This window comes from Haplochromis burtoni, unplaced genomic scaffold, assembly GCF_018398535.1.
Source record: "Haplochromis burtoni strain Fernald_Lab_line unplaced genomic scaffold, NCSU_Asbu1 Contig_170, whole genome shotgun sequence".
Classification (NCBI taxonomy): Eukaryota; Metazoa; Chordata; class Actinopteri; order Cichliformes; family Cichlidae; genus Haplochromis; species Haplochromis burtoni.
In genome coordinates this window covers 256,303-328,391 of record NW_024582531.1, presented here as the reverse complement: position 1 = coordinate 328,391, position 72,089 = coordinate 256,303, and the positions used below count along the sequence as shown (strand labels likewise).

At 41.0% G+C, this 72,089-nt stretch overlaps 2 protein-coding genes across 5 annotated transcripts in view; one reads left to right on the top strand and one right to left on the bottom strand.

The window, feature by feature from the left end:
• Window positions 1-33,566: 33,566 nt before the first annotated feature.
• Window positions 33,567-40,213, bottom strand: cdc42ep3 (CDC42 effector protein (Rho GTPase binding) 3). Its single transcript, XM_005933609.3, has 2 exons — window positions 39,589-40,213; window positions 33,567-35,526 (listed from the first exon to the last, which is right to left on the bottom strand). The coding sequence occupies exon 2, from the start codon at window positions 35,300-35,302 to the stop codon at window positions 34,229-34,231; it is 1,074 nt and encodes a 357-aa protein (XP_005933671.1). The 5' UTR covers window positions 35,303-35,526; window positions 39,589-40,213; the 3' UTR covers window positions 33,567-34,228.
• Window positions 40,214-65,789: 25,576 nt separating this feature from the next.
• LOC102294779 (regulator of microtubule dynamics protein 2) overlaps window positions 65,790-72,089 on the top strand; it is a gene marked incomplete at its 3' end in the record, with an annotated part of 31,001 nt that continues 24,701 nt past the window's right edge. Inside the window, 2 exon segments of one of the 4 annotated variants that reach the window (XM_005933610.3) lie at window positions 65,790-65,915; window positions 69,080-69,534. In XM_005933610.3, the coding sequence (XP_005933672.2) occupies window positions 69,089-69,534 (446 nt within the window). 4 annotated transcript variants of the gene reach the window in all.

Here is a 72,089-nt window from a genome sequence, read left to right as displayed (position 1 = left end):
CAGTGCTGTGGGAGATCTGCTGCACTTGCCGATATGCCGTATAGGTGTCAGCAAATGCGCTTGCTTTTATGACAGGGTGGCCTTGACTAATGGCAGATGGCCTTCACAGTGCGTATCTAATTGCACTGCAAATGCTCAAAGTATTTTTCAACCGTCCTGTGCCTCAGGAGAATTGTGACTCTCTGCTGTGACCAAATCAGCCGCCCACAATGCAGGAGAGAGAGGGTATTTTAATGTTGACGCAGGTGAAATACTCATAGAGTTTGTCACACTGCAAAGTATCATTGAAAACAAACAGCTGCAATATGCAGTTTTGTGCCTGTGGAGTAAAATTAAGGCATTATTATTGATTATTAGGCTGAGTTGGAGACACTTGGTTAGAAATATTTCTTGTATCAAACTAAAAATGAACTGAATTTCACATGGTTAAACTGGGAAAAGAGCACATGTATAAATTTAATTCAATTTAATTCAGTTTCACAGAATAAGTATATGTGTTTTATACTGTAAATACCCAACAATCAGACAACCCTGATATGAGCAAGCACTTGGTGACAGTGGAAAGGAAAAACACTCTTTTAACAGGAAGAAACCTCAGGCTCAGGGAGAGGCAGCCATCTTTGTGACTGGTTGGGGGTGAGGGGAGGAAGACAAGACAAAAAGCACTTCATCCATTACAACAAGCTTTAATAAACAGAAATGTTAAATCTTAATCTTAGACCTAAAAGGTAGAGAGGGTGCAACCAGGTGTTATCAGTCCAGTCAATGGACTTTATCAGCAGTAATCAGCCCCATAGAGGTAGCCAGTAGGGGCCTCTATACAAGGTCAGAAGGTCTGTCATCATCACATAAAGAATCACTAACAAAAGTATGGGAAAGCTCCAGAATGAAGGTGTCTGTCTCCCAAATCCAAATTGTGAGCTGGTTTCACAGAAGAGAGGCCTTAAATCTGAAGGCTCTGCCTCCCACTTGATTTTTAAGTATCCTATGTCAGCCTGTGAGATATGCAGACTCAGTGATGCATGGAGTGACGACCTACTATGCAGATGCTTAGAGGTAGAAGACTTAACAAAAGACGAGTCGTTTAATGAGGCTGATAACTGGATGCAAAAAATGGTGAACATTGAACACTAAAAACTGAAAACTAAACTGGAACACACAGACACTAGGAAACTCCAAGGACAGCACAGACAATCCAACAAAGGCAGACTGACACTTACACAAGAGAGTGATTAGGAAAGGAAACACATGGGAACACGGCAGGAACAAATTAGACATAATGAAACCGGGAAAGCAAAACTAAACATACATGTCTGTTTTGATTCTGAGTCATCCAGGTCATATTGATCTAAGGAGCTTGAAGACTTGATTTCTTTAGGTGTCTTGAAAATTCCAATCGATTTTCTTTTCAAGCTCCACACAATGCACATGAGACAGGAAGTAGTACGAAGACTGAGACTCAGACCAAGACACAAGACGGGGACAGGCACAAAAACTAGAGAGACAGGGAATAAAACACAGAGAAGAAGGTGGAAACAAGTAAAGGAGACAACACACAGAGGCATGACTGAGACGAGGAAGAGAGATGCAGAGACACGGAGGAGGTGAGAACAACACAGCGAGAGAGGGAGAGACGTGGTGAGGTAAATAAGCATGGAGAAACGACACTGAGGATGAGACAGAAAGGGAAACGAGAAAGGAAAGTAAAGCTGAATCACCAGAGATAAACAACATAATCAGAAACTCATCAGCACAAGAAAACTGAACTAGGAAACATAAATCACTTTTCAGGAATACACAATGATAACTAAACACAATTCAGAAAGTCCACAAACACAAAACACTCGGCTAAAGATCTGGATCCATGACACCTTAAACTGAGCTACCATGAATGGTCTTGGGAGTACTGAAATCTGAAAGGCAATATAGTATAAATGTGATATTTAGATTTCACTGTTAAAGTTATTTCAGATTATATTGATCTTTTTCTAACATTTACAATGTTACAATGCTATTCAGAATGTCTTAGAGGTCTTAAAATTTCCTCTTAAGCTGCCAATTAGTCCCATAAAATGTGCAAACCTTTGACCTGTGCTGCTGAACCTTAAATTACGTGTCTTCATTTAACTCCTCTGCAGAGAGAAAATAGTCTCCCTCTAAATGATCGTATCTGCTCCTTGGCAGACCTTCTGTGACAGACCATTAAATGTAATATTTTATCCTTTGAAAGTTGACTGGAAAACTGTTTGAGCCACTTTTACCCTTTTTTCATCACCTATTTTTCTCCCCTTCATCACAATTAACAAGTCTCAGAGAAACCAAATAAGATGTGATGTGGTTCTAAGCTTACAGGGATTTAAAGCCGCATATGCCTGCAAAAGACACGTATCTTTGTGATGAAATGCTGCTAAGTTAAAAGAGAAAACACTGTGTTTTTATCTCTGAGCGCTTTAAAATTACAATCCTGTCTAACATTATTTTTTTTCCCTTTGATGTATGAAAAGCTTTGATTTGCAGAAAAACATTCTCGGCAAGAATAACAATGAATGATTACCCAGAATATTGACATAGCTGGAAAGTAAGCTATTTAACGTAACCTTGATATTCAAACTCTTTGTTTTCAGTGAGACATTTTCCTGCTAAACGCTGAATAAAAATTGCTTTAAAGTAATCCATCAAATGTGTTATTCGTGCCTCTTAAAGGTTCTTTTGTTTTAACCAAACGCCCTTTCTAATGGAAGCCTCGATGGATATTGTTTTTCTCTTGAGCACTCACGTCTGTTCACTGTGTATAACCTTACATGGCATGCACCTTTCTGAGGACCCACTTTGATAGCACATGTTGGACGTTTTATGTATTTCTCCATAAAAAAGAATAAAAAATGTACATACAAAGCTACCAGGCCTATTGAGAAGCAAGTGTTTCAGGTGATCCTTCAAACCCCACTGACTTACCTGCTGTTCAGTTGAGGGTTGCTCATAGATCATTGTCAGCCGCCTTAACAATTCCAAAATGAGCTGAGTTAAAAGGATAATTCAACATTTTGAAAATTACACTTACTTACTTACTTATCAGGAGTTAGATAAGATAATGAAGGCAACCTGTCTCCAACCAGCTAAAGTCTGACTTGGACTGACTGCAACCACTCTCAGACGGGCAAAGGTTTGGAGATAATTGTGTGATTTATAAACGAGGACAGAACTGCAAACATTTCAGCAACAATGAGTGCGACTCATCTGCAATGCGTCTCGTTACAATAGGAGAATTGATTCAGGCATTCCTATACAAAACCAAGGTTGCTGAATACCTATGTCGTTCTGCGGTTAAATTGTCATTTTACATACGTGGAGCACTTTGCTCTCAGACTGCACTTTTAAATGTGGCTCCCAGGATATTTAATGTAGAATGAGAGGCAGAGCCTTCAGCTTTCAGGTTCCTATCCACAGTTTCTTTGTACATGTACAACAAAGGTCTATTCTATTCTATTCTATTCTATTCTATTCTATTCTATTCTATTCTATTCTATTCTGTGGACCAGCTCTCAGTTTGGATTGAGGACACAGAATCCCTCTCTACTTTTAATATTGCGTGCAACTTTTTTTTTTATACAGCATATAGTTAGGGCTGGATCAGACCCTGATTAGTTGTGCTGCATTAGGCCTAGACTGCTGGTGGCCTCCCATGATGCACTGTGTTTCTTCTTCACTAAACAATTTCACTCTCTGTGTGCTTATACAGCTCTCTGCACAGAATCATTAGTTATTATTAATCTGTGGCTCACAGCGTGTTTTGTCTACTCACCCCCAACTGGTTGGGACAGACGGCTGCCCCTCCCTGAGCCTGGTTCTGCTGGAGGTTTCTTCCTGTTAAGAGTGAGTTTTTCTTCACCAAGTTTTTGCTCACAGGCGGCCGTCTGATTTTGAGTGTTCTCTGTATTACTGAGGGTCTTTGCATTACAATATAAAGTGCCTCGAGGCAACTGCTGTTATGATTTGGTGCTATATAAATGACATGGAACTGAACTGAACTGAATTGAATTGTGAGTGGTGACAGACCTGGTGCCTGTCTTCAAAGCCTGGCTTCATCTATTGGGCTATAGCTCATACAATCAACTAAAAGAAAAAGAAATGTGCAATATGCAAGACTATTTTGCAAGACAATAACAAAAAAGTGAAAAAAGGAGAAATCTCAGTCCTAGGATGTCACATCAGGAAAAAAATGGAAAAACAACCGATATTAACTGAAAAACAAAAAAGCAGACATCAGACTCACAGAAAGGACATGGGAGCCACCAACATAGGAGCAAAGCAAAAACTGAGGATAGAACTATTAACCAACACAAAGACTATGCGCCATTTGTATGCGTTACACAAAGACATCATAAGTAGTTCAGAATATTATATATAGAATAAACTTTACAATATTTATAGCAATTCTTCTGTAGAAGAAGAAGAAGCTCAAGAATCCATCTGCAGTATAACAGCATAGTAGAGTGTAGTATCTCTGTATCCTCAGCAGTGTTGTTTTGGTTTGGAAGGCAGAAACTGTACAGCCATAATCAAAGAGTTCCTGAACTTCTGTAAATAATTCCAACTGTAGGGAGGCCATGTTCCTTTGTAATACAAAACCTGATTTTAGTCTTCTTTTATGAAAAATTGTATTACTGCAGTTTCCTTCATTCTTTCTTTTTTTTGTAGCTAACTTAAAAACATTCCAAATTATTATGCAAATTGTGTTTAAGTGTCATAAAGATTAAATAAGTTGTTTTTCAATTAAACCCATGGATGGAATTGTGTCTCAGGACTCTTTGTATCACTGAAAACAATCTCGGACACCTATGATCATTAGTTTGCCAGGTGAGCCCAATTAAAGGATAAACTACTAAAGAAGGATGTTCCACATTATTAAGCAGACCACCATTTTCAAGCAATATAGGAAGGAAAAATGATCTCTCTGCTGCTGAAAAGCGTGAAATAGTTGAATGCCTTGGGCACGTAATGAAAACCTTAAGTTATAAAAATTTAAGTGTGATCACTTAATGTTAAGAGATTTGTGGCTGAGTCAGAGCACACATGGGTTTGTGCAGATAAAGGCACAATGATGAAGGTTTCTGCCAGACAAATACATCAGATTAAAAGAGCAGCTGCTAAAAGGCCATTACAAAGCAGCAAACAGATATTTGAAGCTGCTGGTGCCTCTGGAGCCCTGCGAACATCAAGGTGTAGGATCCTCTAGAGACTTGCAGTTGTGCACAAACCTTATATTTGGCCACCCATAACCAATGCTCACAAGCAGAAACGGCTGCAGTGGGCCCAGAATTAAATGAAGACTAATTTTCAAACAGTCTTGTTCGCGGATGAGTGCAGTGCAACCCTGGATGGTCCAGATGGATGCAGTGGTGGACGGCCACCATGTCCCAACAAGGCTGCGTCGTCAGCAAGGAGCAACCATCTTCATGCAAGATAATGCAAAAAGAGAGGAATTCATGGTGTGGCCCCCGTTCTTCCCTGACTTCAATCCTATTAAGAACCTTTGGAACATCCTCAAGCAAAAAAAATATGAGGGTGGGAGGCAGTTCACATCCAAACAGCAGCTCTGGGAGGCTATTCTGACATCCTGCAAACCAATCAAGTAGAAACTTTCCAAAACTTACAAGTTCCATGGACGCAAATATGTAACTTGGCCTGTTAAGATGTTTTTGATTAAAATAGCTTTTGATTTCAGTGAAATTAATCTACTAATGCTGCAAATTCAACAAATGACCATTTTCAATTCTCTACAACCTACAAAATCTTTTGAAACTCTGTGTGTGTAATAATTTGGAACAGTGCATTTTAAGTTTTTTATTTTTGAAAAACATACTTTTCCTTGGGAGTTTTGTTCAGTAACATTTGAATTATACTCTGTTAGTCGATGACTCGAAAGTTATGCCGACTGTCATTTGAATCGACTATTTAGGAAAAACAGAGAAAAATATCATTTGCATAATAATTTGGAACGCGGTGTATATAGCCATAGGCGGGAAGTAGCTAACTTCCATGCGAGAGTTTTGGACATGAAAAAAAATATATATAAAAAAAACAAACAAAAAAAGGAACTGATTCCCTTCTCTCAGCTTTTTAACTAAGCGGCGGTGTGATCAAAGGCAGAGACAGATAAAGCCACCTGACCCTGGATTCATTTGAGTTATAACAGGGGTTTTTCTTTCTCTCTGGCTTGAAAATTGGACATGAAAACTGCATGTTCTGCTGTTGCTGGTGTTGCATCTAAATGATGCTTGTGACATTTGCAGCTCTGTCAGGGCTGGGGGGAGGATTTGTAATGACAGTGTGAGCCAGTGCTCAACACTAACCTTTAATGAGGCCATGATAAAATGTCACTGTTGCTGGAGACATCGCTTCACAACTGCTACACAGAGGTGAAGAGCTGTGCAAAAGCTGGTTGTTTGTCACTTTTCACCTGTTATAAACTTTCTTGTTATGTCTTCATAATAAGTTTGCACTTTCTCCCTGTGTCTGCATGGGTACAGCAGATTCCTCCCATAGTCCAAAGACAATAATGTTTGGTGTTTGGTTAACTATTGCTTCAATATTTGCTGTACATGTGGTGTATGAACTGGTTAAGAATGAATGGATGAATGAATGAATTTGACAAAGTGACTGGAAGACATATTGTGAAGTGGCAAAACGCAGTTGTTGATTTGACGCAGATGTGCAAATCCCACTTTAAGGATGAAGTATAGTGACAGTGGGAGCTGCAGCTCATCAACATCTGCTGATCAGCAGCACGACTTTGTGTTGCTGTTGGTGCCTTCTGGAGCATTTTAATACAATCACCCTACTGTGTAGGATTGGCTAACCAAGAACTTAAAGCTTCATGTTTGGAAAATTATTCTAGTACGTTTTTAGTCTGTTACCAAAGCCAAGAAGCTTCTGTTCTTTAAATGATCTGATGACTCTAAATCAGACCTTAAGTGCCTGAGCTGTTCTTTTTGGCCCAAATGGTCGACTGCATCACGTTGACTTTGTGCAAACTGTCCCAGAGGGTTGCGTCTGTCATCGCCCATTTTCTTTCCTGCTACTACAAGAGCTCAGCAGAAGTACTAGAAGTGAACCTCAGGTGTATAGATGAGGAGCTGCTGCGTGCTTTGAAAAGCAGTTCAGATAATTGATTGTCCGTGTTTCTGTCAGTGCGACCCTCAGGTGCAGACTCCTTCTCAAATCCCTGACAGCTCTCCCCAGATATGAGAACACTTTGAAAATGCTTGTTCTTATTACATGCTGCTCTGCTTCCAAAAGAGCACACCAGGAGCAATACCACAATACAAGACGAGAGGTCGGGGGCAAGAGAAACACACAAATTACTCTTTTGTGCTGTCCTCTTGTAATGGAAGGGGCTGAGTGTTAGTCACTAATAACAGCCTTGAGTCGAAACGTAGAAGGAAAGCAGGTAAAACATACATACTAGACGGGGGCTGGTATTCACAGGGTTTGCTTAGCTTTGCATGAAATTACAGTTAGTCATATCTGACTCCTTTTCCAAACAGCTATTTCACAGGCAACTAAACATCTATTAAGATTCAGTGGTATTTTCTCAAAAGGAGGTTGGCTTGGATTAGAATTCAGCAGAAGTGCTTAACAGACGTCATGATGGTCACATGTTAAAGCTGCTGCATGTCTGTTTACATGTCTGGGGATTAAGGGGGTTAGAGACTGAATTAATCAACTACTTGTCTTGTTTTTCTTTATTTCACCTTATTCTTGTTAGGAATGTCATGTGAGTGTTTAATACCATAACGTGTCAGAATAGTGTTTCTTAACTAATTGTAAAAGAATAATTGAATATGGTAAAAAAAAAAAAGTGTTTGATACACTTGGGCAACTTTCCCCTCATTTGCCCCTCTCTGACTCATCTCTGCGGTAGAGAATCTCAGCTGCTGACCACAGAGGCAGCACCGCAGCACTGCGGGACTCCCTTTGGGGTAGGCAGCTGGTCGCCATGTGATTGCATGCATAGAGGTGCTGGTGCATATGAATATCAGCAATTCCACCCACATTCCCACTTCCACCTGTCAGTGATAGAAATCACAGCAAGTGGGGGAAGCTAGATGAGAAATATGTTTAGCCTGAAATGCTGTGTTTACTTTGCTGTGTGCAGAATGCATCATTTTGTTTTGTGCCATATTGGCAGGGAACCCAAATGCAAATATGCAAGCATCTGATTTTATAAGGAAAGTCTTTTCGGTTGAATCTAAAAACACTGAAACTAAACAGAAACACTGCAAATATTAAAAAGAAGAAAAATAGTTTTGCCTTTTAGCAAGATTATGATTCAGTCACACTGGAGTGAAAAAAACGACACAACCTCTTTGTGACTGGAAAAAGTTTCCGGTCGTCTGGTGTTTGCATTTAATTTTTCACATTTGGTGGTCGATTGCAATTAGTTGTGACCATCTGGATTCCCAGCAATATGCTAAACCTCTGGGTGACCACTTTTGATCAAGAGCTGGCTGCATAGGTTGCGTAGTGGGAGGCAACCTGTCTCCAAACAATCACAGTTTAACTTAGACTGTCTGCAATCAGTCTCAAACAGATAAATGTAGCTGCAATAATTCTGGTCAGTAAAATGAGACTGTCTGGCAGTTGCACGGCGCCCAGAACTCTTGGACTCAGGGAAAGCCACTGAATAAAATATGATGGGGATGTTTAATTTTCTGTTATATTATGAACATGGTTACTGTACAGTGGCTAATTAGGTGTCCAATTACTTCTATGGCATCGTATTCTGTTGGAAAAACGAACATACTGAAGTGGATAATGTTAAATCAAGTTGTAAAATGGTCTGACACACTGTCAGTATAGACACCACTGTGAGAATCAGAGCCTTGAAATAGAATGTCTTTTTTAATCGGCATAATCCTCGGTTATAAATTCATTGGTCAAGGACCTCAAGAAAAGTAATGATGCCATGGATCATTACTAATGACTGGTGATTTATGAAAGCTGAGTCACAGGGCAACAGAGAAGATGGTAGCTGGGGGTCATAGTCATACATCTTCTCAGACTCATTTGTGCTACAGATATGTTGATGGATGACCTTGCAGTGACGAGGTTTCGGCATGCTTCTTACCTTCTCCTATCAGCCTTGTAAAATAACATTTAATTAAATTTAGCCACATGATGGTGCATCCCATTATCTCCTTTTCCCATAAGAAAGTAGCTATAGGTCTACTGACCTTTTTAGAGTAATGCAGAATGAATTCACAATGACCTCCTTCAGATAAACCGTACACGTGTAAGGGTGTAGTCAGTGTAACAGTTCATTTTCACTGCATGCATCACAATTACTCATTACTCGCAGAACCCAGCTGGGGTTCCACAGCTGATTTCGGGTTTTTGATGTTCATTTCATAAATGTGCAATGCTCAAGTCAAGCAACAAAGCAACAGCCCATTGAGAATTTTTTATTTGTTTACTTATATGTTATTTCTTTTACTTTATTTTTACATTTATGTTTTTACGTTTCAGTTTGGCAAGTCTTTCAAATCAACTGTTCTTCTTTTGAACCAACACACGAGTCTTATCTGTGTATAAAAACCCTACAAAATTGAAACATAGATGAAATAAGAAAGATGCATACAAAGAGAGAATAAAAGCTACCTTCATGGTTTGTGATTATAAATGGATCCATCAGATGGATAAAAATCTTAAATGAATGTGTTGTTTCTCTTCATTGCAATCGGTATATGATGAACTAATCCTTGAGTATTGTCTTATCATTTCCACAGACTCAATCTGGCTTACATCCACCAAGATTTTCAAGGTCAACTCAGTGATTTATTGGTCGAAAATTGACAAAAAGCTATATTCTTACGTGTGTGTGTGTGTGTGTACTGTATAAAGATTTAAAATGTGACGTGGCATTCGACCTCTGGCCTATTCTTCAAGGTCAACTGATTGATCTGAAGGTCAAAGTAATAATAATGCTATACAGAGCTATTTATTAAAGCTATGGGATATGGAGAATGATAAATGAGGATTCTAAATGTCACATTAGTTTGCATCCAAATATCGTGTCACATTTGACCTCTGCTCTCACTTTTACATTTTATATCTGCTTTTTCTACGAGTTGACCCCAAAATGCGTTATATCTTTAAAGAATGCATTGTCCAGAAAAAGATAATGGGCTGCCAAGTTAGTTAGAAATACACCTTAGTAGAATAAAATATAATAAGTTATTATTATGTGCAGTTCAATATCCATGACCTACTCCTACTGCGTACTCTTTGTGTAATCAGAGTATCACACTAAACGTATTTGAGTTTTGCTGCACTATAAAATTCTTAAAGTTATTTTTGTTGTTTAAAAACAACAAAGAAAAAAAAAGAATATATACAAAATATAATACTATTCCTTTAAAAGTAAGTGAGCTGTTTTGTGGTGGTTTGTGCTGTCGGAGTGCCCCTTGTTTTATATGCAAAGCTGCACGTCTCTTACCTTTCCTGCCCATGCAACCTTTTCTGTGTCATTATTGATCAATGCCAATTAGAATGCAAGTCACCAGACGATAGTCTGACACAAAACACCTGATCCAATCTCAATCAGCAGAGTAAACCATGTCATAGGAAGAGACAAAGGACTGAGGCTTAGCGTACAGAGCAACCACCCCTTGATAAGTCCAGTACCTCTAGTTACACAAGTTTACTGAGCTCAGGTTTTACTGTGGAGTCAGATATGAATTATAGGTTGACTAAAACATTCTGACCCACTTACATTCATTCTGTGGCAGTGGGACGTTTAATAAAGAATGTGCAGGGAGAATGGAAGCTGTTGTCCATAATAAAAATTACATTAAGTACATAACTCTGGGCTCTTAATTGAAATGTCAGTCACAGTTAGTTGCTTTTTCATCATTTTTCCTGCTGAATGAAAGGTTTGTGTTTCTCACCCTGAAATAACAGATGTCATATTTACTGCCTGTGAGCTGCCCTGTAACATAGACTAGTTGCACCACGTTGATCTGGACACTAGATGGCATATGAGGTTAGCTAATAAGACGATCTCAAAGTGTAAAATGATTTTAAAAAAATTCTTATTATCACTAACTCCTTTTGATTTTCAGGCTCTTTTTTAGCCTCAGAAAAATCTGTAGGCACCTACAACTTCAAACACCAAGGCTGTCTGACACTTTGGGCTGCTTTGAGTTTTCCTTGATCTCATCATTGTGGAAGAGGCAGCTCAGCTTGTGGATTTACAAAGTGTCTGTATTTTTTTTCTTTTGAAGAAAAGCTATCTGATGGAAAGCAAGTTATGGGTTCATCACATTTATGGGTGGACATTTAAATTCTGTGTTACATAAGCAACCTCCTCTATGATCCATCACCTCAAGACACCGTTCAGCTCCGTAAATATACACGTGTTAATATTTATCTAGAGTTAGCACCTGCATAAACCTGGCATAGACCCACCAAAAGAAATGTGGCACCCTGAGTATTTTGAGCATTAAGAACAAGTCTCAGATGTGTTCTTTATGTGTTCGTGCCCCCCCCATCATCTTTTTTGCTACTTGTTGTGACAATAGTTTGCATCATAACCAGTGTTGGTCAAGTTACTTGAAAAAAGTAATCAGTAACTAATTACTGATTACTTCCCCCAAAAAGTAATCCCGTTACTTTACTGATTACTTATTTTCAAAAGTAATTAATTACTTAGTTACTTCGTTACGATTTACAACCTGAATAGGTGATAAAGCGATAGATCTTTCAGCCCAATTCTACTTTTTCTGCATAATCCATCATACAAAATGTAATCAAATGGAAAAGTCTCTTTTTTTAAATTGTTTTATCAGTTTTAATCTTTTAACTTTATGCATCAAGCAAAAATTTAATTATATGCAACATTCTCTGACTTGAAGAAATTAGTTTAACATTTAAACCTATTTTCTGCACATTCCAGCACATAAAATAAAATATTTTTTGTGTTTACACTCAGTCTTTCAAATAGATGCAAGTAAAACACAGCAGAAAATAAATAAAGTCAAAGACTAGCGGTCCTTTTGCTCTATTTTCACCTGTAAAGCAGGAGTGGGTAGGCGGAGGTTTACCCTGGTGCAGGTGTGCCGCGGTCAGTGGAAGAATCCGCGAGTTTCTCTGTGAATTTCCCATTACGTCGTTGCGCACTCGGTGCTTGTTTAGGGGTTTTTTTCGCTGTAAAAAGAAGTTTTCTTCCCACGCACAACGGACACTAATGTTTTTGTCACTTTTTATGGAATCAAACTCAAAGTAAGGTCAGTACTTCCACGCTTTAAACGCTGCACGCTCATACTCTCTCCCGTACTCGATATATTATCCATTGTTGATCTGCACACAGCTGTTGTCACGAACGTCGCACTTGCTTACGTCACTGTCATGAGACATTCTCGCAAAAAAATCACGGTTTTAGTAACGCAGTAACGCAGCGTTCCTACAGGAAAGTAACGGTAATCTAATTACCGTTTTTGCAATAGTAATCCCTTACTTTACTCGTTACTTTAAAAAAGTAATCGGATTACAGTAACGCGTTACTGCCCATCTCTGATCATAACACAGAGCGAAAAGCTCATTTGGTCCCACCTGATGTGATGTTAGGGCGATATTTAGTTTCGCCAGTAGGTGGCAGTGGCGGCTCAGCCAAATGGGTAACAGGCAAAATAATCCTTCACAAAAGTAACGCAGGCCAGTTATTACAATGGAAGTCGCCAGTAACACTGAATTGTTTTGCTGTGTTTCAGGTGAGAGCAATATACAAGCACTACATACATTTATGTAAAGTTGATGCTTATTTAACATGTTTGGAGTGTAATTCTTGTTTATATGGTGTTTAATGTGAGCGAAAAAGGGAGTTGTTTTACGTTATCTGTGGGTAATACTAGTAACGTGTTTGTGTGCTAGTAGGGGTGGGCGATATAAATGATATATGATAGAAATGATATAAATTTGGCCAACGATTTTGACTATACCGCTCTATCGCGATAGTGCATGTTGATGATGTCATCAAGCTGCGCCTGTTTTGGTTGAAAGCATCGCAGTGGCTACAACCATTATCATCTGCAAATTATGCCGGGCGACAGTCATAGCAAAGAGATTGTTTTGCTGTGTTTCAGCTCAATAAACCTTCATGTGCACCTGAAAGAACCCTGTCGTCCTTCAGTGTGTAACATAATTTGGCGAACCAGCCAGAAGTATATTTCCTGCTCCAGGCAACAACCTAGAACACGTTAAATCAACATCTGGTGAAGATGGAACAACTACAGGATGAGATCAGCACAGCATTGTGGAAACCGGAACTCACCAAGGTGAGCCAGCATCTTAAATGCAGCGAACCAGCAGGGGTGGGTTTTAAAGGACAGTCCCAGAGTGCTCTGATTCAGCTGGCAGAAAGTACTCTGGACAAAATTGAAAAAGCAGAGGAATCTGAAGTGTTTCAGCAGTTCATCCATGATCTCCAGTCATTCGTACAGTCATTACAAGAACATCCTGCGACTGAAGTGGAGATACAACATGCAGAGCTCAGTGAGATAGAGAGACTGAAACAAGAGTACAGTCAGCTCCAACAAGCTCAAGCAGAAGCACGACGTGTTCTGGAAGACAAAATTGAAGCGTTGGGGACAGAGTTTAGAGGTGCTGCTAGGATAAGTGAAAAACAAGTAAGTCAGCCTGCACCCTTTACTACACCAGAAGTGACTCTGAGAAAAGACCTTCAGATCTGGGGTCAGATTGGGGAAGCAGGACAAAAAGACAAATTATCTTTCACTTGTCATGGTCCTGGGCCATGTTGGCCCAGTATTCTTAGTTTCTTGTATTTCTGTATTTCATTTCTTATTTAGGCCATGTTTCCTGAGTTGTCCTGTTATGTTGTTCCCTAAGTGTTTTCCCTTCGTGACTCTTACCCCCTGTGTGCCCCTCTGTGTATTTTTGAGCCCTCGTCTCTCTTTGTGTTTATTCCATGTTTCCCCTGACCCAGCGTTTCTAGTTCCTTGTGATGTTTGTAATATGGTACTTGTGTGATTTATTCTATGGCTTCTAGTTTTGATCCCTTGCCCTTCATGTCTCTCTGTGTCCCCTCTGTTCTGTGTAATTGTGTGTCTTTGCATGTTTGAGTTTGTTTTCTGTCCCTCTGCATTGTGCATTATGTTCTCATGGTTGGTCTTTTGTTACTCCCTCTAGTCTAGTTTCTTGTGTTCCAAGCTGAGTATTTCCCTCCGCGTATTTTGGTTCTTAGAGTCCTCTGCCTTATGGTTTATGTCTCTGTGTTTCTTAGTTGCTTTCTCCACTGTGTCAAGTTTGCGTCTCTGTATGATACTTCCTGTTTTACTTTGATGGTCCATGTCTTATGTGAATGTGTCCTGCTTTGCTTGTCTCGTCCAGCCTGATTACTCCCAGCTGTGCTCTCCTTCTGTGTCTCATTCCCTCGTTATCCCTCTGTGTATTTATTGTAGGGGGCGATCGTGGCTCAAGAGTTGGGAGTTCGCCTTGTAATCGGAAGGTTGCCGGTTCGAGCCCCGGCTTGGACAGTCTCGGTCGTTGTGTCCTTGGGCAAGACACTTCACCCGTTGCCTACTGGTGGTGGTCAGAGGGCCCGGTGGCGCCAGTGTCCGGCAGCCTCGCCTCTGTCAGTGCGCCCCAGGGTGGCTGTGGCTACAATGTAGCTTGCCATCACCAGTGTGTGAATGTGTGGATGACTGGATATGTAAAGCGCTTTGGGGTCCTTAGGGACTAGTAAAGCGCTATATAAATACAGGCCATTTACCATTTTACCATTTATTTAAGCCCTGTGTTTCTGTGAGTTGGTGTCGCGTCGTCCCTCATGCTGTGTGTGATTCTCCCCGTGTCTTCTAGTATGTGTTACAATTAGCTCTTCCCAGTTTAGTTTTGCATTGCTTTGGTATCACTGTTATCGTTTGTCACCTGTCAGCAATAAAGCTGCATTTTGAGTTCAGTCCTGTTTTCCTGTGAGTTTGCGTTTGGGTCCTATTTTCCTGCCTGCCACACACATTACATCACTAGCTTGACCAACCAAATTGATTCCGGGCTTAAGAAAGGCTACTCAGAGACTGAAATCATTGAAGCTGTGATCAAGGCAGTAAGCCCTGGCCTTCACCTTCGAGACTTGCTGGAAGTGAAGCAGGACTTCCCACTTCCCACACTAAGAACTATACTAAGGGGACATTACAAAATAGACTCGTCAGCTGACCTGCTTCATCAACTCATGAGCAAATCCCAAGACCCCAAAGAATCTGCTCAGTGCTTTCTGTTCAGGGCAATAGAACTCAGAGAGAAATTGCTCTGGAAGTTTGGTGATGATGAAGGGGAGCAGTTCAGCCCAGACTTAATTCAGCGCAAGTTCCTGCGCTCATTAGAGACTGGCCTCCTCAGTGAAGCCGTGAAATTTCAGTTAAAGCCTTATCTTAGCAACTACCAAGTAACAGATGAGGTTCTGATTGAGAAGATAAATGAAGCAGCCAGTCTTGAATTAGAGCGACAAAATAAACTGAGGAGAAATACTACTGTAAAAACACCAAGGATAAATGAGGTACACACAGAGTCACAGCACAACCACACTCAGCCACCTTTGAACAGTGAACCAGACAGAAAGGATGAAACTCAGACAAAGGGGGGTGAAGGAGGTGCCACAAAGAAAAAGCAAGGACAGAATAAGGGCCTGGATTCAGAGACAGCTAAGCTGATTGAAGGTCTGAAAGCTGATGTGCTTGAAGTAAAGAAAATGTTTAATGAGACTTTAGAAGCAACAAAGGTAAGGTCAAGTATGGACAGTCGGAACTCTCCTACAACAAGACGTGCTAGAGGTTGTCAAATGTGCAGAGAGGCTCAGCTTGGTGACCTGTGTAGACACTGCTACCGCTGTGGTCAGGAAGGTCACCTTTCCCGAGGGTGCAGGCAGGCTAGGATCACCCAGGGAAACGGGAGGGGACTACTGAGCCGGGACCCACAGTAGCCCACTCATCACCCAGGTCCCAGGTAAATCCTGTCTATGTGCAAAACACCTCGCATCAACAAGCACCACAAAATGACTCCACACACACTGAAACTGGCCCCAAAGAGCCAAACAGCAACAAATTGGCAAGTGACACATCTAATGGTTATAGATGGCAAACCAAGCTCATCAGTCTCATTGGGAAAAGATGCACAGTTCAGTGCCACCTAGATAGGGTACCAGTAGAGCCCCTGTGGGACACCGGAGCTCAGGCAAGTCTTATTTACAATGGATGGCGAGAACAACACCTACCGCACAGCACTGTCAGGCCACTTGCTGAGCTGTTGGGAACAGAACCTCTAGTGGCTTTAGCAGCTAATGGTAGTGAAATCCCATATGATGGGTGGGTAGAGACAGAATTCTATTTGGACTGTAACCCTGAAAATTGTCTTCTAGTCCCAATGCTTGTATCCAGTGACCCCAATGTTGCACAGCTGCCATTATTGGATTTAATGTAATAGAGGAAGTTGTGAGTAAATGGAGCAAGCGACAACCAAGATCACGCAACGTTCGAAAAATCAGCACTGCTAAATCAGTACTAAAACTATTGCAGTCACCAGACCAAAACCAAAGTGTGGGCACAGTACTGGCAGGAAAGAGGGGACTATGTCTGGCTGCTGAACAGATTACCACGACATATGTCCGTGCACACATTGGAGCCCAGTTTTCAGGACAGAGTCTGTTGTTTGTCCCGAATGAACCATCACAGTTGCCTGAGGGTCTTGTCATTCAAGAGGGACTGGTCACAATAATGGAGGGCAGGTCAGTGTACATCCCAGTCGTGATAGCTAATACCAACAAGTGGGATGTCAACTTAATTCCTCACACTGTTCTGGGACATCTGGAAGAAATAAAAGCTGTGTACCCCATCACCCCTGAAAAGACACAAGACTCAGTGGAGCAGATTTCGTCACAGCCTCCTATACATGTGAATGAGGTTATTAACACACCCTCCTCCAGCCATAAGCCACCTCAGTGGGACCCTCCAGTTAAGTTGGACCATCTCAGTGAAAATGAACAACAAAGGGTGAGACAGCTGTTAAGAGAGGAATGTCATGCTTTTGCTTATGATGATAAAGATGTTGGGTGCATCCCCAGTTTAAACATGCACATCACATTGCATGACACAACACCTGTTCGAAAGACCTACATATCTGTGCCAAAGCCTCTGCACCAAGAGGTGAAAGACTATCTTCAAGACCTGCTGAGCCGTGGGTGGATTTCAGAGTCCAGGTCACCCTACTCCTCTCCAATCGTCTGCGTTCGGAAGAAGTCAGGTGAATTGAGATTGTGCTGTGATTACAGGGAACTCAACCGGAAGTCAGTACCAGACAGACACCCAATTCCCAGAATTCAGGACATGCTAGATTCCCTTCATGGCAGCTCCTGGTTCTCTGTTCTTGATCAGGGGAAAGCATACCATCAGGGGTTCCTGGACCCTGAAAGTCGTCCCCTGACAGCCTTCATCACACCTTGGGCTTGTACCAGTGGAACCGCATACTCTTTGGCCTCAGCTCAGCCCCAGCAGAGTTTCAGCAGAGCATGGAGGACTGTTTAAGGGGTCTCGAACTCCAGGGCTTGAGGGACGCTGTCCTGCAGGTTTTAGATGTGTCCTTGATCCAACACAGCAGATTTAAATGGCTAAGTTACCTTCTCAACATGTCTTGAAGTTCTCCAGAGGCCTGTTAATGACCTAATCGTTTGATTCAGGTGTGTTGACCCAGGGTGAGATCTAAAACCTGCAGGACACCGGCCCTCGAGGCCTGGAGTTCGAGACCCCTGGTTTAAGGGGACTGCGGGATGTAATCTGTCAGCCATATTTGGACGACAACTTAGTCCACTCTCCTTCATTTGATACTCAACTTGAACACATCAGAGCCGTCCTTCAGAGATACCAAAAACATGGTGTCAAACTCAATGTGACATCTTCAAGAGAAAGGTACGTTTCCTTGGTCGGCTGGTGTCCGAAGAGAGATATACCATGGACCCAGCGGAAATAGTCTCTGTACAAGCTCTCAGAGACAAACCACCATCCACAGTGGGGGAACTGTGTCGGATCCTAGGATTCCTGTCCTACTATAGATCCTATATCCCAAACTTTTCAAAAGTGGCAAAACCCCTGTACCAGTTGCTGACACTGCCTCCAGATAAAGCAGCTGGAATTCTTGGCCTTAAAATGGGCAGTCTGTGAACGCTTTCGGGACTACCTATATTACGCCCCACATTTTGTTGTCTACACAGACAATAACCCTTTGACATATGTTCTCACGACAGCAAAGCTGAATGCCACAGGCCACCGCTGGGTGAGTGAACTGGCTGACTTCAACTTTACTATCAAATACCGGCCAGGGAAGAAAAATGCTGATGCAGATGGCAGTATATGGCACAGTGCACATCAGAAATAAAACAGGGTGTCACTAGAGCTCCTGTTGAAAGTGCAGTATTGCAGAGGGAGAATCTGCTGCATGAAACTGTTGTTGTCAGCCTGAGTGCCGTCAGTTTAGTGCAAGACGTGTTCACACTGTCTGCTGGAAAGTCTCTGTCACCAGAGGAAATCCGAGTGAGGCAGGAGAAAGATCCCATCATCGGTTGCTTTTTACAACACAAAATCAACAACTACTTACCAAAAGGTCGTGCCCTAACAGCAGAACCCCTGATGTCAGAATTTTGCTGTGGAGCAGAGTGCACATAAATGATGATGGAGTCCTCTATAGGAGAGTGAAAGGCAGAGGTCAGCTCCTTCTCCCTAAAGAGCATCGTGATACTGTGTTCAGGGAACTGCACAAAGAGATGGGACATTTGGGTGCAGAAAGAACTCTGTGTTTAATAAGGGACAGGTTCTACTGGCCTCGAATGCAAAGCGATGTGGAGCATTTTGTAATCCATGCCTGCAAATGCCTCAAGAGGAAGCGGCCAAGTAAGATTACCAGGGCCCCACTGACCACCATTACAACGACATTCCCATTTGAGCTTGTGTCCATACTTTTGCACCTTGAGACTTTATTGTCCATGTTGAGAACACTAACTGACATGGAAAAAGCAGACTGGAAGGAATCACTGACAAAGGTGGTGCATGCCTACAACTGCACTCGGAATGAGGCTACTGGGTTTTCCCCGTACTATTTGTTGTTTGGTCGTACTCCAAGTGTCACGGTCTGGCTGGCAAACAGTGCACTTTATTTACAGTGAAGGTAACAGATGCACAATAAATCCCCTTTGCTCCCTAGACTCCCATGTGTGTGTTCCCCTCCGACGTCTGTGCTCGTGCTCCCGGCAGTTGTGTTTCTGCACACCCTGTGCGTGCTGCCCTTCTGGTCCCTCGTTCCACTTGCAGGACAATAACAGAAGCAACCGTTAAACACTGAACCCGCGCGCACACACGCACTTCCTACTACTACACACACACTGACTTGAAGTCTTAGCTTAATGATCCCACGCCGGTGGGAGCTCCAACACTCTCCTAAGTAGCTCCCCCGACGAGCCCTGATCACCAACAGGTGTGTGGCAGGAACTTCAGGTGTGACCAGTCCTCCTGCAGGGCCACACCCATCAGGCCTGCATGTGGCTGTTCTTCCTCCAGCCACACATGTACACACCCTGCCTCTACATATGAGTGGAACACCAACACAGCATAGTGCAGAAAAACACACATCCCCAAATAACAACAACAACAACAAAAACAATAATAATAATAATAATAATAATAATAATAATAATAATAATAATAATGGTCCATCCTGCTCACGGACCCCCGAGTCCTCCAGAGCCGGGTCCGTGACACCAAGACTTCCTATAGACATCTTGTTCAACCTGCCTTCACAGGAACAGCAATTAAGCTACGAGGAGTATGTGACAAAATGGTGTCCTTCAGTGTGTAACAGAAATCAGGCTACAAAACTGAACTCTGACCACTTAAGACCAAACAAAAACTTTCCACATGGCTTGCTAAGTCAGTGCAAATTCAACAAAGAGATTACAGCAGAGATTTCGAAAACAACATCATTTTTACTGCATTCACAAGTGAGATTTCAGTCATATGGCGAGCGTATTGTGACCGCTCCACTTTCTGAGTTGTTAAAGTCTTCTAATAAGGTTTATGTAATTTAGAAAAGCTGACTTGGATCGGATCATTTTAGGGTTTTAATGGATAAGTTAGCATGCAAGGATTAAGCTGCTGAAATATTCCCTCATAATGTTCAGTGTCAGCTGGAGGCTTTTCATAATACAAACACAGGGCAGCTCATTATGAGAAGGCGTTAAAATGGCACTATGTTGTTCACAACTCTGCTCACGCTCGGCTTTAGGTTCTATCCCTGTTTTCAGTCTCAGAGGAAAGACGGAGGCAGACATGATGGAGATGTTTCCTTTGGAGCAAACTATAAGAGAAATTACCTCATCATCATGTCTTGAAGTTCTCCAGAAGCCTATTAATGAACTAATCATTTGATTCAGGTGTGCTGACCCAGCGTGAGATCTAAAACCTCAAGTCCAGTTTATTGTCTATGTATGCTCAAAGGTATTTATAGTCCTCCACAATGTCCATGTTGAAGAAGAAACCTCTACTGCGACCAGTTGAGGGTGAAAGTAGGAAAACAGAAGAAAAGACACAGTGTGAAGAGAAAATAATATAACTATATATAACCAATTATACATATAATATATGATAATCATATATAATAATATATGATTAAATGCAGAGTGGTGTATAACACAGAGTGTTAAGAGGCAAGTGAAGAAGAAATACTTATTGCATCGTGGGAATTCCCCAGCAACCTAGGAATAATTGCAGTGTAACTAAGGGAGGATTCAGGGTCACGCCATCCAACATTAAATATAAGCTTTATCAAAGAGGAAACTTTAAAGGCTAGTAGAGAGGGTGTCTATCTCCTGGTGTCTGGTTCCAGAGTAGAGGGGCCTGAAAGCTGAAGACTCTACCTCCTATTCTAAAGTGCTCTGTTGGGGTGCTACAGTTCATATCTACACTTGGGAGCTGAACTATGATGAAGGGCCATAAGTGCTTCATTTTTTTACAGCATCTTTCACAAGATGCTATCTTGTTATTTGTATTGTTCACGTTCCCAAACAGATGGGTGAGTATTGCACTCCTGAAAATTATACTCCTGCAGCATATTCACAGCATTCTTCTGATTGAGAGTCGGAGCCTGTTCCAGAAACCAGGGTTAAAAACTCTGTCAACTTAACCTGTTCGCTGGTAGGTTTTTTTCAATAAACCCTGACGCCTCCTCTCCTGTTGCACCCAAAGCAGCTGACTGACCCTCTGACTGAGACATTACTCTGCAATAATTTACAAAACACTGAAATCCTAGTTAAACATAGTTATATGCTAGATTACCAGAGCGTAGGAGGAAAGCCAAGCACTCTTGAAGAACACACAGGATTGCTTTGCATAAATGATGGGAAGATGGATGATGCTGAATAAAATTGCTCTTTTCCAGTATTTTCCAGTATTCCTGTGAAAACTTAAACAATAGTTGGGATTATGTACTATTTGGAAGTCATAGCTCCCATGAATGGCAGAGAAATGATGGTCTTTCATGTAAGCATTCAAAGATAGCAGGCTGCCACCCAGTGGTTCCACAGATAGCGTTAAAGCCCAGTCAGTGCAACATCCATTTACTCTCATACTTGTCTTTCATCTGTTTGGTTAGCTACTTCAGATTGACACTGTGCACCAGTTTTGGCTCATCAATAGGAAGAAAATCCATAACAAACCTTTAATTACAAAAATAAGACACATAAGTACAGTTTGCTCATACAACATGTGTGGTTGCCTGCATGTGCCTCCCAGAATCCATTCTGTGGATTCCCCCACCCAAAAAAACAGTTTTACCAGCAGCTGCCACGTCTGCCCACTACACTCTACTGGAATATCTTGCTATAATTAATACACAGTTCAAAATGATTTTTTCAGACTCTAAGTTTTAGACAAACGCTTTCTTTCTCATCCGGTCCTTTTAACAGAACTCTCCTCTGATTGGGTGCCCCTCTCTCTGTGACATAATTCCAAACCAAGAACAGGAAAGAACTGTACTGACACTGACCTCATTAAAGTTTAATATAACTTTAATATAACCCATTGTAACAGTGACATCACATCAAGAAAAGGGCACTTTGTGTAAAAATGGCTGTTACCCAACAGCTCTTACTGAATAAAAGTATTATGTATTTATCATAATAATTAGTTCAGCAGCAACTAGATATAGTTGCTGCTGAACCATGACAAGCCTATTCTTTTTCTTTTTAATCTTCCTGTAAACATTCTTACATTGCGGCTCTCTTGCTGAGATTTCCAGTAACAGAATATTTGACATCGGCTTTGCATTGCGTCAGAGACGCAGAGCAGATTTGCACACGCCGTAGCGATCATCAGATCATGACTGCCCGCCGCCTTCTCTTCTTGTTCTGTGTGCAGAAATGTGCAAAATGTGTTCCAGTTGTCTGTATGTGCCGAGATTACAGCCACATGTACAGACCACACAAAATAAATATACAGCACCAGTGTACACTCATATGACTGCGTGCAACTCAGAGCATGCTTTGAATACCTTATTGATCTGTCAGCTCCACACCAGCTGATAGAGTCACAGCACAGATCACAGTATTCTGAGTTTAGATTGCTTGGGTTACCTTTCACTGCAGTGTAGGACTTCAGGCATTTACTGTGATCCCACTTTATGTTACCTGAAAGACTCTGAAACCATGTTGGTAATTTATGTTTCTTCACTTAGTTTTTTTCACTTTATAAACAGTGAGTAAAATAATTTTACACTTGTATCCACACTCTGATAAGGTCACACACAGTGGCACAATATTGGTATTTGGTATTATGAGGTTTAAAAAGCCTTCCTGTCATTTATGATCCTCACTTGATCGCTGATGGACAGGAAATATTCCTCACCCCATTTTTACAAGGGTCAGTGCATATCAATAAAAATGACTTTTAATCAGTTTAATGGGGAGTCCACCTGTTTCTTTGACTAGCATTACCACATATGAGTGGTCATTTTTTCCTAGAGCGCTAATTTGTTTAATATAGGAATAAATAAACTGAAGGAAACGGCCCAGAAACATTAGTTCTTGGTGTTTCTATTAGCCTCGTGTTTCGTCTTGTTATTTCAGATTAAAGATTCATTTAAAATATTTTCTTTGCCTGTGTGTGTGTGGTGGATGTGTGTGTGTGTGTGTGTGGGGGGGGGGGGGGGGGGGGGTCATGGCCACCACTCCTTCACACACAGCACCCCCCCCCCCCCCCCCCCCCCGCATATGGCTTGGGTGACTCGGTGGGTGGGGAGAAGGTGAAGCTGTTGTGCCCATGTGACATGTTTGGTGACCGATTTTGATGGGGCGCTAATGATCGTGTGGCACGCAAACGGGTCATTAGCCAGGCGGTCGAATTAGCAGGTTGCATGCAAAGGACTTGGGATCAGGCCAGACCACAAAGTAGTTGAGTCGTTTTCATTCTTCCTCTCCCTGCCCTCGGAGGGAAATGCAAATGCAGATAATCTCATTAGTAAAACATAACTTTTTCAAAAGGAGCTTTAGAGTAACCCTTGACTGGCAGCTCAGAGGTGTGCTACATATTTGACATATCACGCTTCGCATATATCAACTTATATCATCTTCCTGTTATGTTCTTTACGCTCTATTTGTTGCTTATCTTCCTGCTCTCAACGCCAATTTAGCATCCAGCAGGCTCACAGGTCAATTATGGAGGTATTATCTGTATCATCATCTATGTTTTTATTATGGAAATTACTGAAATCTCAGTATTTACGAGTTTTTGTCAAGCCCATGAGAGTTTTTTTGTTTGTTTGTTTTTGTTTTTTGCAGAGTGAATAGATGGACTCTGATTCTAATTTACTGGACCAAGGGACAAGAATGTGATGATAAAAAGCAGATAATGCTTTTATACACAATCTGTCAGCAGCGAGAGGTCCCTGGACCCAGGCTGATGCTCAAGTATCATTATGTAGATGCCAACCAAACAGCCAAAGCTTAATTTTCAACAGGTAACAACATGAGAGGCGAATGGGCTTAAAGTATTTCTACATGAACTCATGCTTACAGTGGAATCAGAGGCACCATCATCTCTGTAAAGTTCTCTGTTTTTGCCTCACATTTGTGGTCATACCTATATTATGCTTTGAGCAGGTTCTTCTGTGTGTCCTCTTTATTGGGATAAAGAGTTCTGCAGATATTGGGAATAGGAAAAAAAATGTGTTATATTATTGACTGGTGATTAAACAAATGTTGCAAAATAAACCAAAAGAAATTAAATAAGTATTTTAAGTATATAGTTTTTTTTTTTTTAAAGTGTAAAGTGTAATACCTGATGTGAAGAGACAAAAAAACGAATGTTGATATTTTAGGATAAAACCTTAAAAACACAATTATCTAGAGCTAAAAAACAAACAAACCAAAAGAAAAAGCAACAACTCGTCCCAAGGCGGCACTGGACCGTCTAGACGAGTGAGATCAGTCAGGGTGATCATGGACGTCCCATCGGCTTCACGTCAACACCCTAAGAGACCCTTCTGTTAAAGGTTGAGTTGTGTCTGTGAATGTGACTGTGCTTAGACAGTGATTATTTGCTTGATATTGAGAGCATCCGACACAAACAGAACAGCAGAGGGCGCTGCTCGCCATTTTCTGATTCTGACGTTGCTGGGACCATTGAAGTTCTGACATGCTGCAATTTTAAATGTTTAATATCAGCTGAATTTTTAGCTTCATCTGTTTACATCAGAGCCTTCATCTGATTTCAATACAGACACAGAATAAAAGTCTACTTGTAAAATGACAGCATCAGTGTTTGATTATAGGAAAAATAGGAACTTTAAATTTAGAGTTTGTATTTAACACAGCAAAATGCAAAACTTCAGGTTATTAGAAAGGTTGACAGGTTGATGGGATAGATTCATTTCAAAACATCACTTCCCCCCGACTGTTGTTATTTTGGAATGATTTTTCATACGCTCCGAATGAGAAACAACATCACCTTTAGACAGCTGGAGTAGCAGACTGCATACAGGTTTCACCACATGGTGAAGAAATTTGGGGACTGTACAGGTTAGAACAGATGTCGATACAGGGTGAAGAGAGAAATAACGACACGTCTACAACTATTTTCCACTATTTTGTACTCGCTTAACAAATAACTTATAAACTCACTTGGAGCTTTATTTTAGTGCAGTCATTTTATCTCATTTCACATTTCCTCTTAACACACCTTAGGCTGTCAGCACGGGAGCACCTCCCACCTGCTGTCCAACACTTTTGTCTGCAAATTAAAATCATATCAATAGCAAAAGTGAAGTCAAGCTAAAGCAATAGAAAAAGAGAGGAAGAGAATTAAAACATTAAGCAATACAGAAATCACTAAAAACAGTGCTATAAACAAAAAGATTAAAAAAAACTGTGTAGTCTTAAATTATGTTCTAACATTACATTAACAATTAATATTTAATAAAGATCACTCTCTGCAAATAAATACAACATTGTTAAAAGATTAGGTTTTGGGTAATAATCTATATTCATTTCTTTATTTTTCTCCCTATAATAAAAGCTGTTGCAAGCCCACAATTTAGCAAACAGCATATCAAGGTAAGCACACCCGTATAATAATGTTAAAAATACTTTTTTTAAATGTATAATTAATAAACAGAAAAAAAAATGACAGTCCAGCATTTACCTGAACCGTGAGTACAAACTGGTGTAATCCACATGAAGACAGTAAAAGAAAGAAAGGCTGGAGGCAGTAGCGTCTACACCTGCAAGCACTCATCTGTTTATGCGTATGCATGGTTATTGGCCCCTGGCTCATCCTTAAAGACATGCTACAATCATTAAGGATTATTGATTAGTGATCTGCTCCACAGTTCAATTAAAAACATTTTTTTACAGTCTATGGACATTCCTTTAAACATACCACATTCTTTAAACCCAGTCAAATAACAACCTTGCCACTGGGTGAGGTCATCACTGAACCTGATCCCCTTCAAAAGGAGAAGACCCTTTGAGCTGTGATCCCTGAGAAAGGTCAGCTATGTTATAGGTGATGTGTGGGAAACCTGAGATAAGTGGGAACATAAATGTTCAAAATGATATTCCACATGCTGTGTAATTCACTGCCGTGGCACAAGCTGGCCCGGTAGATTTATTGTTTTTCTTTTGACAGCTCGATGACGGATTGACTTCAATTACAGACCTATGGGGAAGAGATTTTAAGGTTTATTTTTACGAGGAAATATTTGAAGAAACTATTCAGAGTTGAGTTATTGAGACATCTTCTGAGACATACACATCCAGACACTGGCTCCTATTGTATTGTTCAGTTTTTGGACTCTTTCGAGTCATTTAATGTTGATCCTGATGCTAACTGGGACTCTGCCAAAGACATTTTTAACACTGACTGGGGTTATGAGGACAACCAGTGCTCAGATGATTGACAATCCCATGAAACAAGGCTGAAGTATAAGCTGTTATATTGCTTTGCTCCCCATGGAGTCAAATAGAAACGAGATGGATTTCACAGACACGGCGCAGTGTGTTTCAGGTAGAAGCACAATGCAGCTCTTGAGAGCAGGACAGAGGTCACAACACCATGAGAATGTGATCAGCACTCATTCATAATTCTTCTTTTTTTTTTTTAATCCCTCCCTGCGTGTTGTTCCATTTACTGGCCCAGCAGTAATTCAACTGTGCAAAGACAAAGTGTAAAAGCTCCTGCAAACAAAGCATAAAACAAATGGCCACCAGCTGCTGTTTATTTTTAGGGCTGCAGGAAAGGAACTTGCATGGAAATTTTCTGCAGATGTGATCGCATGACTGGCTGGTGACAACTTATTAAAAAAAGAGACTCTGGGGGCACCGAGTGAGCCTTTGGGGGACAGAGGGATCAAGCTTGCACAGGGACAAGGAAAAACATAGAGGGATCTTACCTTAAAAGGCAGAATCCTGAAGGCTGTAGACCATACCGGGAGGAATGTTTCTATGACCTGAAACTTGGGGCTTGGTGATTTCATGCACTCTTCTTTCTATAACCGTAACTCTGTCTCACATTTTATTTTTGCTAGATAAACGTGATAAAATAAAACTAAACCACTGTCAGTTCCAAAAAGTAGATCAGCACTTTACTCATCCCTTATGTACAAGCAAGATTTTGGAAATTCAGATATTTTTAGAGACAATAAACAGCAAACTAACTTTATAAACCCAATGTAATTTTCTGACAATGTTTTAGATTTGCTTTTTTGTGAGCCGTGAGCTTTGCAGTGGTCTTCTGAGACTTAAAGGCATTAGGCTAATGCGTGCCAGGCAGGTCGTAACGACCATGAAACATCGCAGTCAGCACCCTGTTCAGTGTCAGCAAAGCTGAAGCAACCAGTCAAAATTTGAAAAGATAAAACTCTGTTCATTTTTTAGATTTAGATGATACATATTATTCTTAAATATGATGCTACAGTCAGCAGCCAGTTAGCTTGACTTAGCATAGATTCTAGGAATGAAAAGAAATTTTTAGCTCCAGATTTTAAAAATTCCCAATTAACATGCAGCTGTTAGGAAGATATTGTTACTGTTGATCTGGTCAGGAGCATGTAGCATCTCATTGACATAACTAGTTCACATTGGCAATTTGTTTGTGTTTTATGACATACAGTTGGGAATTTGTAGGTTGCCTTCCAGGTGAGGAGTTTTGGCCATGTCCGGAAGTAGATCCGCAGAAGAGGGAAGACATTATAAAAAGGTGGAAATTTTTATCCATTGGCTTCTGAAGCCCAGTAAGACCAAGATTTAGAGATTGGATTTAACTTTAATTAATTCAAGACTGAGAAAGTATACAGTCTTTTTGTGACCACAGCAAGGACCACTTGAAGCTAAATGCAGATTTACGTAATGCATTCTGCATTTCGGCTTATACTGCCTATGGGAAAGACCAGGACATCAGCTATTATCTTGAAGCCTGACAACATACGTAAGTATGCACTTACCTGTCTAAAAACGTTCTAAACAGGTCAAATTTGTCTACAAACTAAGATCATTAGTTCGGCACCACATTAGCAACGTATTCAATTGAGCACATGTTAGACTAACCTTTTGAAGTAGCTAACTAGTATTATGTAGGTCAGTTGATAGCAGTTAGCCAGTTTAAATACAGGAAAATTTAAAGCCTCCTTTTCTAGTTGGTAAACCTAAAACACGGTCTCATGCCGAAAATGTATTTGTAGATTAGTGGCAGTGTGATCAAAATTTAGCCAGCGTGCAGCCCCTCAAACTAACCATTTATAGGCATGATATTGCACACTTATTACCAAACTGTAAAGTGAATTGCTAACTTGTAAACACCTTCCAAACTATTCTTAGGAGTGCTATGTATTCCCCAGTAAACACCACTCCCAGGCCACGATTATCCTAGATGGTGACTTGGGGCAGTCGTCTTATTTGTCTGACAGATGTTGTTGACTTGCCATAGGAAAAGATGGTAAGTGATGTCATTGACATCTATAAGGGGAGATAACTCTAAGCCCATTCCCCTCCCACTACCTTCCATCTACATGACACTGAAGGACTTTTCAGAGGGCTGTTTGGATGATATGCATTAAAGAGCAAATATATAAATACCACCTATGTGTGAATATAGATCGCTGACCCAGAAAAACACACTTATGGGCCGTTGCTGCCCTGGGTTGAGGGACATGCCATAAAAAAAGAGAAAAAATAGAGGCACATGTGATCTTAGAAAGACTTGCTGTATTTGGTTTCGCTTCCTTGCAGCCTTAGAAGACAACGTGCATTGCTGTCTGGGCTCAGTTTCCTTCTCTGTCTCCCAAGACAGGAATAAATATGAATAAAAATGAATAACTCAGAGACTTTGTACTGTAGGGTTAGCACAGACTTTTTGTAGTAGAAGATATCTTTTATAAAGTAGAAGAAGACACTTTTGCAAAGTAGACGGGTGGCACGGTGGCTAGCACTGGTGCCTCACAGAAAGAAGGTCCTGACTTCAATTCCACCATCAGGCCAAGGTCTTTCTGTGCGGAGTTTGCATGTTATCTGTGTTTGTTTATAATTTCCCTTTAACCTATCCCCACTAACTGCATGTCTTTGGATTGTGGGAGGAAGCCAGAGTACTCAGAGAGTACAGTTGGAAACTCTGAATTGCCCATAGGTATGAATGCAGGAGTAAATGTAAGTGTGAATGGTTGTCTTTGTCTATGTGTTAGCTCTGCGACAGACTGCCGACCTGTCCAGGCTGTGCCCTGTCTCTTGCCTTAGGACAGCTGGGATAGGCCCCAGCCTGCCTGGCGACCCTGAAAAAGGATAAACAGATGGATGGATGGAGAAGATATCTTGGAGTATCCATACACTAATTAAGCAAAGACAAAGGATGGTGACCCTTGTAGATTAATGCTTGTTGTGTTGTGTCTAAAGAGAAAAAGAATACATTGCAGGGTTTAAAATTTGAGACACAAAGTCACCACTAAGTCTCAGTTTGCAAACAACCCCCCTCATATAGAGCTTTTAAAAATACTCATTCAAAGTATTCAGAAATTGAAGTTTGAAGATGGTGAAATTACCACTGTACCCTTATCAAGACTACACAAATAGAACACAACTAACACATTCATAGAGAGGCACGAGTAGGGAAGTGTCATTTGTGTGGAGCTTGTGTTACTTCTTTCAAAGTAAGAATTTAAATCAGGCCTTACCTTTTTCAGCACTAACTGTAAAAAGTCAATAAGATTACATTTCTATATATCTATATCTATATTGAAAGATGAAAACTCAGATTGAAGTTATTTGGACAGTTCTTGGTATGTTTTGGTCTCGGTCCTATTAAGACACCTGTGAAGGCTTCTACTGTAACTACACACTGAAGAAAAAAGATGCAGATGAATGAGTCGTACACTCCTGGCACCATAATCAAACCTGCCTGGGGTTTGTCAAAGAGGCATTCTGGTGCCTGTGAGGTGACACTGTTCTGTTTAACTGTCCTCCTCTTTCTGCCCTCCTTTCAGCTCGGCCCTCACGTGCTAAAGATACAAACTCAACTCTCTATGGTTACCGTCAGCCAAACAATAGTCAACAGTGCCGTGAACCTGAAGTATACGCTGCCTGCCAGACCAAACTGCATGTGAGCTCGCTCATATCTGCACTGCATCAACTCCTGCTCAAGCTCATTTTATTCAGCCGCAAGAATAAACTTTCTTTGCTCTCTCCTGTTGTCTTTTGGAAGGGCGCCGCGGCACTACGCTGCTAAATCAGCAGATCTACAGAACACTTGAGTCCAAGCGCTATGCTCAGCATCCCAAAGAAAATGTTCCCAAGAAACTTCTATAACCAAAGCCCCGATTATCATGGCAGTCAGCTTTGGAACGTGTACAGTGTGTATCAACATTGAATGATATCTCTGCAGCAAGCAAAAGAAATATTTAACAATAATATCTCTGTGAGAAGCTGTGCTCATAACTCAGATATTTTATCCTGCCCAGACTCTGGGCTGCATGAAAAGTGCTTTGTTTGAGTTTGGGCTCTGCTGTAGGACAGTTACAGCAGGTGAAGACATAAGAAGCTTTATCCTGATGCTTGCATCTCATATGTCCCCAGGGACCGTGAACAGGGAAACATCTTATTTAACTTTCCGCTCTCATCTGCCTGAACGCAGCTCAAGTCCGACTATGAGGGACACCTCTATGTTCAGAAGACAGTGCGTGCATTATACAGCTCTGTTATAGAGGTAGGGTGGAAAATTTTGCTTGGTCTTAGCTGTGCTTTCTTTGGCACTGGTGGCCTCTGGGCCAAAGCCTGTTCATCTAGGAAATGACAGCTTCACCTTAGCCCGGGAAACTAAGAAGTCGGATCCCCGGGATTGCTGTGGAGGAACGCAATGTAAGGCCAGGTGTTTGGAGGAAAAAAGCTTTGCTTGCTTTTTATATGACGATATTTGCCCCAGCAGACTCAGTCAAAGTATATTTCCTGAATATGCCCTGTTTTTCTTTCTTGTGTCGTGTACCGTTCTACTAGAGCACAGCATCAGAGTCAGTTTCTGTTCTTGTCGAGACACTAAGTGGTTGGGGAAATTACAAGGCAGCAGGTGGCTACACCCGTGCCCTCCCTATCTCGGCAAACATCGCTAATTTGCTCCTCCGTTCCCTGTAACGCTGTTTTGCCTGAACAAAAATGTTTGTATGGAGGTTTTACAAAATGAACATTGCTGTGAATCAAGCCCAAGAGAGAGTCTGACTAACTGAAACAAAAACACAAACAACATTAAGATATGCTAAGCAGTGGCTTGCTAGCGAAACAAGGGGAATATTGTACTACATCTGTGGGTGTCGCACAATGAGCTGCCTGATTGTGCTGCTGCGTAGCATCTGTGTGTTGTTATCACGGAATATCGGAGGCAGTTGGAGTTGAGGTTTCTTCAGGTCAACCTTCCACCTTGGCCTTGTGGTAATGAGAAACAGTCCACCAGGACTACTTCCACCTTCCCTCCCTGCTTTTTTCTCATCTGCCCTCAGGCCCCAGGAGACCTCTAAAGCCCAGAAACAAGACACAAGAGACTCCTGATCTAGTTGTATACTTGAAATGCAGTAACTATTATTCAGGCTCTGAAATGACATAAAATCAATCTCACACAAAGCCTGTCTAACTTTAAAGGCAGAGCCCCAGGTGGTGAGCTAAAGAAATGTTCATCTCGTGTAGGGTGCTGAACTCTCAGCAATAAACAGAGTGTAAAATATGTTGAGTATTTGTGTTGGATTCCATCAAATGCTGGTATTTCCTGGCATTTTTTTTATGAGAGAACTTTGGAATGTGCGTGGAAATATGTCTAATATGTTACACAACACACTGAAGGGCTGTGGTTACAAGCTGTTTTGTAAAAACAGCCTGCTTGAGGTCCACACCTGTCAAAATGAAGGCTGTCAGCAAGTTAGCGTTGGACCAGTGAAGACACGAGCATAGCAATTACCTTGACAGCTAAGGTTTTCATTACTCATCCTCAGAGGTTGTGCGCTCCAGCTAAGTATACGCAAATCCTCCAGCACTAGCGTTGGGATTTTCCAGTGGTTGGGATATCTGCCATGGCATGGGTTTTTCTTGCGTGGGGAAATGCTCATGTCTCCTACAACATCTGGTTTCGCAGCGGCTTCGGATGCCTCGGCTGAGCCGGTCGCGGTTGTTTGTGGACATTCTGAGGCCTTTGATGGATTCTGAACGGTTTGCCACATTGCCTCAGTAAATGACAGAAGCAGAATTGGAGCCAGATAATTATTTACATATGGAATTAGCGAGCTAACACAAACCAAATTGAGGTGGACTTGTTTTTCTCTAAAATATTATGGCACGGGGATATGTGGGTGTTGGGGGAAACCTGCCCCCCATAGGGTCTTGTTATGACCTGTTTGTCTACACTCAAGGACCTGTGCAGACAGCAAATTTAACTGTGGGGGCCAGTGCCGATGGGTAATTGCAAAGGACTGCATGGAGAGGTAATGACTGATGTCCTGTTCTTTCAGGCTGTTGCTTCAACACTGCTGGCTCAAGGTTTGCCTGAAGGTTGTAAGATTGTGTTTCACAGCCTTATATCTCTGTACACTCTGGCTGATAGACATTGCCCCCTCCCCCCCTTTTACTCGGAACAGCTGATTTATGTCTGGTCCTGGACACTTGTGCTCTTTGGCTGGAATGCAAAGAATTTCAAAGACCCCCCTCCTCTGCCTGTCCCATCCTCACGCAAACAAATGGAGCAGGCGCCTGCCTGGGCAGATGAAAGCCCACCAGTGCTCCCACAGCGGGGCAGGGAGGGAGAATGTAAGGAATGGAAGAGGCAAGAAGAGAGATCCATTCGGTTCAGTCAGTCTGCCTGTTTTTCTTGGATTTTCAGACTTGATTTATCAGTTGACCTTTATTTTAAGATAAAGAAGACGTAAGAAGCTGTACTACAACAGATCTACCCACATTACAACAGTTCTGTTCTGTTATAATGTGTCACATACTCTAAGAACGTCTAATGATATTAGACTACTGGGGTCGGACAGGTCGCCAGCCTGTTGCAACCATCCATACTCACGTTCACGTCTATGACCAATTCTGAATCATCAGTTAACCTAAACCCATCCATGTCTTTGGGTTGTGGAAGTGCATACTCCAAAAATAAAAGGCCTGGATTTGAACTTAGGACCTCTTTGCTGTGAGGCAGCCCTGCCTGTCTTTAATTTACCCAGTAACTTCAATTTACAGTAAGGCATTACTCAATGGGGATAAACTACCTTGTAATAAAATAAAACTATATATTTATAGAAGGCCCCAGTAAATGTATGCTCCTCTGAGCTCAGTGTTTTGTGTCATAATTATAAAGGCTCAAATAATTTTGCCTAATGATACTGAATCTAATTGCACTGCATGTGGTTTCTAATTAGTCCATATTTAATTGTTGTTTGTTTTATGGGCATAGCTGTCTTTGCTCATTATGTCATGAGAAATATATTATTTTTCTAGAATAGTTTTGGTTTTTGATACAAAGGTTTTGTCAGTACATCATGAAATGTACCTTATCTAATCATCTTGGGACTCTACTCTTATTCCTGCTGCTGCACACATTCCCTGTAAGAAAAGATAGCCAGATTACGGGGAAAATGAATTTATTTGTGTTAAAGATTTAAAAACACAAATATGCATAGTGTTTGGTTGTTTGAAATGTGGCAAATGAGTTATGTGACAAACGAAACCGTGCTTTGTTTAACAAACTTGAAGTCACAAAATGCAGTATGTTCTTAGAGAGTGTGAGAATCGAGAGTGAGTGTAAAAAAAGGACCTAAAAGCTGTCATATTTTCAACATAAGAGCGTCAGTCTATCATGTAGCGTTGTTACAGTCATTTAAAATCAAAGACAGAATGGCTGTTTTAGCTGTAACTCAAAAAGCACATGCATCTTAAGCATGCTAATGGCATGGCAAACAAAACAAAGAAGAAGACTCAACACTCCATAGAAGCTAGAATTTAAGAATGCTTAAATGTTTTGACAATAAAAACATAAGCAGCTTTGTCTATTGTAGCTGGTTTTCATCTCAATGATATATCCAGACACCATTTTGATTGCTTTATGAGTCTTTCTCTCCTCGTGGCTATATTTTAATAATTCCCATTCTCCTCTTGGGGACTCAGTGCAGCTCAAGGCCTGCTCTTTGCTGCGGGTTTATCCATTATGTTGAGCACATCGTCCAGGATGGATGGGCCCAGATCGAGTTCGAGGGAGAGGAATGACCCTGTGATCTGGGCTAGGGAATCCTGTGATGTGCTCTTCTCTTTGGTAAACTCAAACTCGAAATCACAAATGCGGCCATCTTCCACCCCACTGTCCCTGTCCACCCACTCTCCATTGTACTTGGAAAGCTCCTGCTTAAAACCAATTGTAATGTCATCGTTAAAGTGTCCGTAACTGTTGCAGTTACCGTTGCCGATGAGACTCCCGCTCCCATCGTAGCTCTTGCCCTGGAAGTCTCCTTTCCCGCTCAAGCTGTCAAAGCTGCTTGTGTTGCTGTTCAAGCTTCCATTAGCTTTACAGATGCTGTTGCTGTGACCATTGATATAATAGGATGATGGATTGTCAAATCTGCTTTCACTCTTGTTTATTTTGTTAGCTTTGGCAACCTCCTTAGAAGGGGACTTATCTGTGTTCTCAAGCAGATCCAAGAGCACGTCAGGCTTTGACTGGAAATCTGTGGAGGGTGATGAGGGCTCATTGTTGAAGATGTTCATGGAGCGCAACAGAGCATCCATCTGCAAGATCTCCACATCTTCAGCTGTGTCAGGTTTCGTGGAAGGTGCCGGTCCCATGATGTCCTCCAATGGCCCTGGTTGCATGGAGAACACGGCAGAAGAGATCACTGGAAGGGTGAGGGCCTGGCAGCCACCGATAGCTGGGAGGGAGATTGCGTTTTTGAGTACTGGTGAGGGAGTCTCGACGAAGGAAGCATCGCCTGTGCTGTTCGCTCGCAGAAACTCACTCTGGACGCTGTATTGTGGGTGGACGTCTCTTTTTCCCGGTAGGAGCTCATACTGTCCCTGGAGGAAGGACATGTCTCCGAAGGCATCTCTTTCCCCGCCCTTGCCAATGTGGATGGTGTGGCGAAAATCCCCGAGAGGTGGACTGATCATATCAGGTGACAAAATATCTCTCAGGCGACATTTTTTTCCCTTCTTATTATTGGTGGGTTTAAGATATATAGGTGCTTTCGCTGGCATGGCTGTCTCTAAAGAGGAAATCTCAGATATGCAGGTTAGAACAGTTGGAAGTCCTCTATAAGTTCTTGATGTTGCAGTTCCCCCAGGGGAGAAGCTCAAGTTACATTCTCAGTTGCACGCCTCCACACAGGACTCCAAAAATGATCGCAGCATTGATCAGCAACTGGCTTTGCGAGCAGGGCTGGTGATGTTCAGCAATATAGAAAGGTCGAATGGGCGCTTTCCTGAAATCAGAGACAAAAGCAGAATGCGTCAGCATTTTTCGAAAACTTGACCTCAGCAATGAAAGGAAGTTGTTTGATGAGAACTGCAGCTGATACAAAACCTCTACTCAAGAAAAAGAAGTCAACACCGGTTCCAGAAATAAACTGTAATACCAAATACTACAAGAAAATAAGACCCTCATCCGCACTTTGCATCTAGCAAGCTAGCACAAAGAAGAGGAGGGCTGGGTCTCTAGGCTTTTTTACTCCTCTATTTGCATTTCCACACGTGAGCCAGCTTTGGCCTCCGCAGATCTGGACGTGCTAATGTGGAACAGCTGGACCGCAGATTGAGAGAGAAGAGGCAAAGGAAGGCTTTAGAAGGATAACAGTCTTTTTTTAGGAGCGAGCTACTGCTCAGACACGCACAGAGTGATGGGAGAAGGTGGAGACCCAGAAGAGGGAGTGGGGGGCGATGAAGGGGTTTAGGGGGGATTGTGTGAATGAGGGAGAGAGCGAGGGATTACACTGTAAGTGGATGTTAAGAAAGAAGATGGTGCACACTGTGAATTGATTTGGCTTTGATGAGGTTGGCTCTGATTAATAAGTGGGAGATAGCAGTTAGGTTGCAGCACATCAGACTGAGTAGAAACTATTAAAGAGATTTTGGATTGGTTACAAAGTGCCTGATTGCATGCCGCCGTTTCGAGAATATCACCACGTTGCCTATCGTGTAGTTTGGTGTAGGTAAAAAGAACATTTGAAATGACGCAGGAACCAAAGAGAAAGGGAAAGGAGTATAAAGGAAGGGTGCGTGGGTGATGAGGGGGGTGGGAGGGAGCACCAGTGAGAAGAGAGCTTGCCCATTTATAGACATATTTACTTATGAGAGGTCTGTCAGCAGTGACTGTCTGACAGAGAGCACCGCTGCACAAAAGTGCCTGGGCGGTCAAGTCCACCCCCACTAAAAAAAAGAGAAAGAGAAAAAAAGAAACGTCTCACTGACAAAACATCCACATTCCTGCTGCTACCGACGCATACAGACACCCTGCAACAGCCTTATCACAGCCACTTTAAGTAGGCTGTGATTATTCAGGAGGCAAATCAGCGTGCAGCCAGAGAAACAGACACTTGCTGTGAATTTGAATCCAAACCGCAGCCTGGAAATCACCCGTTTTGACCATGACTTCCTGTGTCTCCAACCTGTTTTGCTGAGCTGGTGCAGCATCAAAATCTTTCCACTACATCTTTAATAAAGTGTATTTGGAGTACAAGATTAAATCTTACTGTAGAAGCTGTGATTGGAAGACAAATATATCTATCATCATCCGCAAAATGCTGGTGAGCTATACATAGCTATGATATGTGTGAGTGTGTTAAATGGCAGCTCTGCTCTCTGAGGGTTCTTGTCTTATTTGAGTGCCGGTGTGAGAGTGAGTGTTTGCGCGAGGTGCCTGAGATAGCATTTTTGAATGCATGCCATGTGTGCGAAGAGCGTGTTTGTTTGCTAATAGTGAAGGGGGAGAAAGGGAAGGACAAGAGAGGAGGGAGTAGAGGATGTGCTGCAGTATTTAATGGGGGTGTCAGTGTAGGGGGAGCATGGCAAAATCCTGTACTTGTTTAGCTCAAGCATTTCTCATACTGTATCTTGTTTTCTTCCTTTTCTCTTTTTTCCAGTTTCTTTTAAAGCATCTCTCCTCTGTTCTTTCTGACCTTGACAGCTGATGCTCACTGCAGTGGGAAACTGGGCTCGGGTAGGAAGCGGAACAAATAGAACACCAAGCCAAAAGGCTTCCTGTGCACTCCAAGTGCACAGCACATCCACATGTGTTATACATTTTTTTTACTGCTCTTCCCAAGAGCAGGAGGTCACAGCTGCACTCCTGGATGAAAACCTTCCTCTCGTACATCCTTATTGATTATTGCACTGTTCTGATTAATTTATTCCAAATGCCTGGCTGTGCTATTCTCTGGACAGCCTGTGCATAGCATCAGATGATGATGTCGGCCTAAATCAATAGTATGGACAGAAACGGTCTAGCCACAGAGCGGATCAACACTTGCAACTCTCACAAGGAGACATATGCTTTACATTCTAGTCAAGGTCAACACTTGTGGCCTGTAAGAAGTCAGCTGGTACGGTGAAAGCCTGAAGGTCTGACCTTCACATCAGTCATCCTGCTGGTGGCTCAGTTGGCTTATATGGCAAATATGACTGGAATTTCAAAGGCCACCAGCAAAGTACGAGGAAAAAAATGTCCTCATGTTGGTCTTTCAAGTATTGGTTGCCTGTGCATGCCTACAGTGGAAACTCTATATGGACGTTAACTTAATGAGAAATTGACTAATTTACTATTGATTTGTGTGTATGTGGGGAATCACAGCAATGGTAGGCTGAGCTTGTGTTGGCCCAAGTGGTAATCAATCAATTGCAGCTCCTCAGGGTGTTCCAGGATGGACCCTCATGGGCTCCCAACCTAATGAATCCATTTGTGACTCTGCAGGCTGTTAATAGTTGAGCAGGTATATTCTAGTGTATCTCACAGCCAAGTCTAGATTTGCACCCTCATTTTGGAGCTACTCCAAAAACAGGCTGCAAGGCAAGCATGTGCTGAGAGGTCTGACAACCTTCTGGCGCCACTGCTGCAGAATGCCGACCAGAGCATTTGCACTGCCCAGGAAGTGAGGCTACGATGGCACCTTCCTTTCAGAATAGCTTGCCCCAGCAGCCGGTCATTCAGCTGCTGGATAAAACGACTGTGTCATTGGGTCAGCAACAGCTATCTGTCTGGGCATGAAGTGATCTGGAGCCACTCCAGCCTCTTTAAAAGTAGAGCTTTGCCTCATCAGTTCAAGCGCGGAGGCTTAGATACAAACAAGGGGGCAGCAGAAGGAGCGAGGTGATGAAAATGGGGTTGGCATCTGGTAATTAAACTAACGGCTCGTGATTTGTCTAGTTATTTCTGGACATCTAAAAGTCACGTGCAGTATAACTGGGCCAGTATATTTAGAGAGGCTGTGTAACTTTACTGTGGCCTATATAAATGCTACAGTTTGATGACACTTTAGGGTTCACCGGTGCTCTAAAAAAAGCGGGTGCAGCTGCTTAAAATATGACCGGTATATGACTTCACCTGTTTTTAAAATAGAAACTTGGCATCCCCAAAAATATCCCTCCAGTGATGGGATTACTGTGCTGGCATATCATCAGTGCTGCTTAAAAATAAATAGCATGCTATTAGCAGTTGTAGCTGGTCTCAGTTCCTCCCACTGTCTCTACAAAGCAACTTCATGAAAGTTTGAAGTCTCCACATACTCCTCTGACATCTAACCATGGCCTTGACTTCTATTACGCCTTTGAGTAGCAGAAAGACCCTCATTTTGGGGCTATTATAAAAAGCAAATGCACATACCACACAGGGTAATGGTAGCCTTACAAAATAGCCCGAACTCTTTGTTACATAAAAAAACACCAAAAAAAACACCCTCAATTATAGGCAAAGGCCTTACTTTCGAGGGGCCTGGTGGTGGTGCTGGGAGTCGGCTGAATAGCAGGGTGGAGTATTTGCTCTGCCCCTCTTTTTCACTCCCCTTGTGCCACCCGCAAGCATGGCCAACACTTGCTAGAGTTATCCTTGGCAGAGATGAGCAGGAAAAGTATGATACATGAAGAGAAAATAAACACATACTGGCAAAGAAGAGGTGTTTTTTTCCCTTCCTCTTCAATATAACCATAAAAACCTCCTCAAGAATCTGCGTCCCTAGACAGATGAGGGCTAAGCCAGCTCTGCGTTTCACAGGAACATGCCTTAAGCGTGTAGTCGGACTAAAAATGTCTCTCTTGGAAAGCGGCAAGGGTATCATGTTGCTCTGAACAGTTCAGCTCTTGTGTTACATGTATGCCAGACAAATGCTTAACTTACCATGCACGCTTTTACTGTTACCAAGCAATATTTCATTCTGCTACAATTACTCACTCAGACCCAAAAAAAACTCACTTACATCCCATTATTGTTCTCCAATTCAGATTACAGTACAGGAAGAGAGTGAGAAATGAAAGTTGAAGTTCCTTCTGTCACTCACCTCAGATGCTTTGTCGGGGGAGATCTGGAGTCTCCTTGATGTCGCTGCGATTCTCCTGAAAGCTGCAGCTCCTGGTTGATATGCGTGCTTGTATGTGTGTGTGTGAGAGAGCTCAGCGGCTGCTGTGCTGCTCCTGTGGCTTGTTGACACTGCCCTAACGTCTCTGCCTCGAGGCTGCACTTCTGTCGACTGGGACGTCTGCCGGACAGCTGTTTTGGAATTGCTCTCCGATTTCTCACTGAAACAAGTCAAGTCTCCTCCCCTGACTCCCACTGCTTCTTCCTCTCTCTCTCTCTCCTCTCGCTGTCTCTCTCCCTCTAGCAGCACCTGTGCATGTCTGTCCTCTCTCCTCCCCCGAGCTGGGATTTTTTAGGCTGCTCTGCGGTGTTTGAGGATCATCCTTGCTTCCTGTTTCTTGGTGGAGCTGCGGTGCTGAGCGAGCGCAAGCTCTGGTCTCGCAGTCCCAAAAAAATTAGCACTGCGTGGAGAAGAGCAAATTCCTTAGGGGATGTCTGGCTGTCTCCTTTCTAAATTAGTCCTCCGTGATATACGCTGGGAGTTTGCGTTCCCCTCACTGCTTTTCTGTCTCTCCATATCTGATAAGAACTCCTCTGTTAACATAGCCAGCAGACACGCTGGCTGTCTCCAGAGCCTCTCTAACCTTATCTGTCTATCACACGTGCACACCCATACTCTCCAATTTTTTCTCTCAAGCTGAAAGCCTGCACTCCAGTGCCTTTTTAAAAAAATTTTGTTTATGTTGTGCATAGACATTTTGAAAAAAAAAATTGCAGCAGGCTCAGGCAACACCGTGTGACTGAACTAATTACTGCAGAGTGCTGCAACACTGCAGCACGTGCAGGGGACATTTACAGTCAGACTTACAGGAAGCACAAGGACAGCTCTTTTTCCCTACAAAGGTTTTAAATGTGCATAGACAGAGACATGAGGCAGTGTATGATCATTTTCTAACATTATGCCCTAAAGTCAAGGTATTGTTGCCTGTGCTTCCATTTCTTTTAGGTTTTACTCATGTATGGGATGAAACCCCTATCACCTTGGTAACTGGCGCAGCTTAGAGGTGGAGAGGTGTGCATCTCTGCTTGTATTACAAAAGAAAAACGAGTGAAGGTAGAGGAGGGAAGGGGTGCTGACGGCTCAGACAGTGCTTGTGTGTGTCTGATGTTGTCTTCAAATCTCGTCATAGCACTTAAAAAACAATTCCAGTCTTGTCTGGAATATAAAGCAGCACATCCTTCTGCAAACAGTCCACTTGTGGTTCCTGGTTAATTTGACTTGGGTAGCTCATTACTCCTTAATCTGCTTTCTCCCTGCTGCTATATTATAAATGATTGATGGAGCATTTTAATAACTAGCCTTGTATACTTCTTTGCAAAGTCTCACACTGAACTAAATGCAGATGGGTTGCGTCTGCTTGCGACCAGCTCACGGTTTGAAAGACACCCTCTATTTAACTTACACAGGCGTTATTTAGCACCAGTTAAACCGCAGTTGTGAATGGAGCCCTGTTAGCGTCATGCTGTCATGTCGCCCCAGGGTGATGTCATCGCGGCATCCGTGTGGCCTGCACATGATCTGTAAGTAGAACACACAACCCTGTCTTTTCATTAAACCCTGCTGAAAAAGGAAACAGTAAGTAATTTCCCATAAAAGATAAGTTTCTTATTGGCAAAGAGATGGGAAATTCAGCCTCTGGCAAGACATCCTAAAGACTTTTTTTTTCAACAGCAGACATTAAAACTTCAACAAAGGCTTCGGTGTACTAAAATGCCTCTTCCTGCATGTCATGACAGTGGGACACAGGCAACCATGGTTAATACCAGGACCAATAAACCTAACCAGATAAATAAATGTAGCCAAATATATAGTTTTCATATATAGTCCACGGATACTGTAACAATTGGTCAAAGAGACTTGAAAAGACTGCACAACACAACGCTGTATTCTACCCCTTTACCTTTCTCAAATAGTCTTCTTCCAAACCAGTGGCAGCATCACAAGCACACAGTGTGCTCTACAGCGTGCTCTGTTGAGTATACAGCATTTGCCAGGAAGATGCATGTCATTTTATTTTTGCTTTTCCATCACAAGTTATGTTTTGGGTTACCCTGTGGGTGGAATTAGGCTTTTAAGAAATTCCAGTTCAAGACTAATTTTCCTCGGTCTGCTTTGGCTCGTGTCTCGGCCTCTTCAACAAGAAGCCTCTGTGAGGTGAAACCTGTTTGGTTTCTCTGTCTGTGTTTAGCTGTCCTCTCTGAACGGTTACACTGATGTCACTTTCCTCCAACGGACACACCACGTACTGATCGTAGGTCAGGTAAACAAGCCTGTTCTTGTCTGCCGAATGAAGGTTTAAAGACGAATACAGAATATTAACATATCTGCCGCTCTGCTGCTTGTAGTACCTCACAAGGAGTAAGACGTTCAACACTGGGTGTGTTTGATGAATTTCTTCCATCTTACAGCTTAAGATTGTTAACACATCACTCTGTTGACACATCCACTGGCTTCACCCTTCCTCCTCTAGCTGCTATGTGACTCGTTTTCACACCCATTATGGTAAATGCAACAGCGTTATCTCTTGCTTAATAAGGGAGGGTAAGCTTCTAAGGCATGCAATTCGAAACACTGACACTAAAGTGATGCTACAGCTGCCAAACAAGCGTGTGAACCCTTTGAGATGTTCTATATTTAAATATGATCGAAAACATAAAGTCTTAACACAACCCCTAAGGTTAAGAGTTCAACAAATTAAATAAAATTAATACAATAAAACATTTATTAAGGAAAAAATATTATAATATCATGATCAGAATTATATCTGAAGGTGACATTCAGGTGCTCTTCAGCATCAGGTGTAAGTGGGCAACCTGGTTTTTAAGAGCACGTGTTTAAGGACGAGAGAAAAAAATGGAGTTTCTGAGGACTTAAAATGAGAATTGTTTATGTCCACTGGCCTACAAAAAGTACAAAACTATGAGTTTGGATTCCATTAATACGCAGTTAGGCAGATTGTGTTTAAATAAGGGACACAGAAGATTACAGTAAACCTCCTTAATAGTGGACGACAATACAAATATCACTTAATGAGAGTGTAATAACTTTTGAGATGCCATCAAGAGGAAAGTAAATTACAATGGTGGGCATGGATTGCAAGGAGAAAGCCACTGTTCTCTAATTTGATTTTAGCTGAATAACGTAGTATCACATATGCCTTCACACTGAAGTCCATCTCATCCCAAACCATCTCGACTGGGTTTAGGTCAGGTGACTGTGGAGGCCAGGCAGCCTGGCACTGCACTCCATCACTCTCCTTCTTGGTCAAATAGCTCTTACACATCCTGGAGGCATGTTTGGGGTCATTGTAATGTTAAAAAATTAATGATGGTCTAATTAAACACAAACTGGATGGGATGACATGTCGCTGCGGGATGCTATGGGAGCCATGCTGGTTCAGTGTGCCTTCAGTTTTGACTACATCCCCAACAGTGTCAACACCCCACACCATCACACCATCACACCTCCTCCTACATGCTTCACAGTGGGAACCATGCATGCAGAGACGATGCAGTCACCTTTTCTTTGTCGCACAAAGACATGGCGGGTGGAACCAAGGATTTCAAATTTGAACTCATCAGAACAAAGCACAGATTTCCACTGGCCTAGTGTCCATTTCTTGTGTTTCTTGGCCCAAATGAATCTCTTCTGTTTGTTGCTTTTCTTAGCAGCTATTTGACCATAAAGGCCTGAGTCACGCAGTCTCCTCTGAACAGTATATGTGTCTGCTACTGGAGCTCTGAGGCTGGTGACTCAGATGAATTTATCCTCAGCAGCAGAGGTGACTCTTGGTCTTCCTTTCCTGGGGCAGTCTTCATGTGAGCCAGTTTTGTCGTAGCGCTTGATGGGTTTGGCTGCACTTGGGGACATTTGGGACAACTTTTAGCAATTTTCCGGACTGACTGATCTTTAGCTCTCAAACCAATGATGGACTGTAGTGTCTCTTTACTTAGTTGATTGGTTCTTGCCATAATATGAATTCTAACAGTTGTCAAATAGTGCTTTCGGCTGTGTACCAACCTGACTTCCCCATTAAGAAGGCAAGAAACTCTACAAATGAACCCTGACAAGGCACACCTGTGAAGTGAAAACCATTTAAGGTGACTACATCATGAAGCTCACTGAGAGAAGGCCAAGGGTTTGCAGCGCTGCCAGCAAAGCAAAGGGTGGCTACTTAGAGGAATCTAAAATATAAGACATATTTAGAGTTTTCATTTCAATTCCATATATCTTGCTTCGTATATTGGATGTGTTCAGTTTGTATCTACAATGTAGAAAGTAGTGAAAATAAAGAAAAAACACTGAATGACTTTTGACTGATAGTGTAGATTCAAAGAGCTTCACAGACAGAAAAGAAACAAGGCCACTTGTATATTAAAGGTCATATTTAAACAAGCAGCCCATTACAGATATATACATAATACATAAGTAAAAATAAATCATACAGAAACACAAACAGAGAAAGATGAAAAAAAAATGACAATCTTGGATGTAACAGAAGCAAAGGGGCAATATTAATGAACAAGATTTGCATATGGTGAGAGTGGCATTACAGGGGAATGAGTTTCTTTATTGATCATCAGAGTTTTTGGATGAAGAATTTTCATCAAGGATATGTGATTGAAACAATTCAAGGACAACTCAGTGCTCCAGATGGTGAATGAGTCTTTCACGATCTGTCATATCAAAGGCTGCACTTCAGTAAAATAGGACAGAAACCTTATTAGCATCATAATCGTCCAATTTAGCTGTGAGTTTGAAGGTTTGCACTGCCTTACAATGCCACAAAGGTCAGGAGATAGAGAAACAATGCTGCTGCCCATCTGCAGTTTGCTAAAGATCACATATACAAGCCAAAAGGCCTAAATAGTCCAAAGTAGAACGTCTCGGTTTAAATGCAAAGTGTTGTCTTTAGAGAAGGGAAAAATAATGCATTTGAGCATCAGCACTTTATCTCGTCTGTGAAGCGTGGTGGTAGCGTAACTGTTTCTTTGGCTAAATCTAGGCCAAAAGGGTTCACCAGGTCACCTGCAGGTGTACTGAATTTAAAGAACAAATTTTTCAGCCCACCAATCAAAGAATAGTTAAAAAAAAAAGCATAAAGTTAACACTGAGAATGGCAAAGTGAAAATCCTCAATAGTTCATGTCAAGAAAGCACCAGCATTTAAGGGGTGAAGCTGCTCTGATCTGCAGGGCTGATGAAGTAGTTCACATTAGGTCATGTTTATTCACATATGTTTCTGCTCCTTTTGTGCAGATAACTTGACATACTATTTGAAATGGAAACATATATTGTGGGTAAGATAATAATCCAAACCATGAGAGACATATGATATACGGTTTCCAGGGCCAACTTGAAAGTCTGCTTTTTCCTGATTAAATATAAGAAGCACACAGATAGTTTCCAAAAGGAACAACTCTGAAATAGCAGAAATATTTCTCTAGAACAATATCATTCATCCTTCTGTCCTCGAGGGGGGTCTCAGAGGCATTTGTCAACACATTTCACAACTGTTAATACCAGAACTATGAGCAAAATCTTTTGCAAACAAATCCAAACATGTACTTATCATAGTTTTCCTCAGAAGTGCAGAGGTGCTCATGTCCTCATTATTTTCATCTTGACAGAGAACATTTCGCAATGTTTTCGGCCTCACAGGCAGGATACAGGGAGGGACCCAGTCCTGAGGGCACTGGCCAGTGTTCCAACTGCAGAAGATGTGCAGTCGAGCGGAGGAGAGGAGGGGATTGTGGGTAGTCTAAACACTGTCTTGCTCTGTGGCCAGCTCCCAAAATGTTTTTCTGAGTGTGCGTGGGTGACGTGCAATCCTGAATTACAGCAGACCACACACACCAGAGGTAGCTTTTGTGTCTATTTTAGCAACTGTACAAACTTTGCTTAAGGTGAAAGGTGGAATGCAACAGGTCAGAGCTGGAGGTGTCTGACTCATTTTCAGGCTATTTTCAAAAAATAACCTTCTGTAGATGTAAAACACACCTCCAGAAACCATCGTTCATGTTCATCACAGTGATAAGAAGCGGCATTGTATTTCTATCGATCATCTTGTGTTCTATAATAATATACTAATCAATGTTTTTGGTTCAACAATAAGTGAAATGACTATGTCCAATAAGTCAAGGCTCAAACAACTAGCCTACAATGAGTCTCAGTCAATCTTCCCCACAGCTCTAATTAGGTGCTCCTTGCTTCGGTTTTACACCCTGCACCTTTAATAAGGTTAATAAGGCTTCATAGTGTGGTGGTTTACACCAAGGTCCCTTTTTAAAAACCTGCCAAATCCTTGGTTCGGTTAGCAAGGTGAGGCACAAATTAAGAGGTAATAATTACACGCTACTTAAAATAGTGCAATCTGTGTCTCCTTTGCTGTAAAATATCTGAAGCTATGCACTACCTAAACGTACTTACAGTAACTATTTCTTTGTATCTGGTAAAAAACCTTTGAACAGACCATAATTTTTGTCTTTGTCCAGCGAAGACAACAGCGTAGTTCAGAGGTCCAGATCAGTGACTGGAATTAGCAATGCAATAAAAATTAAAAAGGTAATCTATGGAAAAAAACAAACCATACAAATAGAAGAGCAGTCACATTTTTGATGACTTATAGAGACAAAAATGTTTTTAATATGTAACATGTTTTTTTAAGCTGTGAAGGTAAGCATTTTTAAAATGGATAACAATTTAAGTCTCATCACCCCAGGTTTACGGAATTTTTTTTCTGGCCTACTGGTGCTAAAATAGTAGCGCATAAACAGACCACTGCACAATGCAACTTCAGTCATGCTGCATTTGGAGTAAAGGGCATGACTGTTTTATTTTCTAGCTGGGTTGCCAACACTCTGAAATTAATGTTATTTTCTCCGGTCATTACTTTTATGCATCTCTCCACCAGCACAATGTCCTACAAACCGCAGCAGAGTGAAGGATAGCTTTCAGGAGATGGAAACAAGAAAACACTCTGGGGGGAAAAGTACGAGTAATTTTACTTTCATGTAACAGTTCATCACAAAGTAACTCCAGGAATGCACTGAACATGTCAGATTAATGATAGCGTAGGAGTAGTTGAAGAGCTTTTTTTTCCTCTTTTTCCTCTTAACTTTGCAGAGACATATTCTCTCTTCTACAATTAGGCTATCCACGCTAGCTTGTTGATGTCTGGCTCGAATCCGTGGAAAGAGAGCAAGCGATACATCACAGGGCAAGGAGTGAGTCTTCCCACTGGAATTCCAGTAGCTGTGCCACAGGCCACCCTCTTGCAATCAGATTGTGGTTGTCCGTTTCCACCACCATACATCCTGGTCCATCCACAGCCAAAGGAATATTAAGTCTATGAGAACTGGCAGGCTGCCCTCGCCCATATGATATAGGGATGAGCTGAATAGAATACCAGCTAAAGTCAAGCTGAGGCCAGCAAAGGTCCGACCTGTTTTAGTGAGGGGTTGGGAGGAGTATGCCAGCACTAACAAAACTCACTGTATGTCTCATGTTGTGTTGTTAGAGATCTTTAGATAGGTTGGGAGACACGATGTCCTCAGCAGATCTTTATTCTTTTGCTCCTGGCAGATTCTGGGAAAGTCTTGGAATTTGGAGCATGCTCTCAGCAGTGGTTATATAATTCTAATGTGATTAAATAATATCAGTAAACTGATGTTTGGATGCAATTATGTGGCATCAACCCAGACAGTGAAGCTTTAGTGTTATGGGTCACAAGGGAAACAGGAAAAAACTTCAGCATTTCTGTGAGATAACAAGTGAATAGCTGCTTAGTTCTGTTTCTGAACCTGGAGTGTATTACATGATCGACTTTGAGAGTGTCCTCAGCTGAAACCCAACATTGCTGGGCTACCTCCGATCTGATGGAATGATTGCTTCCTGTTTTTCTTCACGCTTCTTCGGATGCCTGCTGGGAATCCATTTGTCGCTTGAGTTTGATTTATAAAACTCTTATCTGCTCACTCAGTAAATAACATTCCCTGATTGAAGAGGAAAATGCTTCTGTTTAAAGCTGACACATTAAATTTATTTGTTGCTACTGGAAGCATCAACTGATGAGATGAATCACTGATCCATAATTATGTTTTTCATTACATTTAGCAAAAGTTATAACACAGATGATTATAATGAGTTTTTATGATGTCTAAAAGCTTTCTTCTGAACTTTACATTATCAGAATAACTGCATGTGTGTGTGTATGTGTGTGTGTGTGTGTTGGCCACTTTTCATCAGCTTTACATAGAAGCATGTGTGGTTTCATTTCCAGCAACAGAAATGTGCTTCGTAACATCTGGTGAGATTATCTCCAAAAGCTCGGTTCATTACAGGCGTTGGAGGTTTCCAGCTGCCGACTTAGAATCACTTTGATTGCGCTGATTGCATCCATACTTCTTTTAAAATTGCTTTATTGTTATTTAAAAATAAGAAACTCATTCCTGTGAGATTTTTTTTTGGGGGGGGGGGGGCATGCATTTGGTGATCATTTTAGCGGCAGCTCCGCATATGGCGCACATCCCGCAGCAAAGCACACGACTGGCTCCAAACTAGCGCTGAGCACGGAAAGCCAGAAAGGCACGGGAAGATGTGAGCCAGGACTCCATCTGCTGTACTTATTATCTAAATAGGTTTAATTCGACAATTTCATTCTTTTAAACAGCGAATGTAAGTCAGCGTGGAACTCCTGTCTCTCCTAATAGGCCTAATTTATCACTGTAGTTTATTTTTGTTTTTTCCAGAACCCATCAGATAAAGTCATTCACTGCATGTCATGGCCACATGCTACAGTAATTCTTAACATGTTAGCAGACAACTTTACATTTATACAGAGCAGAATATTCTTATCAATTTTCAATTCAATTCAATTTTATTTATATAGCGCCAAATCACAACAAAAGTCGCCTCAAGGCGCTTCATAGATACAGAGAAAAACCCAACAATCATATGACCCCCTATGAGCAAGCACTTTGGCGACAGTGGGAAGGAAAAACTCCCTTTTAACAGGAAGAAACCTCCGGCAGAACCAGGCTCAGGGAGGGGCGGGGCCATCTGCTGCGACCGGTTGGGGTGAGAGAAGGAAGACAGGATAAAGACATGCTGTGGAAGAGAGACAGAGGTTAATAACAGATATGATTCAATGCAGAGAGGTCTGTTAACACATAGTGAGTGAGAAAGGTGACTGGAAAGGAAAAACTCAATGCATCATGGGAATCCCCCGGCAGCCTACGTCTATTGCAGCATAACTAAGGGAGGATTCAGGGTCACCTGGTCCAGCCCTAACTATATGCTTTAGCAAAAAGGAAAGTTTTAAGCCTAATCTTAAAAGTAGAGATAGTGTCTGTCTCCCGAATCCAAACTGGAAGCTGGTTCCACAGAAGAGGGGCCTGAAAACTGAAGGCTCTGCCTCCCATTCTACTTTTAAATACTCTAGGAACAACAAGTAGGCCTGCAGAGCGAGAGCGAAGTGCTCTAATAGGGTGATATGGTACTACAAGGTCATTAAGATAAGATGGGGCCTGATTATTTAAGACCTTGTATGTGAGGAGCAGGATTTTGAATTCAATTCTGGATTTAACAGGAAGCCAATGAAGGGAAGCCAAAACAGGAGAAATATGCTCTCTCTTTCTAGTCCCTGTCAGGACTCTTGCTGCAGCATTTTGGATTAGCTGAAGGCTTTTCAGTGAGTTTTTTGGACATCCTGATAATAATGAATTACAGTAGTCCAGCCTGGAAGTAATAAATGCATGAACTAGTTTTTCAGCGTCACTCTGAGACAGGATATTTCTAATTTTAGAGATGTTGCGCAAATGGAAGAAAGCAGTCTTACATATTTGTTTAATATGTGCATTGAAGGACATGTCCTGGTCAAAAATGACTCCAAGGTTCCTCACAGCGTTACTGGAGGCCAAGGTAATGCCATCCAGAGTAAGAATCTGGTTAGATACCATATTTCTAAGATTTTCAGGGCCGAGTACAATAACCTCAGTTTTATCTGAATTAAGAAGCAGAAAGTTAGCGGCCATCCAGGTCTTTATGTCTTTAAGACATTCCTGCAGTTTAACTAATTGGTGTGTGTTATCTGGCTTCATGGACAGATAGAGCTGGGTGTCATCTGCATAGCAGTGAAAATGTATGCTATGTCTTCTAATGATGCTGCCTAAGGGAAGCATGTATAATGTAAACAGAATTGGTCCTAGCACTGAACCCTGTGGAACTCCATAATTAACCTCAGTGTGTGAAGAGGACTCTCCATTTACATGCACAAACTGGAGTCTATTAGATAGATATGATACAAACCACTGCAGTGCAGTACCTGTAATACCTACAGCATGTTCTAATCGCTCTAATAGGATATTATGGTCATCAAGATGTGGAGTCACGGCGTGTTTGGTCATCTGATAATGGATCCAGTATTCCACTGTCCTTTTAGCTTTTCCTTGGTTTCCATTTAACTCTGGAAGAAAATGTCTGAATTCCAAGAAACCACAAAATCACATTGTATAAATAGCATAGCATGAAAATACCATGAGCAAGTTACTCGGCACATCATCATTATAAATTGTGTTTAAGAAGTCAAAGCAACAAAATCTGGTGCTAAACAAAGAAAAGAGAGATGACAGGAAGAAGGATGACTAAACCCCCAGGACTTTGGATTCAAGCAGTGTTGCTTGTTATGGTGACCCTGTGCAGTCAGGCTTCTCTCATTTTTCTCCTTCCAACTTTAGAGATGTTACAGTTGTCCTTATGTTACTTTGCCAAGGATAAATCTCTTTTGGGCTCTTGGTAGCCTAGTTGAAGGAGATGGTGTGAGCTTAACATAATCTTGTTCCCCTTGTCTGCTCCCCTGACCTCTGACAGTGGTTATTGTAGTTGTTGCTGATCTTATTGATTGTTTGTTGAATTGAGAAAACATGCAGTGATGAGTATTTTGTCTATGTTCAAACTGTGTTTCTGAAATGCTACCTGCTGTAACTCTTAGGTAACGTCGACTCTGTAGTTTAAGCGCTGAGTCTGGTGATAGATGCGGCTGCCTGCCCAAACCTGTTGCCAGAAGGCAGAAACACCGCAGGTATTTCAACTTGACACCTAAACACCAAATGAATCCCTCTGACTGACATTCCACTCCACTTCTATTTAGGTGTCCCTTTACTTTATGTAACAATACATGCCGCACAGAGTATCATACTCTGCGTTTCTCAGCTTAAAGACAGAAATTAGCTCAGAAAGGATTGTCTGGAGGCCTGTAATAACGGCTCGCGCCTCAGAAACTCTAGTATGTGTCAAAAGGAGGCAGAGAGGGAGCTGATGTGGGGGCTGCACAAATGCCAGGGATACCTCAGCCTTTATTGTATTCAGAGCCAGTGAGCGTGTGCAGAAGGTTTGAGACACCGAGCGTGTGCAGTCAAACTGAGTGTGTGCCAACAGCCGTGACACAGAGGCCAGAAAAGAGCTGGAAGGGCATTTGATCATTTGGATACAGGAACGTGTGTGGTATCAACTGAGACCATCAAAGAGGACTCTGATTGGAAGGTGCGCTGATAATTAACTCACAATTGCATCTTTCCAGTTAACAAATTAGTAGTTTCTGACCCATTTGACTGATCTAATTATGATCTAATGTTGCCTGTAAGCATCCAATATTCTCGATTAAAGGTTTAGTTAATGAATGTCCTGGAATGATCTGAGTGCTCAGAGCCAGAAGAATACCTAAACATAAAGTCGGTTCTTGTAGTAATGAAATAAAGGACCTTATGTTGCTGTAATTTAGCAATGATCATAGCAGGACAGCATATTTCAGTGAAAAGCTGCTAATAATAACTGAATTGTTTGATTCTTTTGAAGGGTTGATATAACTGAACTAATCAAGATTAAACTTTGGTATCCAAAAAAAAAAAAGATTTGCTGCTGTGTACTTTGGCTAATGTGCTAAAGATCTGCCTGTTAGCACTGAAACATTAGCATTTAGCTGCTACATCTGACTATAACAGCAGTTTTGTGCTGGTAGCATCTGTTTTCAAAACAAATCAGATGAGGTTAGAGGTTGACAGTCCTCAGTAAACTTGCCATCAGAGCAGATTTCTTTTCCCTCTTTAAACCACGTGACTCTCAGCTGAAAATAGTTTACCTTTTGGAATAATGTCAGAGGAGAAAAGTTGGAAAAGATAAGGGTTGTTACAACATAGTAACAAGCACCGGATAAAAACACTCATTGGGCCTTAAAATGCAACAAACCTGATGGAACCAACTAGCAGAGACGTGGCAGTGACATTCAGTGACTTCAAGTGAAAGTGGGCGAATTAGTGGTGATATAAAGTTGGTGAGTCCCCAGTTTTTCTCAACTTTGAAGCAAGTGATTGAAACAACTGCCAATGAGAGTGAAGGATAGCAGATGGTTAGCCCCCAGCCACACAGGCCTAGAGACTGCTTGGTAACCACCTGACAACGACCGGTATTTAGGTAAAAACGAGTGTTACTTGACTGCTTGCAAGTTGTTGCTTGAGGTTACTGGTGGTGTGAAATGTATTGCTAAAGCTCTAGTTTTACAGGCCTAGAGACCAGTCAGCGTCCTGCTAGTAATCACTGGTCACTAGAGAAAAATATATATTCCCCAACTGGTTGGCGAGTGGTTGCTGGCTATTGGTAAGTGAAACTAGTTGCGATTGCTTTGGTCACTGGTAGATTTCTGCAGTTGCCTATAGTTTGTTGCCAGCTACTACAGCTGTAGTGAAACTAAAAAGAGTATAACATAAACTGAAAATAGAGACCATTTGCCTTCAAAATAAAAGTTGCAAATTTTTGGATTCATGGTAAGGGACAATTTTACTTTGATATCAAATTCCTTGGATTTTTTTAGCTTTCAGTACTGCTTAGCAGTCAGTTAGCAAGTGTTTGCAGACAAGTCAGTGTTCTGACCAGTTACACCCAGCAACAGCTTGTAACCTCCTGCAGTCGGTTAACCGGTCAGAGAATACACCTTTGTCCCTGGCAATCCGAGGTTCCCAGTGTTGCTGTAGGATCAAAGCCTTATAAAGGAAACTGCTGTCTGGACTGTCCACCAATGAACAGCCATCAGCTACAAATCAGTGGGTGATGAGCAGATTGTTTCACAACAGTTATGCATATATCCTCATTCAACGGGAACTATGACGTGCCTTTGATGTATAATCCTGGCCTTAGTCATGTAAAGCACTTACTGACTTATTTACTTACTACTAAGTTTGTCTTTGGTGATAAATTGCACTTCTTTTTCCTCTTTGGTACTTTTCCCACCTTTGAGCGACTCACACATTAAAACGACTCATAATCACTTCAAACTGTAATAGTAGTTTACAGGATTTTTGGCATGAACACCTTAAAGACTAATTAGGCTGAAAGCTACTGGAGAAGTAAAGACTTTTGTTCTGTTAAAGAGCTTTTGAGGTAGACATGATAGATGAGTGAGGCTTATCGGTAAGGCTTATGCAATATACTGTACTACAGCATTTGCCCTATACAATGTTGCTTTGATTTAGAAGGCAATAAATTATAGTGATATTAGAGATAGCTGCATACAGTACAGTCTGGGATTTCTTTTATCAAATCAGACTCCAGTCTTCTGTCTCCGGACAGACAGTGACTTTGTATCTATTACAGTTTATTGCAAAACAATGGATGATGATGAAGTAACCTTTTATTCAGCCAGGGCAAAGAGAAACATTTATTTTCACATGCATCTGTTACCATTGCTCAGCCACTCTTTATGTTCTTCTGCTATGATTAGCAGGGATTTTTCATCCTGCTTTGTTCCACTGCAGCACCTTCCTAACCTTACAAGTCAGATCAGTCATGGAAAACCAAACTCTAAAAGGATGAGAGTCAGGCTCAAGTCCAAGCCAACAGCTTTCTTCTGCCCATGGTAGCTGGGTCATACAAAGGCTGAAGACAGAGAAACACCCCATCCCCATCTGGGAATCAAATCCCCCCACAGGGCTGATCAAACGGATATCTACACTTCTCCCATGTGGTATGTATTTGACATGGGGGGGGGGTGCAAGGTCAGTGTTGGTCCCCGCCATCCCAATATCAGGGCTGAATCATGTGGGAAGACATATCTGACCTGCCCCATCTGTGCTTGGTTATCACCAAGTTTCTGTTAGCCAGGGCTTGTCATCAAATCCAAATCTACGGCCACTGATATACAGAAGTGTCTGAACTGACCATGTGTTTCTCTCAGTGAAAATCAATTTTGGCGACTCTGTACGTCGCTATAAATGGAAATCTTTTTGTGACTATGAGTCATTCAAAATGTTTGGTCCATTTAAACAAAAATTGTCCAAAAACAATCCAAAAAAGACCTAAATGCTATTTAGAAAATAAAATATTGATTTAAACATATTTTTGGAGAGCATGTTGGAAAGATTCTAAAGCTCAAACAAATAAATGTTGCCTTGTATGTTGCTCACATCCAACATCTTTCTGAAAATATCACTTTTAGAATCAATTCATTTTTATCTATATAGCGCCAAATCACAAAAAGAGTTGCCTTAAGGCGTTTTATATTGTCAGATAAAGACCTTACAATAATACAAAGAAAACAGAGAGCCCCAACATTCACGTAACCCCCTATAAGAAAGTGCTTTGATGACAGTGGGAAGGAAAAGCTAAACTTTAACAGGAAGAAACCTCCTGCAGAACCAGACTCAATGAGGGGCAATCATCTGTCGCGACCGGTTGGGTGTGAGGAGCGGAAGACACAACAAAGACATGCTGTGGAAGAGAGCCAGAGGTTAAAATCATTAATAAATAAATGCAAAGTGGTGATTAAATACATAATAAATGCTCACTCTCAGTTAAATCTGAATCTATCAAACAGCTCGATGACTTTATTTTGTGTCATCCTCAGTTTTTAAGGCAAGTGAAGGCTTTTCCAATGTTTGTTGAAGATTCTCTTTTACATTGTTTGTAAGGCCCTATCTACCATAAAAGATCTCCCAGCTGGTCTCTGAATATTCAGCTTCCCTCTAAACAAGAAGAATCTCACAGTCCTTTGGTCTTTTTTTCTTTGGCAGCCTCTTCTCCCCACATTAAAGAAGTGTGGATTAAGGATACTGGTGAGGCGATTATGGATGAGTTCTTGGCAAAAGGACTATAAGGGATAAAACTATGTTCTACGATTGGGTTCAACTCAGTGTCGTATGTTTCTCTTTTTGTTCTGCTACCTGTAAAAAGTCTCTGCTGTTGCTGCAAGCTTATGACTTTCTGGGAAGACAGTTTTCATTTGTACAGCAGCACACAGAGCTGACAGCTAATCCCAGAAGTCTCTGTGATATTGGTTTCCCAAAAACTCCTCCTTTGACTCTTCCCAGAGCACTGCAATAAGACTACATTTTTTGCATGGCAGTCACTTTAGACTCTGTTCAGTGCCCACCCCAGTTTTCTAGAGAACAGAGAATATTTTATTGCACATGCTTTTGTTATTACTATTTCGCTGTATTATATGATCAGCCTGTATTTCAGTCTTGACCTCACTTGGCCTTCAAAGGATCCTACTCCAAGGACATTCTTATGTGCACAAGTATGTGAGTTAACAGTTGGTTGTTTTTTGTCTTTGTGTGCTTCTTGCAGAAAAGAATGAAAAAAATAAATAAAAGCATTTATATATGAAAATATAAAAGCAGCGTTTGTGTGAGATGTGAGGGCATGGCATTGGTGCCTGACATTCAGTTATTCTCTGACAGGATTTCTTTTCATTTCTTGGTTGAAATGTGTTGGGTTTGACAACAGGGGCAATTCAGGTTACTAACCCACAATGAGTGGGCCTCTACGGTCCGTCTGTCATGCCTGTAATGCACTCTTTTAGAAATACGGTGGGCCCGGCTGGCGTGCATCCAGACCAGTAAAATACAGTAAGCCTGTGTATATGGCAGAGGGAGTGAGAGTGTTTGAGTGGGAGATATAGCAGCAATTTAAGTTCTGTACAGGTTTTCAGTCGACACGTTCTTGTGTGTCGAGTATGTGTGTGCGTTTCTGCTTCACCAGGTGTCTGGAATGCATCTAAGCAAACAGGCAATATTTCATTCGTATGGTCTTTTGTGTCGCTGAACGGTGCACATTTAGGCCTGCAAAGAAAGCCTGAGAGTAACAAATGTTAACTTAAGGCCTCCCTGAAACAATGCCTCTCTCTGTACGCATGAAAAATTCCCCAGCAGCCTGCAATTACATTGTTTAGAATTTATATTTCCCAGAGGCGCACTTTGCCGACACATTCGGATACCAAACAAAAAGGAATGGTTTGCATTTCTCTCTTGCTGCCCTGAGGTAGCTAAACATTCACTGAATTAGACTTAATCAGCTCCACATCACTGTGTGATCAGCTGCAGTAACGCACCAGGAATGTCGGTGTTATCGTTAACGCTGATGACCGACGCTGTGATTAACGGCACTACGGGGTGTGTTTATCCTTTTTCCCCGCAGCACTTACTGTTTCTTTAACATCTAGAAATAGCATTGCGCATTTAACTCGGTGACTATATTTTTCTTCCATTTAAATTTAAGTGTTTCCCTCTCCTGAGCATTTTACAGCAGGAGGAGGAAAAAATAGATAAATATTCCTGTGTCACTGGTGTTATATTACAGCACAGCTGCCAAAAATAAGATGGGACTGGTTGAAAACAGAGAGTATGTGGAATAAATGAGCCAACTAACTTTGGCAGAAAGTTATTTAGCTCATAATAAATTATAAAATAGGAACAGGAAAATTTATATTTATTTCTGTTCAGGCTGACACAAAATCAAGTGGAAATTAGGGTAGAGGGCAAAGTCAATCTAGTTATTTTCCCCCTCGGACTCTATTTTCCTCCTACCTTTCATCCTCGTGCATGCCTCCAGTGCATTTTCACATATTTTAAAAGCCTTAAAGGCAGAAAAGGAAGAAAAGAAAGAGGAGGTAAGTCTGTGAAAAAAGAGTAAGAGAAGAGGACAGAAATAGTTGAGGGTGTGTAGGCCCGGCTCTGACCACTGGCATGCATGAGGAAGCAGCCTCCATTCCACAGGCCAGCGGACGGTTTAGAGACACTACAGAGCACACAGCTCAGCAGCCCACATGCAAGTCCACTGGCCTTCCCCACCCTCGGCTATTCTGGGCCTCTTTGCCACTGTGGTGGCTTTCACTCAGCAACCACACAAATAAAGCCTGAGCAAGAAAAACATGAGAAACTAGAGGTAGAGGAGAGGAGGGGGAGGAGATGCATTGTTTACTGTTTATCTTGTTTTTTTTTTTAATTTCCACTTGCCAACATATGGTTAGGGAGCTGATTTACGGGACTGCGGCGTCGCTAAAACAAAGTCATCTAGCCGGAGTTTACAATAAGCTGGCACGAGCATCTCCCAAAGGTTTAAAGGATAAATCTGCTTTATGTAACTGAAGTCTTATTTTTTCTGTCATGATGTTGTTCTCAGTAGGTGAGAAGGTAAGTACGGGAGGTCAAAGTTAAACTCAAAGTTAGATGATAATCAGTGATTGGCAATCATCAGCTTGGGCCCTTGCTTTCTTTTTAGATACGGTTGTGTAACCGGATGGTTAGTTTTTGAACCTATGCGATCATGTTTCATGTCACTCGTGTTTTTGCTAACAGTATCACCACATTCCCAGTGTCAGCTATCAACTTGGCGAGTACGGTGTCATTAAAGCTTTTACGAAGGATGGAAAATAAGACTCGGAATGATCCTTTAAAAAGGAAGCACCGCCCAAGTTACAGTTAAATTATGTGAGTCTTATTTTCATTACTCTGCTGTTAAAATACTGATAACATAGCTAAAATTCTAGGATGTGGCGTGGTCACTTGTCTGCCCACAGGAAATGAGCAAATCAGATGCTATCACAAGTCAATAGTAGCGGGTGAGCAGTAAAAACTGACTACTTTACCATAAGTAGATTCACTGAGCATAGAGTTTATTTTTTTAAGATTCTTTTAAAAACGTTACTACTACTTCCTGTTAAACTTAAAGGACTAAATTTGATAAAAGAGTATAAAAAGTCACGTCAGAATATTTGTCATGCAATAAAAATACACTCATCATTTCACAATAGTCTCTTAAGTCATCGTACTGTGATATAAGAACCTGTGGCCAATGAATCAGCGTCACCAAGAGCCACTGAGAGGCGGTGCCAGAGATTCTTCTCATTCGTGTTTAATGATTTATCCGTGGGGATGTGGAATTAGTAGTAAATACATGAGTAAATCTGGATGCAGATGTGTGGGATTTGAAAGTGACGCACAACACAAGCATTTGTTTTAACGTTTACCTAAGGAGGAAGTGAAATCCTTGGGATTAAAACTGTCTCGGGCCAAGATATGGTCATGTCTAATGTTTTAAAGTAAAATAAACAAATATAAAAAGTAGTATTTCACCGAAGCGAGATGCGAGTGGCAGAATATACAGCTAAGCTAAGCAGTTATTCATACCCTGCTTGTTTGTTTTTTGTGAAGCAGTGTCTGTCATTTACCTAATTAATTTGCCAAAGGGCTCAAATACATAATAGTAGAATAGTACGATTTAATGCTTTTTAACTTTTAACATGGACAGTTAAGAATAATGCAAAATGTCAGTGTTTATAATTACACATACCCATCATAGCAATCAATAGAATATTCTTTTTGCTTAATTGCATCTTCTACTTTGTTATTGTAGTTCATAACCATGATCCTGCATTTAACTTCCTGTATCCTAAACCACTCCTTCTTGCCGTAGACCTCCAGCTGAGTTAGGTTGAAGGCCTTGAATTTCAGCTCCTTCAGCAAATTTTCATTGGCGCTGAGGTCGGGACTTTGAAATGCCCACTTCTAAACCTTCACACGATTATTGGTGAATTTACTGCTGTGAAGTTACGGCATAAACCCAGATTAGAGGTTGAATATCTTGCACTTTCTTCAAGGGTCATGATCATGATCCATTCGACCTTGACCACAGTTCCCACCATCATGCTTCCTTGCTTTTGTCCTCCATACAAAGGCTGTGCCCATGTGTCCAGAAAGCTCAAGTTTTGTTTCCTAAGACCACAAAATAAATAACCAGAAAGCGTCTCTCTTCTCCAAGCGCTGTTTTGTAAATGCCAAATGTGCTTTCAGAAGCATGGGCTTGAGCACAAACATAATGAAGAGTTCACTGAAGTGTAGCCCTTGAAATTTGTATCCACTAGGTTGACAGATTCTTCAGGATGGCCTTGGAAGTGGTTATTGGATTGCTAATGACTTCCATGCCAAGACTGGGGACACTTTGAACTTCCAACCTGGAACTTTCAAAGTGTCTGAGTGTTCTTGAGCTTCCCATGATGGATTGTACAGTAGCCTTGTGAACTTGGAATCGTTTTGCAGTCGTGTTTTAGCTTTGAACCTCTTTATGGGCAGTCACAAGGTTCAGGTTACTTACTTTAGTTCACAGGAATATTTGGTCTGCAGTAAATAAGTCATCCATCCACATTTTCAAAACAAACACAGACAACCAAAAACAGACCAACATAACACAACACATAAATAAATAATTATAAAAGAGAATCCACGTAGCATCATGGGGGCTAGCAAAATCTTGACCTCAAGTCAACACTGAGCTCCTCAGTCTTTATCACAGTAACATTTGATATATTGGCAACATGTGATTTTAGAATCATGGTGCAGGAAATTTAGATTTTTAATCAAAACTAAAATGTTTTGAAGTTGTGACGTTTATAAGAATTTTTGTATTTTGCCTTAAAATTAGAGGATAATTATTGATGTCAATAAAACTAAAAAAGTGTTTATACCTATTGTACCACCATTACTTATATATTTTTGCAGATAAACATGAAGGATAGACATTGTTCAACAATACATAAAAACAGGGAAGGGGTATGAATAATTGCCAGCTTAACTGTAGGTTAGGATGACCCTCAGCTTAGTATATATGACAAAGAACAGGCAGAAGCACAGCTAGCATTTCAGTAAACAAGAAACACTGTGACTGAGCATTCCATAGGGTCCAGCTTGTCCTGACTCCGACTGAAGTGTCTTTGCTTGTTGTGGAATTTTTGTGGGTGGGTGGGGGGCTTCCTCTGGCTGCTGGCTAACACTGTCAACACTGACTACAAGTACAGATAAACCCTGCTTCTCTTCCTGTCTATAGCCACTTTCTTATTTTCTCTAAGTCCTCTTGATGAGGTTGATTGAATTATTTGTATTTTTAAATCATTGTTCAGATCTCTAGTAAAATCTTCAAAGAATCAAAAGAATCAAAGTTTTTACTGTCCTAGCTGCTAGTGTGTAATGATATTGTCGTGACGATCAATGTTGGAGAAAGTCTGACATGGGTTTGGCCAGTGCGAACTAGAATGTAACCTTTATGTCCTCTGATAGCAGCACTTTAGGAAAAAGAAGAAAACACAATGATTTAAAGATTTCAGACAAAGTGTTGGATGGTGCAGCAGTTCAATGTGAGATGAATAAAACATTTGCAACTACATGAAACAAGCTCTTTGTAGTTCCTTTCTTTAATCTTACCTTTTATACTGTGTCTACATTCCCATCAGCATAGAAAGCACGATTTACACCGACTGAGGACAGACAACTTTAATAGCTGTGAACTCTGTGATGTTGTGTACGACTCACCTCTTTCTCGGCGTGATAGTGAATTCAGTAGATTGACCATTCCATTTTTTATGAAATCATTAAAGATTGATTAAAAGAAAACAAGGAAGCACTACAACTTCTGTTGCTCTTTGAAGCAACAGAGTCTCCCGAGACTACTGCACTCGCTGAATTATTAGCTTCTCGCTGTATTTGGCTTCATTTCATTCTATAGTACAGTCTGCAACTGAGGGCATGATTCCAGTGTAATTAAATGTTATTTAAGTCAGGCTATATTATTACATCTTACAGTTTCTTTTTTATTTTATTTTACTAGTTTACCTGGGTTTTTTCCTTTATTAAATTATGGGGGTATTTTTAGGGGCAAGCTTTAAGATGTTCAGCCCTGATATTGTAATAGAGACAAAACACTTTATGAGGCCAGCTGACTCATGGTAACATAGACATCACAGTTTCAATATGCTTTTGAAAATGTTTCCTGGTCTGAAGAGTCGTGATTTCTGCTGTGAAATTCAGATCTTAGTTTAAGGATTTGATGTAAACAACCTAAAAGCTTGGATGCTTTGATCCATCCTGCCTCGCATTAGTGGTTCAAAAAAATTGGGATTCATTCATGTTATGTTCTCGTTGGCGTATACTGTAGTTAAAGTGTTTCAAAAAAATTGTTCTCCAAAATTTCGATGATGGAATTATGTTTAAGTCACCACTAAATATGGAATTTGGAACTTCTTTAAAACAAAATGTGAAAACCTGGGTGGGCTTTTGCTAGTAATACAAACGAGGTTAACATCAGCTAGCAGGTTAGCATTCACATTAGCTTAGATGTTAATGTAATGTTTACTAGCAGCTAACATGGTTATTTAGCAACTTTCTACTCAATTGAATAAATGTGATTCTTATTCACCTGAAGACTCACATATTTATACAGTGTTTTTACTTCCACCTAAACACTTTTAACTAAGATTCCCACTCTCTCACACAGAAGCACAGAGGCTAAAGTCTGGGCAAGTTTGGGCAAGGTGCTAAACTCTAAGGTTTAGCACCTTGCCCAAGGAGTGTTTGATACATAGACTGTAGGGATCTCGGATCAAACCACTGGCCTTCTGATTAGTCCCGCTCTAAATGGCTCCACCTGATCCACAGCCGACCCAAATCAAGTTCTTCATATCTTTTTATTTTTTTATGATGTGGTTGATTTTATTAGACACTGAATTATTTTGGATTATTTGGTCATCTGGGAGAGTGCTATTCTGACATCTGTTCCTATATATATTCTTTACTATATTGGTAATGATAGGTGTAAAAGCTCAAAAAAGACATTTTAAAACACATTACAGACTTGCATGGCATTATGGCTTTGGTGTTTTGTACAGACAGTAAGTGGAGCTTGATTTGCACTTGATAATATCTAATTATCTTATTTTGGTCTACCTGAGTAGAGCAGACATAATGTAACCAGATAGACATGACTCATACTGTCCTCACCTTGACATGCACAAATGCTGACTGGATAATGTGTCTGGAGCTGTCGACATCAAGTGCAGGCTGTGTTTAAGAGCAGATTATCTTGATCTTGGATTTATTCTCTTCTCAGCCACACAGGGCTGTTGTGTCTCAGTCAGCAGAGACTAGTGATGAAACTTAGTTTGTTCTATTAAAATAAAGACTTGCTGAGGATACTGAGGTTGAGCAATGTGTCCCGTTGCATCAAATATCCAGTCCTGACAGTGATCCTCATCCACAGCTCGTCCATCTGGTGCATCTCAACACTAATTCTTTAGGCGCCACCTTCTGGCCACATCTTGCCTACATATAAAAAAAGAAAGAAAAAAAAACAGCACTTTCACTTTCATTTTACCACTGACTTTATGTAGCTTACTTACATATATGCAGAGTAATTTCAATGAGATAAATAATTAACATATTTTTCCCCTTTACAGCACAGGATGACCTTCATACATAAATTTAAAATACTGACAGCTGAAATGTTGTTGATAGACTGCATTAATCTCTCAGGAGATAAGTGTCATGACCTTGTGTGTTTACATAGTAAATGGAGAGGACAGGGAGGTTTGATCAAAGTTCAAGGACAGCTATGTGCTGCTGTTGTATTTGGCTGTGCTGTTAGGCAATCATGTAGTCCTACCAAGTACTCCATGTTTTGAGTAGATAAACATTTTTATTGTTGTGGACAAAAATCTCAAGAGAAATCTGGCCCACAAATTTGCTAGTGATGTGTATCTCCTTCTGGAGGAATGCTCAGTGTCCGATTGCATGACTGATTGTCACTGCAGGGGAGGATACAAGGAAGGAAGAAATCATTAAACTACGCAATCAAAAGTCACAGAGAGGTCTCTCGATGCAATCGGCCTGTCTTAGGTTTTCCTAGAATTCATAACTTGTTAACCCCAAAATCCCCCTTAAAGCTGCTGTTGGCTGAATTTTGAAATGATCAGATTAGAAGCCATTGGACCAAATAAATGGCCAGGATGGAAATCTGTGCAACGCAAGCTAATTCACTTTATAACCAATATGAAACGCTGCAAAACTGTGCATGAATTAGAAAACTGGTGTAGTTAATAAAACAACTGTAACACGTTTACCTTTAAAACGCAGTTTTGATGTCATATTGATGATTTGTATAGTCTTTAAGCAACAATCTGACACATTATGGTGTGGTGAGTGCTATCGAAAGTGACTTCGCTTAATATAAGACATGCATAGCACCGACAAGTCAGGTAAGTGAAGACAGTGCCCTAACCCCTTAATGCCTAGTGTGTCATATTTGATAAATACAGGGTTTTTTCAGTTGTTGAGACTTCTACATCAGCAGTGTGATTTCCCCCCCTGAAAACCTGAATAAATTGCATTTTAAGCAATTAAAAAACACGCCGCCAGATATCACAAATAAATTACAAATTAAAAGTCATGTATGTAAATTTAAATTTTAAATAATTTTGTCAGATGGCTCAATAAATTTTCTGGCAATTGTTTCAGATTTTAAGCTTTAACAGGCTAATCCTCCAACAGGGTCGCCATTACCAAACTTGACCTGGGTGGATCTCAATTCTGAACCTGGAAGAGGATGCAAATATAGATTCTGGCTACGGTAGAATATGTTTACAGTTTTGGGTATGGCAATTATAATCATTTTTGTTTCAGAACATAGAGTTCATTTATTTCTGTTTGCCACACCATGGTGCAGTGACCGTCAGAGAAGGGAACGGGAGTTTGATTAGACAAGGGAGAAAATGATGTTTCCTGTTGAACCTATGTTTCTACCAAGAAATATTTTTAGGAAAGAAAACAACAGGAAACAGCTGAAATACTCATTTTGTCTGAAGATAATTGAATATACAATGAATTAACATTTTTAAAACATTGTGTTTCTGTTGACTCTTGAGACTAAACTCTGCTGCAGTCCTTTAATCTCCTCCAAGGCTTTAAGTTAAAAAGAGCAGGTAACTTATCACTAACACAAAAAAATTACTTCTAGTTACTTATTTTTGGTATCTTTTTGTTATTATTATCATTTTTATTTTCTTTTTACATTTGCTTAATTACAAGGTTTTGTGCTTGTCATGTCTTGTGTGGCAGTTTTACATATTTTACCAGCTTATGAGGGATCCAATCAAACAACTAAAGAAAAAACTGACTTGGGATTTTATGTAAATGTCCATACAACATCAACATAAAAATGCTGGGGTTATGGTTAACCTGCTATACAGAAAAAAGAGAGCATAAAAAAATTAATGCAAGAAGAGATGATTAATTTGAAAATGATGAGGAGACAGAAGTTCAAGGCCACTTAATGTTCACTTAATCTCTGTTATCGTCTATACTTTGACTGCATTCAGTTAGAAAAATAGTTATTACTTGTGCATACTTTTACAGCTCAAGCCAAAATTATGTAGGAAATGGACACTGATTCATTTGGCAATGGGAAAAGGGAAGACAGCTCGCCATGCAAACATGCAGGAATGCTATTCATGCTGCTGAGTAATACCGCAGTTGGAAGCCGCTATTGCAGACTGACGGGAATACTTTTAAACTGGGATCATGTCTTGGAAAAATATTCATGTTTCATCCACAGATGAAGCCTGAAAAACTAATTTTGGTTAACCCAGTTAACCTGCCAGACACCATAGCATAAGCCCCCGCACAAGCAGGACCATGACTTTCAGCAGGAAGAATTTCAGTTTAACTGGGATGCAACTCACAGGTTTGTGTTGATTTTTGTTGGTTTTCTAACCTTGGGGGACATACACATTAATTCACTACAGCTGAGACTCTTGGCAGACCTGAGGATAAGAACACTGAGTGCTTGCAGCTGAGATAGTCATCAGGTAGTGCTGTGAGTTAGACTTCCCCAGCTCCTCACGAACGTGATGTTGTGCATTCTGTTACACAACAGTAGCCACATCTTCATGGCTGAATGAGTCTTTAAACTATCTGTTAACACGGCACGCAACTGATACAGAAGTTTTTCCTCCCACTGAGGTAGGCATGTCATGCACATGAACACTCCTACTACAAGACCGACAGGGAACAATGAGGCTTCACACTGTGGTTTGTGTGTGCAGTTCTGATAGCGATGCCTTATTTCTCCCACATATTGTTTGACAGCTGTGATGAGCTTCTGTGTGTGCACAAAGGCAATTCTGCGATATGAAAGTTTTGGCAGATGCGTGCTGACTGGATAAAACAAAATCGTTGACAATATCTGCTCATCTCCAAGCTTTGACCCGACGGGAGCAAGGCCATGGCTGGGTGCGCCTCTCTTATCGCCATATCTTCATCTGTGGGGCCAACCCAGAGCTGCTGGCCAAGCTTTGTTTTTTTCTTCTTCTCCTTTTTGCACCACCATGCCTCTGGGTTTCAGGTGGGCTTTTTGTTCCCTGTGGTAACTGGATGCAGGCTGTGGGCTAAGGAACAATACAGCTTTCAGAGAGCAAGGAAGAAACTGCACGTAGCGATTCCCACGGCATATTATGCAAGGGAACTCCTCATTACCCCTGTTTTCAAGAAAGTGTGCTTACCTCCCTCTCTATAGGCTAAAGGAAACATCCATTTAGAGATCTCATGTTCATCTTCCAAATCAAATAAACACAGTCAACTTAGAAAGAAGTCATTTATGTAATTCACCCACTCGTAAGGTCATCAAGGACATTTGTTGGTTGTTTTCTTTTCCCTCCCCTGAATGAAATGTTTCTCAAACCATTAATCATGAACTTGTCTTTATGTGCAGATTAAAAAAAGCATGAAGGAAGAAGAAGATCAGCTAATACTAATGTAAATAAACAGAAAAGGATGATTAAAAAAAATACAAAACTCAATGATTTTTGGCCTTTGCCATAATTCAAGGTCACCTTTTTGGAGATTTGTATTGGACATGATATATGTTGATAACTAGGGAAACTCTATCAGATAAAGCTTGATATCCTTGAAGATCTTTTTTTTTAGGCTTTGGTGTTTCTCTGTTTAATCAGACCATGTAAGGACAGTTCCATGACTGCAGAGTGCAGGTCCAAGGTTTATGCAGTGATAATATGTGTGCTTAGCAGTTTTTTTTAAATCCTGGAGGACATTCTGCTCAGGCTCACTGCAGAGAGACACTTGTGTGAGTGAAGCATACACAGCGGTGAGTCATTGTTTGTGCTTATTATTTCAGAATAATTGCTACAAGTTTTACATAAAAGGATTTTTAAAAACTAATTAAATGACAAAGCCTTTGCACTTTCGTTAGAGATTGTAATTGTAAAGAACATAACATTTTGAAGCAGTTATTATCTGTGTTTTCTAAATGCAGTTCTGGCACATTTGCTATTGTAGTGGACCTTGATCACTCTTTGCCTGATTATTAACTCGCATGTTGAAGCCAAGTTGAGAAAAAATTGAAGCGAGGAATGTTTAGAAACTGAAAAATAAATTGACAGATGCAACAAGTAAAGTTTAAAAAGGGTGACTGCAGTGCAAACATTGGAGTGCAACAAGAAGGGAAAAGATCTGAATGGCATATAAGGATGTTGTTTGTGCATTATCCATTTCATATCAAAGCTCACTTTATCAACATGAAGGACATGTTTCACAGAGATAGTTGGAAGATAGGAAAAGGCATGTTCTGTGATTTGTTTTTGTTCTGTTAGAGTGTAGGCCTGTACTGCCACGTAGAGCATATGTGAGCACACGTTCAGCTGAATATACAGTAATGTGCAAAAATCTTTAGTCAACCCTATTTCATTTCTTATTCTTCAGAAATAGTTTTCCAGGATTCTTGAAAGATGTCAAAGCTCTTCTTTACATGTTTGCTGCCTTTTGTTCTGTACTCAGCCAATCCATGGTCGATAGTGTTCCATTATGTGAAAACTTTGAAAGCCCTTTAGACAATCTGGAGAGCCTTCAAAACAATATAGTCTGTCTCTTGGGAAGAAAAATAAAAATAGGACAGGGTTAGATCAATGCTTTTGCACACTACACAGTAAGCATTATTAGAATTGTTAAAATTAGAGCTGGAGCCTGAGAAGTCTCTTCCATCAAAGCCACATCGTGCTCTATGCATGTAAGCACAGTGTAGCACAGATAAGCATATTTGACAGCCAATAGGGTTTTAGCTGCATCAGTGGGAGTAACTGAAATGGTCCACCCACATTCTGCCTGGTGAAATAGAAGCAGTGGCTCTTACACTGTTGCTTCTCCCAAATGAACATACTCAAAATAAATCAGTAACTAACAAAATAAAGTTTCTTGTGCACTGAGGGTAGAGGGTAGAAAGGATTGTTTTTATGAATGGCTTAAATACAGACAGGGAAGCAGACCTAATGTAAATTTGGAGTTTTCTTTCTACTAAACATGTCATTAGTGGCCCTGTGATGCATTAGTGACCTGTGCAGGGAGTATCTTGCTTATCACCCTATGACAGCTATGCCATGAGAACCTTCTGTCCCCTCAGAATAAGAGGCTAAGAAAAGGGATAGATGAATAAATTAATTAATAATTTTAGAAATGTCTCATTGAAATTTAAAATGTGATTTTCAAGAGAAATCTTGTGAAAGCAGAAACTGCAGCGGTAGCAGAAATTACAACAGATATATTATAATAGCTATGCATTAAATATCTGAAGTGGCCAAAAAGGGCTCAATCAAATATAATGTAGAACACAGATAAGGCACAATAGCGCAGTGACAAAAGTCATTGCAATACAGGCTTTCTTTATTATTATTATTTTCTTTTTTTCATATATATATAGCCCATTCATAAACTCGTCGACAGCATTCTATTTACCAGTTTAACCAAATATATTAAACATAAGCACACAGAACCATCAGCAATCAATTTTTGTTTTTGGCACATAACCGGAACTCTTCCTTTCGGCGCCTGAGCCAGCACGGAATGTTTTTGCTGTCGCACCAGATAGCTGTTAAGCCGACAAGTGCCTCCTTCCCTACCTTACAGTAAGGTGTATATTAATGTCACTTTTCATTACTTTTACGTACATTTTGTTCATGTAAGACCTCGAGATGATTCTCTGTTACTGAAAGCGATCAATTTATGTTTTTGTATCTGTGTGACGTTAGCGTGTCGCTCTGTTTTTAACGTTGGCACATCGTTTGGTAACTGGCGACTAAGAGCTAGCAGCATAACTTCATGATATTGTAAGCTAATTAACACAGATATCTTCTGTGCTTCTAGTGAAGCTGTGGTATCTCATAGGCTACTGCTAAGGAAAACCGTGAAAGCTTTTAAATTTCTTAATGTGCTCGGGCTGCAATAGCTGCTGTTTGACCGCTGGCTGACACGCTCCCTTGAAGATTATGTGTTGATCCAATTATCTGAGGCTAGCCACTACTAGCATATGTCTTTGTAAACACTTTGTTGCTGACTAATGTTAGAAATTTTCAGTGCTGGCAGAGTCTCGTTTTATGTGTTTCATATCTGGTGCTTCGTTAATCAGAAAGGGGTTCAAATGCTAAAGTTGGACGGAAGTGTAATGTGAATTTAAATGCCATGATCATTTGTCTTAAAGAAAGCAAAGTATAGCCTATTATCCAAACTCGAGAATGTTGTTTTCCATATAGTTAAACTCTCGCTGTTGTGTCCTTGCTTCACTTTAAGTAGACCCTGTGCAGGCAAATCTTTCTGCAAGAACTAAGTACATATTGAAATCAGTGTTGACAATGCTCCTTTCAGACACTGATCATTCATGCAAGTCATGAGACACATGTGAGTGAAAGGGCTTTTGTTTTTCTCTGTTAGCATGGTGGAAAAAAAAATTATATCATGGAAAATTTTCAATATTTTCCATCATTTTTTTTTAAGGATGTGAAAATCAAATATATTTTAAACCCATTACATTGAAGCTATAGTGTTTCAAGCACTTTAAAAGCTCAAAAAATGTAGCAAACTTATCATAACATATTAAACTCATTTTGAGTTTGAGGAAATGGCTGTTCAAACAGTATAAATACAATATATCTCTGAGTTTAGTTCAGTTCACAAAACCACAGTCATGTAGAAGAATGCTGGCATGAGAGCTGCGCTTATGACAATTATAGACACCCTTCATGGGGAGGGTGAGCCACAGAAGGTCAATGCTGAAATGGCTGCTTGTTGGCAATAGTGTTGTATCAAAATGTGCTCATGCAAAGCTGACTAGAAGGGAGAAGTGTGGTAAGAAAAGGTGTGAAAGCAAAAGGGATTGCCGCAGCCTCAAAAGAATTAGCAGTTCATTAACTACAATCTTCCTTTCACAGCAAAGTTTCTGCAGTCAGTGACCCTCAGGTTGTTTTTTTCTTTGCGTATCTTCAGGTTTGCAGGATGGCCCAGACAGACAGCAAGGTACTGGTTTTGGGAGCGTTGGCTGGAGTGGCTGGTGTCAGCTTGGCTGTGGTGTGTTACCAAAGTTTTAGGTCTCGGCGAAGGGGCTCGTGCCCAGGATTCCAATTTCACCGCACTAATGAGCAAGGGTATGGTCTCACGCTGGTGGATGGTCCTGGTCTGCCCAGCGGTCAGGCCGAAGTGCTGGATCGCCTTGAAGCCCTGATTCGGTGTGTGTCGGAGCTGAAGGATGAAATGAAGGCGTTGAAGAACGCTCTGCCATCGCTGCAAGACCAGGTCAGAGAGGAGTTCAGGGGACGTGAAGAGGCGCGGCGAACTGGCTCTCTGCACAGGACTACGCCAACACGAAGGAAAAGAACTGCAGCCACTGTCGCTGAGGCCAGAGCTACAGGCCGGAGCTCAGAGGAAGCAGAGAGTGAAGGAGGGTGAGTACTTTAAAAGCTGAGAAATTCAGTTTTCCCTTTTTATTATCTGGTTAGAGATTGCTTAAAAATGTCTGAGCAAATGTACAACAACATCAGAATCTTTTCCATTAACAGATTCTATGACAGTAATATGCTTTCCTGAATTGTCTCTCAGCAAGCCATAGAAGTCATTTGACTTCCTCCAAAGCGCTCTTTTGCTCACATACACATAGATACATATAGACTTAAACTGAAAATATCAGATTAACAGGATTCACACACAAAATTATGCCCAACCTAAACAAATGCTACTTTTTACTTACAATTCCATCCCATTACACCAGCCTCACTAGCTGCACCAGTTTTGAATTTTAAGTGATGAAGAAGCCGCTAGATCGAATAAATAGATACATCTACAGCACATGAGGTGCACATATTTTATGTGCACCTCATGTGCTGTTAAGGAACACACACTGCATGTGGCCAATCTGCCAATATCACAGTACTAATGCTGATACGCTGATGCAGGAAGTGCAGTGGCTCAATAATAATGACATATTTGTAAAGTAAGACTACTGTGTCTTTCACTGTTCTTTCTTTGTGAATTATAGAATAGGGATTAAGTGAGTAACACTTAGTTTGTCTCCATAAGTCAGTTACAGACTTCTCTATTGCAGTTTCTGGCTTGGTTTCATAATTGTTACACCCTTAACAAATCTTAACATTATCACAGAAGCGAATCTGTGGTGTAAGAAAAGCATGTGCTGCAATTAAAGTTAAACTAAAGATAATGCACACTTGTGGTCTGTTTTAAGATGTGGGAATGAAAAGGCACTGAAGAAGAATTCTAATCTCACTTTTATTTCATGTTCTGTGAAGGGAAAAGTATATGGTTTTCTGTGGTTTCCTGGGAGCCAAACAGCTAGTTAGATTAAAGTGACGTGAAGTGAGTCACTGAGCAAAAAGGGAACCTGTGATCTGGCTAAAGCAAAAGCCCAAAATGAAACAGAAAGCACACGCAAAAAAAATCAAGAGTTCCAATTTAATACAACAAAACAAAACAGACACTTTGATAAAGATGAAGGGGAAGATGGGACTGATTAGGGTTTAGAACCAGATGTGGAAACTGTGACTTACCTGTAGTGATTTGCACTGTTTGCCTGTAACACAACCATTGTGGTGACTATAATGAGCTCTTAACACATAGATGAGACAGAGGAAGGGAAAACGGGAAAACACCTAGAGCATTAGAATTATGCTAAATAATAAAATGACATTAAAAGAGGAGCCAAAAAATTAGGAAAACTTGACAAAAACATAAGAATTCAAAACTCAACATCACTAGAATAACAGGAATTAAGATAGCAATAAAAACTAAAGGAATTCAGCAGAACGAAATTGAATAAGATCTCCAAAACCTCAGAACAGTGATGTTCTGAGTACATCATCTTTCAGTTCTAATGTTTTATGTATCAATACATAAAAAATCATCTGGTCTTTAGCCATTAATGTCATTAATGTGTCATTTAACAAAAACTAAGGCAACCTATAGAACCAGTGTGTGAAATCATATAGGTATCCAGAGGAGTTATCTGCTGCTAATCACATGTACTTGATTATCTGAGCATCAGCAACTGTAAATATGCTGAACGCTGATGTTTTATCAGTTTGCAGGTCTGGAGGCTTCAGGTGTGTTAGTTGCTGAGGAGGACAGATATCAGCTGTTTGTTCAGACTGGGAAGGGTTATATAGTTGTTTCCAAACAATTTGGAGTTCATCATTCATACAATGAGAAGGATTGAATAACAAGTGAATAACCTTCAAGACGAATATCAATATTCCCAGGAGTGGACATCCCAGAAAATTCACCACAAGGTCAGGCTCTGCAGTGCTCAAAGAATCTCAGACATAACTCCTCAGTTAGAATGTTAAATATTAGCCATGCCACCGGACAATGATCCCAAGCAAAGTAGCAAATCTGCAACAGAGTGACTGAAAAAACAGTCCAGTCAAAGTCCAGATTTCAATCTGACTAAAATGCTGTGCATAAGTGAATGCCCACAAACCTCCCTGACCTGAAGCAAGAGTGGGCTTTTATATCTTCATAAAGTATAGAGTATGAATAAGTTTTTACAGTGGGACAAAAAAGTATTTAGTCAGCCACCGATTGTGCAAGTTCCCCCACCTAAAATGATGACAGAGGTCAGTAATTTGCACCAGAGGTACACTTCAACTGTGAGAGACAGAATGTGAAAAAAAAATCCATGAATCCACATGGTAGGATTTGTAAAGAATTTATTCGTAAATCAGGGTGGAAAATAAGTATTTGGTCAATAACAAAAATACAACTCAATACTTTGTAACATAACCTTTGTTGGCAATAACAGAGGTCAAACGTCTACTATAGGTCTTTACCAGGTTTGCACACACAGTAGCTGGTATTTTGGCCCATTCCTCCATGCAGATCTTCTCGAGAGCAGTGATGTTTTGGGGCTGTCGCCGAGCAACACGGACTTTCAACTCCCGCCACAGATTTTCTATGGGGTTGAGGTCTGGAGACTGGCTAGGCCACTCCA

Bases quoted from the DNA above. Each gene is read 5' to 3' on its own strand.
- cdc42ep3 (XM_005933609.3), bottom strand. From the start codon at position 35,302: ATGCCAGCGAAAGCACCTATATATCTTAAACCCACCAATAATAAGAAG.